The sequence below is a fragment of the Hyla sarda genome, chromosome 1 (genome assembly GCF_029499605.1).
Source record: "Hyla sarda isolate aHylSar1 chromosome 1, aHylSar1.hap1, whole genome shotgun sequence".
NCBI lineage: Eukaryota > Metazoa > Chordata > Amphibia > Anura > Hylidae > Hyla > Hyla sarda.
The window spans coordinates 248968808-249040896 of record NC_079189.1 but is presented as its reverse complement, the minus strand read 5'-3'; the positions used below and the strand labels follow the sequence as shown (position 1 = coordinate 249040896).

At 43.9% G+C, this 72089-nt stretch overlaps 1 protein-coding gene across 4 annotated transcripts; it reads left to right on the top strand.

Moving 5' to 3' along the window:
- The first annotated feature begins 24295 nt into the window (after positions 1 to 24295).
- Positions 24296 to 57386, top strand: LSM4 (LSM4 homolog, U6 small nuclear RNA and mRNA degradation associated). 4 transcript variants are annotated; one of them, XM_056551967.1, is made up of 6 exons: positions 24296 to 24402; positions 28970 to 29011; positions 31508 to 31606; positions 40734 to 40917; positions 51380 to 51478; positions 57274 to 57386. In XM_056551967.1, exons 1-5 carry the CDS (start codon positions 24400 to 24402, stop codon positions 51466 to 51468), a joined length of 417 nt encoding a protein of 138 aa, XP_056407942.1. In that variant the 5' UTR covers positions 24296 to 24399; the 3' UTR covers positions 51469 to 51478; positions 57274 to 57386. The 4 variants fall into 4 exon arrangements, with proteins under 4 accessions (XP_056407942.1, XP_056407941.1, XP_056407943.1 ...); XM_056551966.1 differs by lacking the exon at positions 57274 to 57386 and having other exon boundaries at positions 51380 to 52946; XM_056551968.1 differs by lacking the exons at positions 24296 to 24402; positions 57274 to 57386 and adding an exon at positions 24412 to 24457 and having other exon boundaries at positions 51380 to 52946.
- The last annotated feature ends 14703 nt before the right edge of the window (positions 57387 to 72089 follow it).

Genomic DNA, 72089 nt, shown 5'->3' with positions numbered 1-72089 from the left:
GGAGATTTTTTGGGGATTAATCATTTTCTGATTCCTAGAGTCATAGACAAATGGAATTTTCGCTTTTGCTGTTATGGTTTTGAATTTGTTTGCTAAAAGTTTACTGGCTCTGTTGCCATACCAATAAAATAGCGTTTTAGTTTGTTTAAGCATGTAATCAAATTTATAATGTAGTATTTGATGTAGTTGAAACCGGAGAGCTCTAAGTTCTTTTAATATCTGTGTGTCTTGGTTTTGTTTATGTGAGTCTTCTAGTTTTTTGATCTTGTGGAGTACGGTAGATCTTGTGTTTTAGCTTGCCTGTTTTTTTTGTTTGTTGCAGCTATTTTAATAAAAGTACCCCTCATAACTGCCTTGTGGGCGCACCAATTTGTAAGAACATTGGTGTCTTCTGGGATATTGTTCTCAAAAAATTCTCGCAGTTCTCTCTCTACAGTAGACCCAACAATCTGATCGTTAAGGAGAGAATTGTTAAGCCTCCATGGGGAGAAAGAGGGAGAATTAAATCTCTCTTGTATGGACACCGAGACAGGAGCGTGGTCAGACCAGCTAATAATACCTATAGTAGCAGAGGTTATTCTTTGGAGTAGCCATTTGTCAGTGACAATTAAATCTATACGAGAGTAAATTTGATGTGGATGGGAGAAGAAAGTATAATCCCTCTCGCTTGCATTAAGCACTCTCCATGTATCATACAAATCCTCCTTAAATAGCATATTATATAGGGCGGTGTTTTTTTCTGAGGGTTTTGAAGAAGATTTATCCATCATAGGGGACATAACTTGGTTAAAGTCTCCTAGCAACAGTAAAGCACCATATTTATGTTTATGAATGATTTCTAGTATTCAGGAAAAAAATGTGTTCTGTTTTTTATTAGGAGCGTTTATGGAGACTATTGTGAATCTCTCATTGTTGATAATGCAGTTCAGTAAAATGTATCTACTATTAGGGTCGCAAACAGTGTCAATTAGCTGAAAGGCTACAGTGTTTTTAATAGCAATTAGAACCCCTTTTTTTTTCCTAGTATTTGGCGTGAAGAAAGTAAAGGGGAATCTTTCGTTTTTAACTCTGATGGTGTCAGATACTAGAAGGTGTGTTTCCCGAGCACAAACTATATCGCATTTCAGTCGGGAACACTCATTCCAGAACAGAGACCTTTTGAATGGGCTGTTTAGTCCCTTGACATTCAATGACGATACTTTAAGTACCATGATGTATATTAGGGAGAACGTGGGTGAGTAGGTCACTTACCCCAGCCTGGAACCAGTACAGCATTAAGGGAACTGAGGCTTTTTGGAAAGATGGAGCGCCCGTGGAGTCGCATATAGTGAAAAACAACAAAAAGAAACAACAGTAAGTAGAAACAAGTATCATTTGTTCAAATTGAACCTGCCAGTACCTATTGTAATACATAGGCTAGGTTAGTGGGGGGTGGGGGAGACAGTGAACAGGGTATCAGACTAGAAATGAGAGAGTACACCAATTATAATGCACTCTAGTAAAAAAGTAAGTATGGTATTCAAAGAATCCTGAATAATATCTCAGTTTTACAACCTAAATTATCAAATATACTTCCCTGAGAAAGTACGTCTCATTGCATTACATAACCAGTGCTAAGTTTCAATATAAGTATGAAGGAAATAAACATACTCTACTATATAGAGAAACAGTAGAAACTTATACTAAGTGTTTAGCAGATAACAATCAGTTCAAGTCACATAGATGGTCAGAGGCTGGAGATCTGGGATGGGAGTTCATTGAAGAAGAATAGTTCTTGGTCGATGAGGGTGCCACTTTTTTCCAATCCTGTGTCAATGGTTCAGCTCTTCTTTTAGGAGGAATTTTTTCTTTATCTGGGATTGAATCCGGGAACCACTTCTCTATTAGTTTTAATGCCTCTGACGGGTTGCGAAGTTCATGAGTGGAACCATTTTTAGACATTAGGAGTTTGACCCGAAATCCCCAGCGGTATGGGATACCTTTGTCTCTCAAAATATTAGTTGAGACAGAGAAGGCTTTCCTCCTCTTCAAAGTGGCTGCAGATAAGTCCGCAAATAAAGATATTTGAGAAAAGCGCTCTGGAAGAGTTGGTGGTTTCCTGGCCTTCCTTAGTATTTCATCTTTGAAGTGATAGAAATGCAGTCTCGCTAGTACGTCCCTAGGCACGATTGCTGGTAAATGGGAAGGTTTAGGTAACCTATGTACTCTGTCTATAATCATGTCCCTTTGGTCCGCTTCAGGAATGAGAATGGTGAAGTAATCAGTTAGGAATTCTTTGAGGTCAGCTGCTTGCACAGTCTCTGGGATGCCGCGAAAGCGGATATTATTTCTGCGTGATCTATCTTCTAAATCCGCAAGTTTAAGCTTGACTGCAAACATATCTTCGTTTAGTTCGTTTTGATCATCCACCATAGCATTGTGGGCCTCCATAAATTCGCCCATTTTTTCTTCCAGGTGGCTTGTTCTTTCGCCAATAGTAGTAACTTCCTTCGCTAAAGAGCTTAAAGATGTCATAAAGTCTTTTTGAAGGTTTTCTCTAAATTCTTGAAATAAAGATCTCATTGCAGCCTCCATATTAGGTGGCAATTTAGGGTCATCTTTAGGTTGGTGGGAAGCCATCTGGACTGGAGGAGGTGAGGGAGAAGGTAACACTGGTACAAATGAAGATAGTTTTTCAGGGGGTGAGGTAGAGTTTTCCTTTTTTGCACCTGGTAGGGAAGTTGTCCCTCCTGACGTAGGTGAGTAAAACTTGGTGAGTTTAGTAGGTGCAGTTCTCCTACCCCGTCTTGCGGGCATAACTTGTCATGAACAGTCCTTTAATATAGGTGTGTAGATAGTGAGGTGGGAGAGCAGCGGAAAACTTGAGAAGGTGATTATAAGAGATTCAAGTGCGGTCTTCTTATATGCAATATCACCCTCTAGTGGCAGAAGGCGAGAAGCACAGCAGTACCTTTAGAAAAAGATTTTTGTAGGAGGCTTGAGCATTACATTGAAATGCACACGGTTCTCAGTGTATAACTGTAGGTGCTTTCTTTCCGTCTAGAAGATTATAAGTATTTAGTGATAAAAGTTTTGTATGCAAACTGGGTCTTCAAAGCTAATATCCAATAGGCTCAGCGCAGTATAGATCAGTCAATAAATGCAGTCCTCTTCAGTTTATGGGTACAACTAGGTGCACATAGACCATTAACAGAAAACAACTGGATAAAGTATATGTAAGATGAGCATCACAATAAACTTTGATTTAACTCCACCATCTAGTGGAGAAAGATGGGTAGTGCAGGAATAGAGATAATGGTGGTTGTCTGTAACTGATAAGCTGATAGATTAGAAAAAGTAGACTGAGTCTTTTGTATCTCAAATGCTATATAGTTATGTCCTCTTGGTATATGCCACCTCAATATCCAGGGAGATCAACACACCACTGCTTGCTTGAGGGTTCCAGCTCCTTTAGAGCGGTATAAATCAAGGTTTGGTATCTTTTAGGTGTAAGAACAGCACTGTAATGGCGGTTCCCGGGCAAGAGGAAGCCTTAACTCCTTCCTGCTATAGGACGTATGCATACGTCCCAGCTGCTGACAGGTTCGTGCAACTGGACGTATGCATACGTCCTGCATTAATAGCTTCACTGTGCGGCTCTGCACAGTGAAGTCGCGGCGATCTCCGCTGCTATCAGCAGCAGGGGATCGCTGTTACATGTCCAGGGACCTGTCAGAGTGATCACGCTGTGCGATCGCTCTGACAGGCTTTTCCCCTGACAGGCTCTGCGATCAGAGCCTGGCTTCACTGTGCGCCTCTGCACATTGAAGCTGCCAGCGATCTCCGCTGCTATCAGCAGCAGGGGATCGCTGTTACATGTCCAGGGACCTGTCAGAGCGATCCCGCTGTGCGATCGCTCTGACAGGCTTTTCCCCTGACAGGCTCTGCGATCAGAGCCTGGCTTCACTGTGCGCCTCTGCACAGTGAAGCTGCCAGCGATCTCCGCTGCTATCAGCAGCAGGGGATCGCTGTTACATGTCCAGGGACCTGTCAGAGCGATCCCGCTGTGCGATCGCTCTGACAGGCTTTTCCCCTGACAGGCTCTGCGATCAGAGCCTGGCTTCACTGTGCAGCTCTGCATAGTGAAGCTGTCGGTGATCTCCGCTGCTATCAGCAGCGGAGATCACTATGACATATACAGGGACCAATCAGAGCGGTCCCGCTGTGTGATCACTCTGATTGGATGTTCTCTGACAGACTGGCCAATCAGAGCGCAGATCACGTGACCTGACTGTTTCTGGCTCAGTGGTCGCGCTTCTGACAGTCGCGAGGAGAAGAGCGAGGAGACAGGACGTGCTGCGGTTTGGTTTGCCGTTTTCACGGCAGATCATCCACATAGTTAAAAAAAAAAACAGGAAAACCCACACACATTATCCCCCTCATCACCCCACCTCCCCTGCCATCACTATATAGTTACCCCCCCCCCCACATTTGATCACCCCCTCATCGCTCTTCATCACCGCCTGAGATCTTCGCCCCTTATCACCGCCTGAGATCATCGCCCCTTATCACCGCCTGAGATCATCGCCCCTTATCACCGCCTGAGATCATCGCCCCTCATCACCGCCTGAGATCATCGCCCCTCATCACCGCCTGAGATCATCGCCCCTCATCACCCCCTGAGATCTTCGCCCCTCATCCCCCCCTGAGATCTTCGCTCCTCATCACCCCCTGAGATCTTTGCCCCTCATCACCCTGAGATCTTCGCCCCTCATCACCCCCTCAGATCTTCACCCCCTCAGATCTTCACCCCTTGTGCACCAGTGTGATCGTCGCCCCCTGTCACCTGTGATCGTCGCCCCTGTGTCACCAGAGACCGTCGCCCCTTGTCCCCGGTGGTAGCTGTGGCGTGCTGATTAGTATTTTTCAATATAAATCAGCCGTCCGCTATCACCGTCCGTCACCCGTGTCACCTGAGTTTGCTGTCATCTGAGACCGTCGCCCCTGTGTCACCTGTGATCTTCGCCCCTTGTCACTGTTACAAAAAGTCAAAAAAATTAAAAAGTCAAAAAAAGAGCTTGAAACCACCCATTCACCTGTCCTTTGATCACCCTCCAGTGATCACCCCCTGAGACCGTCGCCCCCTGTCCCCGGTGGTAGCTGTGGCGTGCTGATTAGTATTTTTCAATATAAATCAGCCGTCCGCTATCACCGTCCGTTGCCCCTGTGTCACCTGAGTTTTCTGTCTGCTGTCATCTGAGAACGTCGCCCTGGTGTCACCTGTGATCGTCGCCCCTGTGTCACCTGTGATCATCGCCCGTGTCACCTGTGATCGTCACCTCCTGTGTCACCTGTGATCGTCGCCCCTGTGTCACCTGTGATCGTCGCCCCTTGTCACTGATCCTGTTGTCATCCCCTTGTTATAAAAAGTAAAAAAAAAAAAAAAAAAGTCAACCCTTTCCTGTCACCCCTTTGTAGTCACCCCCTGTTTTTTGTGTTGTGTACACCTAAGTGCACAACATGTCAGGCACATCACAGCGGATGTATTCGCTGGAGGAGGCGTATGAATTTTTGGCCTCAGAAACGGAGTCTGTGAGCGATGATGGGGACCCTACATTCCTAATCTCATCCTCATCTTCATCCTCATCAGAATCGGACGTGCCACCCTCAAGGAGGCGACGCAGGCGGGCCACTGCAGCGGCCGCTGGGTTACCAGGCCCATCAAGGCTTTCTGAGCCCTCGGAGCCCTCTGACTCCATATGGGTAGACCCAGGCCAATTTACACCCCAAATTCCTGGGTTTACAGGGAATGCAGGGATGCAATTCCCATTTGCTGGGTTGGCAGAAAAAGACTTTTTTAAGTTCTTTTTCACCGATGAGCTGCTAGAACATTTGGTTGCGCAAACAAACATCTACGCCAACCAATATATTACTGCACACCCCACCTCTAGTTATGCTCATCCGAATAGGTGGACCCCTGTGACCCCATCAGAGATGGCAAAATTTTGGGGTATAATGCTGAGCATGGGGCTTCTGAAGAAACCCAGTATCTGCTCATACTGGACCCACGACCTGCTATATAACACCCCCATGTACCGCATGGCAATGAGCAGGACACGTTTTGAGCAGATAATGAGGTTTCTGCATTATAATGATAATGCCACTTGTCCACCTAGAGACCACCCTAGCTATGACCGGCTATATAAAATTTGTCCGCTTATAGACCACCTAAATGCCGTGTTCCAGGCGGCATATGTCCCAGAAAGGGAAATATCAATTGACGAGTCCCTGGTGCACTTCAAGGGCTACAATTCTGCCAGTACCTGCCCAGCAAAAGGCCACGGTATGGGGTAAAGATGTACAAGCTCTGTGAAAGTGCATCAGGATACACGTACCGGTTTCGTGTATATGAGGGGAAAGACTCGTCAATTGAACCCCCAGAGTGCCCCCCTGTCCTGGGAATTACAGGCAAGATAGTATGGGATTTGGTGCACCCCATACTAGACCAGGGATACCACCTCTACCTGGACAATTTCTACACCAGCGTCCCCCTATTCAAGTGCCTCACTGCACGTGGGACAGTAGCATGTGGCACTGTCCGTAAAAACCAGAGAGGCCTCCCCAAACCTCTGCTGGCACACCCCATGCGGAAGCATGAGAGCAGGGCACTGTGCAGCGATGGCATATTGTGTGTGAGATACAAGGACAAGAGAGAGGTCCTTGTACTCACCACAATACATGGCCACGCCACCACCCCGGTTTCTGTACGTGGGGCCCCTACAGAAATCCATAAGTCAGACTGCATCCTGGCTTACAATAAGTTCATGGGAGGGGTGGACTTGTCTGACCAGGTGCTAAAGCCATACAGCGCCATTAGAAAGACAAGGGCGTGGTACAAGAAACTGGCTGTGCATATGGTACAGATGGCCTTATATAACGCCTTTGTCCTGTACCGACATGCCGGCCAGAGGGGAACGTTCTTGGAGTTTCAGGAGGTGGTCATAAGGAACCTCATATTTGGGGACCAGGAAGATGCAGGCCCCAGCACTTCCGAGTCCTCACGGATTGTGCCAGGGCAGCATTTCCCCAGTGAAATCCCCCACACTGGGAAGAAGGGGAGGACCCAAAAGAAGTGCAGGGTCTGCTATAAAAGAGGGATCCGCCGGGACACTACGTACCAGTGAGAGACCTGCCCCACTCAGCCGGGACTGTGCATCCCATGTTTTAAAATTTATCACACATCCCTGCAATTTTAATTTGATCCATCTTAGCCCCCGTGTATCACATCACATGCCACTGTTTTTTCTTAGTTAATTTTACCCTCCCACCCCATTTTATTAGAATCTGTGGCCTAGTGTGTCACCTATTATTTTTCTTTTTACCCCAAAACCATTCCAGCAAAATATGTGGTACAGTGTGCCGCAAATTATTTTCATTGTACCCCAAAACCATTCCAGCAAAATATGTGGTACAGTGTGCGGCAAATTATTTTCATTGTACCCCAAAACCATTCCAGCAAAATATGTGGTACAGTGTGCCGCAAATTATTTTCATTGTACCCCAAAACCATTCCAGCAAAATATGTGGTACAGTGTGCCGCAAATTATTTTCATTGTACCCCAAAACCATTCCAGCAAAATATGTGGTACAGTGTGCCGCAAATTATTTTCATTGTACCCCAAAACCATTCCAGCAAAATATGTTGTACCGCAAAACCATTTATTTGGTAGTGTGTCACAAATTATTTTCTATATATCCTTCTGTTCGGAGACCTGAAGTGCACCAGCAGAGCACTAAATGTCCACCTATGGGGTGTTTTCTTAATCAGGAGAAATTGGGCTTCAAATTTTGGGGTCCATTTCCACCTATAACCTCTTGTATAAAAGTAAAATTGGGGGTAACACCATCATTTTAGTGTTAAAAATCAAATTTTCCATTTTCATTTCCAACTTCAACACAAAGTCGTCAAACACCTGTGAGGAGTTAAGTCTCACTATACCCCTTGTTACGTTCCTTGAGGGGTCTCGTTTCCACAATATTATGCCATGTGTTTTTTTTTTTTGCTGTTCTGGCACCCTGGGGACATGCTAAATGCAACATGCCCCCAAAACAATTTCAATAAGTCAAATTTTGCTCCTTCTCTTCTGAGACCTGTAGTGCGCCAGCAGAGCATTTTTCACCCCCATATGGGGTGTTTTCTGAATCGGGAGAAATTGGGCTTCAAATTTTGGAATTATTTTCTGCTTTAAACCTTTGTAAAAATGTAAAATGTTTGGGAAACCAAGCATTTTAGGTAAAATTATTTTTTTTTTTTTACATATGCAAAAGTCGTGAAACCCCTGTGGGGTATTAAGAGTCACTTTACCCCTTGTTACGTTCCCCAAGGGGTCTAGTTTCCAAAATGTGATGCCATGTGTTTGGTTTTTTTTGCTGTCCTGGCACAATAGGGGCTTCCTAAATGCAGCATGCCCCCAGAGCAAAATGTGCTTCCAAAAAGCCAAATGTGACTCCTTTTCTTCTGAGACCTGTAGTGCGCCAGCAGAGCACTTTTCACCCCCATATGGCGTGTTTTCTGAATCGGGAGCAATTGGGCTTCAAATTTTGGGGGGTATTTTCTGCTTTAACCCTTTGTAAAAATGTAAAATTTTTGGGAAACCAAGCATTTTAGGTAAAAAATTTTATTTATTTTTTACATATGCAAAAGTCGTGAAACCCCTGTGGCGTATTAAGGTTCACTTTACCCCTTGTTACATTCCCCAAGGGGTCTAGTTTCCAAAATGGTATGCCATGTGGTTTTTTTTTTTTTGCTGTCCTGGCACCATAGGGGCTTCCTAAATGCGGCATTACCCCAGAGCAAAATTTGCTACCAAAAAGCCAAATGTGACTACTCCTCTTCTGAGACCTGTAGTGCGCCAGCAGAGCACTTTTCATCCCCATATGGGGTGTTTTCTGAATCGGGAGAAATTGGGCTTCAAATTTTGGGGGGTATTTTCTGCTTTAACCCTTTGTAAAAATTTAAAATTTTTGGGAAACCAAGCATTTTAGGTAAATTTTTTTTTTTTTTTACATATGCAAAAGTCGTGAAACCCCTGTGGGGTATTAAGGTTCACTTTACCCCTTGTTACATTCCCCAAGGGGCCTAGTTTCCAAAATGGTATGTCATGTGTTTTTTTTTGCTGTCCTGGCACCATAGGGGCTTCCTAAATGCGGCATGCCCCCAGAGCAAAATTTGCTTCCAAAAAGCCAAATGTGACTACTCCTCTTCTGAGACCTGTAGTGCGCCAGCAGAACACTTTTCTCCCCCATATGGGGTGTTTTCTGGATCGAGAGAAATTGGGCTTCACATTTTGGGGGGTATTTTCTGCTTTAACCCTTTGTAAAAATGTAAAATTTTTGGGAAACCAAGCATTCTAGGTAAAAAATGTTATTTCCTGTACATCCTAAGGCGGCCCCAAATGGGTTAATGCTTTCCAGCTTGCCCGGAATGAGAATAGTTGATAGCAATGTAATCAAGACAAGTTAATCAACACACCTGAGGTGCCCTTATATATATCACTAATAAAGACACAACCCTCGTATTTTTTTTCTCTCTCGCTCGGAAGAGGATCAGGACAAGTACCTCATGCTCGGGGCTCCCTGAGTTAGGAGGTCGGGTCAGCCGTATACCGGAGGCGGCTGCCGGTCCCTCAGCTGTGCCCTCCGCTGCCTCTCCGAAGAAGGCGGCGGTAAAAATTCTCCCGGTACGTCCCGACCTGCATCTTGGAACCGGCATACCTGGGGATCAGACGGAGGTGGTTCCGGTCGGTGAGCGGGGCCTGCGACTTCCGTTCCTAGCGCTACTAGGAAAGCAGGTTAGTTCCGGGGGAACTCCAAGATGGCGCCGGGAGTGTCGTGCGCATGTCCGGACTCGACTAGCATGGTGCGACTATTTAAACAGGGCCAGATCGCTGTCCGGCTGCGCTCAGCCAAGGCAGCAGATCTCTCGGCCCTGTTAGGTATTGAAGGATGAGGCCTCCTTCCTTCCTATCTATCTCAAGGTTCTATTTATGTGTTTATTCTGATTCAAACATTCTTTTCCTCAGAATGTCTTCTCATAGAGGCAAGGCAAAGAGGAAGACTAAGCACAATGTCTGTGCAGAATGTCAGCAACCCTTACCTGAGGATTGTGAGCTGGGCATATGTGTCTCTTGTCAGAATCATACAGACATGCAGCCAAGTGCCTTCCTTAATTGGTTCAAAGGCGAGATGACCAACACTTTTAAGGAATTAAAAGAGTCTCTAGTACCAGCCAAAAAGAAGAAGGCAACTAAGCGCACTTCTCCTATATCCTCTCAGCCTTCATCAGGTTCTGCTTCTCCAGATAACTCATCCTCAGATGTCATTATAGATGAGCTGGATGAAGACTTATATCTTCTTCCTAAGGAAAAGTTTCCTAAGCTGCTATCGGCGGTCAAGGGAACCGTGGAATCTGAGAAAGATGTATCTCATAAAACGAAAAAGGATCAGCTTTATTATTTCCCTCCGGTTCCAGCGAAAGTGTTTCCTTCCCACCCAATACTTTCTGAGTGGGTCAAGAAGGATTGGAATTAGCCAGAAAAGAAGACCGATGCAGGCGCTAGGTTCAAATCCACCTATAGGCTGGACCCTAAAGTCTGTGCAGAGTGGCAAGAGCCTCCTAAGCTTGACCTGGCGGCAGCCAGATTGGCAAAAAAATCATTGTTCCCATCTGAGGAGTCCATCAGACTTACGGATCCATTGGACCGAAGAGCGGATAGTTTGGCAAAAAAAGTGTACCTAGCAGCTTCTTCTTCTGCTAAAGTTGCCTCAGCATCTATTCCCGTAGCCAGGTCTTTAAGAGTTTGGCTTAGACAGCTGTCGCAGGATATCGAAGATGGGGTTTCTAGAGAGCGCCTCTTGAAAGGGGTAGAAACCATGAAGTTGGCTTCTGAATTTCTTTGTGATGCCCCCCTGGATGTTTTAAAATTTTCATCTAGAATCCTGGCACTATCAAATGCCACAAGGCGTGCTATGTGGATTAAGCAATGGGGCGGGGATATTTCTTCTAAGGTCAGCTTTGTGGGCCTACCTTTTCAGCCATCCTCTATCTTGAAATATTGAAATCATTTAATTAAGAAAAAGATGACCATTTTCCTTTCAATAAGAAAAAAACAACCAGGTCTTTCTATGGCCGTTCTAGAGCCTCCCCCAAGAGGAGCTATTCCTTTCGGAAGAACAAAAAGCCAGATTTCAAGAAGAAATCTGATGCTGGAGGCTTTAACCCCTTAAGGACCAGGCCATTTTACACCTTAAGGACCGAAGCGTTTTTTTGCAATTCTGACCACTGTCACTTTAAACATTAATAACTCTGGAATGCTTTTAGTTATCATTCTGATTCTGAGATTGTTTTTTCGTGACATATTCTACTTTAACTTGGTAAAATTTTACGGTAACTTGCATCCTTTCTTGGTGAAGAATCCCCAAATTTGATGAAAAAAATGAAAATTTTGCATTTTTCTAACTTTGAAGCTCTCTGCTTGTAAGGAAAATGGATATTCAAAATAAAACATTTTTGGGTTCACATATACAATATGTCTACTTTATGTTTGCATCATAAAATTTATGAGTTTTTACTTTTGGAAGACACCAGAGGGCTTCAAAGTTCAGCAGCAATTTGGACATTTTTCACAAAATTTTCAAACTCGCTATTTTTCATGGACCAGTTAAGTTTTGAAGTGGATTTGAAGGGTCTTCATATTAGAAATACCCCATAAATGACCCCATTATAAAAACTACACCCCCCAAAGTATTCAAAATGACATTCAATAAGTGTATTAACCCTTTAGGTGTTTCACAGGAATAGCAGAAAAGTGAAGGAGAAAATTCACAATCTTCATTTTTTACACTCGCATGTTCTTGTAGACCCAATTTTAGAATTTTTGCAATTGGTAGAAAGGAGAAAATTTTTACTTGTATTTGAAACCCAATTTCTCTCGAGTAAGAACATACCTCATATGTCTATGTTAATTGTTCGGCGGGTGCAGTAGAGGGACTCAGAAGGGAAGGAGCGACAAATGGTTTTTGGGGGGCATGTCACCTTTAGGAAGTCCCTATGGTGCCAGGACAGCAAAAAAAAAACACATGGCATACCATTTTGGAAACTAGACCCCTCGGGGAACGTAACAAGGGGTAAAGTGACCTTAATACCCCACAGGGGTTTCACAACTTTTGCATATGTAAAAAATAAAATAAAAAATGTTACCTAAAATGCTTGGCTTCCCAAAAATTTTACATTTTTACAAAGGGTTAAAGCAGAAAATACCCCCCAAAATTTGAAGCCCAATTTCTCCCGATTCAGAAAACACCCCATATGGGGGTGAAAAGTGCTCTGCTGGCGCACTACAGGTCTCAGAAGAGAAGGAGTCACATTTGAATTTTTGAAAGCAAATTTTGCTCTGGGGGCATGCCGCATTTAGGAAGCCCCTATGGTGCCAGAACCGCAAAAAAAAAACACATGGCATACCATTTTGGAAACTAGACCCCTTGGGGAACGTAAAAAGGGTAAAGTGAACCTTAATACCCTACAGGTGTTTCACGACTTTTGCATATGTAAAAAAAAAATTTTTTTTTACCTAAAATGCTTGGTTTCCCAAAATTTTTACATTTTTAAAAAGGGTAATAGCAGAAAATACCCCCCAAAATTTGAAGCCCAATTTCTCCCGATTCAGAAAACACCCCATATGGGGGTGAAAAGTGCTCTGCTGGTGCACTACAGGTCTCAGAAGAGAAGGAGTCACATTTGGCGTTTTGAAAGCAAATTTTGCTCTGGGGGCATGCCGCATTTAGGAAGCCCCTATGGTGCCAGAACCGCAAAAAAAAAACACATGGCATACCATTTTGGAAACTAGACCCCTCGGGGAACGTAACAAGGGGTAATGTGAACCTTAATACCCCACAGGTGATTCACAACTTTTGCATATGTTAAAAAAAAAAAAAAATGTTTTTACCTAAAATGCTTGGTTTCCCAAAAATTTTACATTTTTTAAAAGGGTAATAGCAGAAAATACCCCCCAAAATTTGTAATACAATTTCTCCCGAGTACGGCGATACCCCATATGTGGCCCTAAACTGTTGCCTTGAAATACAACAGGGCTCCAAAGTGAGAGCGCCATGCGCATTTGAGGCCTAAATTAGGGACTTGCATAGGGGTGGACATAGGGGTATTCTACGCCAGTGATTCCCAAACAGGGTGCCTCCAGCTGTTGTAAAAGTCCCAGCATGCCTGGACAGTCAGTGGCTGTCTGGTAATACTGGGAGTAGTTGTTTTGCAACAGCTGGAGGCTCCGTTTTGGAAACAGTGGCGTACCAGACGTTTTTCATTTTTATTGGGGAGGGGGGCTGTGTAGGGGTATGTGTATATGTAGTGTTTTTTACTTTTTATTTTATTTTGTGCTAGTGTAGTGTTTTTAGGGTACAGTCGCACGGGCGGGGGGTTCAGAGTAGTTTCTCGCTGACAGTTTGAGCTGCAGCAGAAAATTTGCCGCAGCTCAAACTTGCAGCCGGATACTTACTGTAATCCTCCGCCCATGTGAGTGTACCCTGTACATTCACATTGGGGGGGGGGGGGGGGGGGAGAACATCCAGCTGTTGCAAAACTACAACTCCCAGCATGTACGGTCTATCAGTGCATGCTGGGAGTTGTAGTTTTGCAACAGCTGGAGGCACACTGGTTGTGAAACACAGAGTTTGGCAACAAACTCAGTGTTTTGCAACCAGTGTGCCTTCAGCTGTTGCAAAAGCTACAACCCCCAGCATGTACGGACAGCGGAAGGGCATGCTGGGTGTTGTAGTTATGCAACAGCGGGAGGCATACTACTTTGGCTGGGGATGCTGGGGATTGTAGTTATGCAACAGCTGGAGACACACTGATTTGCTACTTAACTCAGTGTGCCTTCAGCTGTTGCAAAACTACAACTCTCAGCAGTCACCGACAGCCAACGGGCATGCTGGGAGTTGTAGTTATGCAACCAGCAGATGCACCACTACAACTCCCAGCATGCACTTTAGCTGTTTGTGCAAGCTGGGAGTTGTAGTTACACAACAGCTGAAGGTACACTTTTCCATAGAAAGAATGTGCCTCCAGCTGTTGAAAAACCATAAGTCCCAGCATGCCCATAAGGGAATGCTGGGAGTTGTGGTGGTCTGCCTCCGCCTGTTGCATAACTACAGCTCCCAGCATGCCCTTTTTGCATGCTGGGAGCTGTTGCTAAGCAACAGCAGGAGGCTGTCACTCACCTCCTGCTGCTGCTGATCGACGCTGCAGGTCAGTCCCGCCGCCGCCGTCGCTCCTGGGGCCCCGATCCCAACATTAACTCTGGGGATCGGGGTCCCCAGCACCCGGGGTCGTCTTCCCGCACCCGCTCACGTCCTCCGGAAGAGGGGCGGAGCGGGTGCGGGAGTGACACCCGCAGCAGGCGCCCTGATTGGTCGGCCGGGAATCCGGCCGACGAATCAGGGCGATCATGAGGTGGCACCAGTGCCACCTCACCCCTGCAGGCTCGATCAGCCAGTAATTCCAGGTCACCGGGTCACTGGAGACCCGATTGACCCGGAATCGCCGCAGATCGCTGGACTGAATTGTCCAGCGATCTGCGGCCATCACCGACATGGGGGGGCATAATGACCCCCCTGGGCGATATGCCGCGATGCCTGCTGAACGATTTCAGCAGGCATCGGGCACTGGCTCCCCTCCGGCTAGCGGCGGGGGGCCGGGAATGGACAGGACGTACTCCTACGTCCTCGGTCCTTAAGGACTCGGAAACGGGGGCGTAGGAGTACGTCCATTGTCCTTAAGGGGTTAAGGGAAGACCCTTTAATAAAGATAAACAATGACGCCATGAGCGCCATAAGAAAGCCGGTGGGAGGCAGATTGAGATTTTTTTCAGAAATTTGGAGAAAAACGTCATCAGACGCTTGGGTGACGGATATAGTCACCAAAGGCTACTCTCTGGAACTAAGGGCCTTTCCACCAGAAAAGTTCATGGTGAACCAGGACTCCAATCCAGTATTGATGGATCTCATTCATCAATTCATTCTGAAAAACGCACTAGAAGAAGTTCCAGCAGAAGAGAGATTCAGAGGCCTTTATTCTCTGGTTTTTGCAGTCCCGAAGTCTTCAGGAGATTGGAGACTGTTGGTGGATCTGTCATTCCTAAACAAATTTTTCCTGAGAAAGAAATTCAGGATGGAGTCGATACGCTCATCTATCCTGAATATCCAGAAGGGAGATTTCTTGGCCTCCATCGATCTCCAGGACGCCTATTTGCATATCCCCATTCTGCCAGCACACAGGAAATTCCTCAGGGTGGCAATCTCTCACCACCATCACATCCAATACCTACAGTTTACCTGCCTCCCATTCGGCATTACCTCAGCCCCACGCGTCTTCACAAAGGTGGTGGTAGTCCTCACTGCAGCACTTCGTCTTCAAGGGATTTTTATCACTCCATACCTAGACGACTGGTTAATTCAAGCATCATCAGAAGACCTTCTCTCACATCACCTCAGCATCACTCTCCATTTTCTGCTATCCCACGGGTTTCTGGTCAACCAGAAAAAATCACCTCTGGTTCCATCCACGGTGATTCAGTATCTAGGCTTCATTATAGACACTCAGAAGATGCGTCTTTTTCTCTCTCATCAGAGAGTACAGAATCTGCAAGATGCAGTCCAGGTCCTAATATCATCAAGGGCCTGCTCATTGAGAGAAGCCATGAGGGTACTAGGGATGATGACTTCCTCGATAGAAGCCGTCCCTTGGGCCAAAATGCATTTCAGACAACTACAAGATCACATTCTCCGCCGTTGGAACAAGTCTCAGGACTCTCGGGATACAATAATCAACATCCCTGCATCCCTCAAGTTGGATCTCAGATGGTGGCTTCAATCGGAACATCTTCTCCAGGGCAGCACTCTCCTGAGTCTGAATCAAGTAGTCCTCACTACGGATGCCTCAGGCTCCGGCTGGGGTGCTCATGTTGGAGACGCATGGATACAGAGTCCATGGGAGCCACAAGAGTTGGCGATGTCATCGAATCTGAAGGAGCTGACTGCAGTCAGGAAGGCCCTGTTTCATTTCAAGACCCTGGTTCAGCACAAAGCGGTTCTGATTCAGTCAGACAACATCCCCTCGGTTTTCTATCTAAACAAACAGGGAGGGACACGGAGTCGGCATATGCAAGTGGAATGCGCTCGTATCATGAAATGGGCCGAAGCAAATCTTCATTCCATCAAGGCAGTCCATATAAGAGGAGTGGACAACATTCAAGCGGACTGGCTCAGCAGGAATGTGATCAACCCGGGGGAATGGGAGCTGAACCCCAGAATTTTCAGCAGATTGACGGAGATGTGGGGTTCTCCGAGTCTGGATGTGATGGCAACTTACCTCAACAAGAAAACTCAAGAGTTTTGTTCCCTATCGAAGACAGGCGGTCCAGTGGCAGTGGACGGTCTGTCAGTCAGTTGGAGGAAGACTTTCATCTACGTTTATCCCCCGATGCCATTAATTCCAAAAGTCCTTCAGAAAATCCGGGACGAACAGGTGAAAGCGATAGCAATACTTCCTTTCTGGCCCAGAGGGGCCTGGTTCCCCATCGCTCTGAAGTTATCGAAAGGACAATATTGGAAGCTTCCGGAGATCAAAGATCTACTGATACAGGGGGGAATGATGTATCCAGACCTTCGCAGGCTCCAGTTAACGGCCTGGATTTTGAACGCAGAACATAGACAAATCAAGGTCTTTCACAAGAAGTAATTAATACCCTTCTGTCATCCAGAAAACCTACTACCATGAGGACTTATGCCAGGGTATGGTCATTGTTTCTGGCCTGGTGTCAAAGGAACGATTGCTCTTTTGAAGAAATATCAGCGGTACTTCAGTTCCTCCAAGAAGGGTTTCAAAAAGGTCTGAAACCCAATACCCTGAAAGTTCATTTCACTGCAATTAATTCACATTTGAATGGAGTTTTCTCAAGATCGGCCCTGATTTCCAGATTTTTCAGGGCCATTAATAAGCTCAGACCTACCTTTCACAATCCTATTCCCTCCTGGGACCTGCCTATGGTGCTAAAATGCCTGTGTAATCATCCATTTGAACCATTAGACGAAGTAGCTTGGAAATGGTTGTCCTTTAAGTGCTTATTTCTAGTAGCCATCGCATCCGCCAGAAGGCTAAGTGAGCTCCAAGCCTTGTCATCTAAAGAACCATATCTGAGAATTGTTCCTGACGCGGTGATCTTGAGAACCATGCCTGGTTTTTTGCCTAAAGTATCATCTGTACTTAATCTAAACCAGGAAATTATTCTTCCAGTACTTAAAGATGATGAGGATAACGCTCTTCACCTTCTAGACGTTAAGAGGGCTCTAATGACTTACATTACCAGGACGTCTGCATTTAGACAGTCGGAAAGCCTGTTTCTCCAGTTTCATGGGCCTAACAAAGGAAACAAGGCAAGCAAATCATCTTTAGCAATGTGGATTAGGGATACGATTAAGTTCTGTTATGAGTTGGAAGGCAAACAATCGCCTCTCTTACTGAGAGCCCACTCAACTAGATCAACGGCCACTTCCTGGGCTGAAAGATACCATGTACCCATGGATCAAATTTGCAGAGCGGCCACTTGGTCTTCACCAAACACCTTTGTCAAGCACTACAGACTGGATGTGTCATCATCCGAGGGGTCAGCCTTTGGCTTGAGTGTTCTTCAAGGTGCCATGAGTTGCTGATTCCCTCCCTTTGTTATTTTTTACTGCTTTGCAAATCCCATTTGGTGCCGCCTTAGGACGTACAGGAAGTAGAAAATTTGTTCCTTACCTGAAATTTTCTTTTCCTGAAGTCCGAAGGCGGCACAACTTACCCACCCATTAAATTGTTATTGCTGCATACGATACGAGGGTTGTGTCTTTATTAGTGATATATATAGGGGCACCTCAGGTGTGTTGATTAACTTGTCTTGATTACATTGCTATCAACTACTCTCATTCCGGGCAAGCTGGAAAGCATTAACCCATTTGGTGCCGCCTACGGACTTCAGGAAAAGAAAATTTCAGATAAGGAACAAATTTTCTACTTATTTTTTACATATGCAAAAGTCGTGAAACCCCTGTGGGGTATTAAGGTTCACTTTACCCCTTGTTACATTCCCCAAGGGGTCTAGTTTCCAAAATGGTATGTCATGTGTTTTTTTTTTTTGCTGTCCTGGCACCATAGGGGCTTCCTAAATGCGGCATGCCCCCAGAGCAAAATTTGCTTCCAAAAAGCCAAATGTGACTACTCCTCTTCTGAGACCTGTAGTGCGCCAGCAGAGCACTTTTCACCCCCATATGGGGTGTTTTCTGAATCGGGAGAAATTGGGCTTCAAATTTTGGGGGGTATTTTCTGCTTTAACCCTTTGTAAAAATGTAAAATTTTTGGGAAGCCAAGCATTTTAGGTAAAATTTTTTATTTTATTTTTTACATATGCAAAAGTTGTGAAACCCCTGTGGGGTATTAAGGTTCACTTTACCCCTTGTTACATTCCCCAAGGGGTCTAGTTTCCAAAATGGTATGCCATGTGTTTTTTTTTTTGCTGTTTTGACACCCTAGGGGCGTCCTAAATGTGACATGCCCCCCAAAAACCATTTCAGAAAAATGTTCTCTCCAAAATCCCCTTGTCGCTCCTTCCCTTCTGAGCCCTCTACTGCGCCCGCCGAACACTTTACATAGACATATGAGGTATGTGCTTACTCGAGAGAAATTGGGCTACAAATACAAGTAAAAATGTTCTCCTTTTACCACTTGCAAAAATTCAAAAATTGGGTATACAAGAACATGCGAGTGTAAAAAATTAAGATTTTGAATTTTCTCCTTCACTTTGCTGCTATTCCTGTGAAACGCCTAAAGGGTTAAAAGACTGACTGAATGTCATTTTGAATACTTTGGGGGGTGTAGTTTTTATAATGGGGTCATTTATGGGGTATTACTAATATGAAGACCCTTCAACTCCACTTCAAAACTGAACTGGTCCCTGGAAAATATTGAGTTTGAAAATTTTGTGAAAAATTGGAAAATTGCTGCTGAACTTTGAAGCCCTCTGGTGTCTTCCAAAAGTAAAAACTCATACATTTTATGATGCAAACATAAAGTAGACATATTGTATATGTGAACAAAAAAAAAATTATTTTGAATATCCATTTTCCTTACAAGCAGAGAGTTTCAAAGTTAGAAAAATGCTAAATTTTCATTTTTTTCATCAAATTTGGGGATTTTTCACCAAGAAAGGATGCAAGTTACCAAATTTTTTTTAGCACTGTGTTAAAGTAGAATATGTCACGAAAAAACGATCTCGGAATCAGAATGATAAGTAAAAGCATCCCAGAGTTATTAATGTTTAAAGTGACAGTGGTCAGATTTGCAAAAAAGGCCTGCGTCCTTAAGGTGAAAATGAGCTGTGTCCTTAAGGGGTTAAAATGGTGGTGCCACTAAATGTGCTGTTTAATTGCCCCTCTTCTCCTTCTCTTTATTATTTTTCCCTTCACCTTCCACCCGACAGTACCTTTATGGTTGTAGAGGTCTTTAGACAATGTGCCTCTTGGGCGCTGAAGTGCCGAGTTCGCGGGCGCCTGTAGAGGAGGAGGTATCTCCGGTTATGGAGTCCTCACTCCGCTCACGCATGCCGTCTCCTTCTCCCATTTCCGCAGTCAGCCACGAGTCCCCTCCCGGCTCTCCTCTGTTCGGGACCCGAAACACGCAGCCTCTACCTGGTAAGGGTTATCTGTGCAGGGCATCAGGCAGCTGCACCGGCTCTTTTTATCTTCTGTAGCCGGGACGGAGCAGCGGGAAGATGGCGTCTGTCTCCTCTCTGAGGCTCTGCCGCCATCTCGCTGTTGCGGGCTGTGGCAGCAGCTGAGGACCCTGCAGCACTATCTAAACAGCCCGGAGAGTTCCTCTGCGCTCGGGGGTGAGACTGATCGGTGCCGGTCAGATGCAGTCGGTTGAAAGCCGGTGTTAGCCGCGTTTTATTCAGGATGGGAGAGGGAGCTACTCAGCCATGCGACCTCTCTCCTCGACGGTTAGCCACGCCCCACCCCCTGTCACTTTAAGCATTAATAACACTGGGATGGTTTTACTTTTCATTCTGATTCCGAGAATGTTTTTTTCGTAACATATTCTACTTTATGTTAGTGGTAAAATTTTGTCGATACTTGCATAATTTCTAGGTGAAAAATTACAAAATTTGATGAAAAATTTGAAAATGTATCATTTTTTTTAGTTTGAAACTCTCTGCTTATAAGGAAAATAGATATTCCAAATAAATAATATTTTGATCCACATATACAATATGTCTACTTTATGTTTGCATCATAAAGTTGACATGTTTTCACTTTTGGAAGACATCAGAGGGCTTCAAAGTTCAGCAGCAATTTTCCACAAAATTTTCAAAATCGGAATTTTTCAGGGACCAGTTCAGTTTTGAAGTGGATTTGAAGGGCCTTCATATTAGAAATACCCCATAAATTACCCCATTATAAAAACTGTACCCCTCAAAGTATTCAAAATGGCATTCAGTAAGTGTGTTAACCCTCTAGATGTTTTACAGGAATAGCAGCAAAGTGAAGGAGAAAATTCAAAATCTTCATTTTTTTTTTACATGTTCTTGTAGACCCAGTTTTTGAATTATTACAAGGGGTAAAAGGAGAGAAATCTTCCTAAAATTTGTAAACCATTTTCTCTTGAGTAAGGAAATAACTCACATGTGTATGTCAAGTGCTCTGTGGGTGCACTAGAGGGCTCAGAGGAGATGGGATTACAAATTTTGGGGGGCATTTTCTCCTATAAACCCTTCTAAAAATCGGGGGGGAAAAACAGGATTTTAGTGAAAAGAAAAAATTCATTTACACATCCGACTTTAACAAAAAGTTGTCAAACACCTGTGGGGTGTTATGGCTCCCCGTACCCCTTGTTACGTTCCTTGAGGGGTGTAGTTTTAAAAATGGTATGCCATGTTATTGATTTTTTTGCTCTTCTGTCACCATAGGGGCTTCCTAAATGGAACATGCTCCAAAAAACCATTTCAGAAAACCTCACTCTCCAAAATCCCACTGTTGCTCCTTCCCTTCTGAGGCCTCTACTGCACCCGCCGAACACTTGACATACACATATGAGGTATTTCCTTACTTGAGAAAAATTGGGTTACAAATTTTGGGGGGGCTTTTTCTCTGTTTACCCCTAGTAAAATTTCAAAAACTGGGTCTACAAAAACATGCAAGTGTAAAAAGTGAAGATTTTGAATTTTTTCCTTTATATTGCTGCTATTCCTGTGAAACACCTTAAATGGGCACTGTCACCAACTTTATTTTTTTATATGTTGTAGTACTTATGTACTACAACATATCTCTAATATACTTTTATAATTTTTTTTTTTTTTATTAAAAAGGTATAATTTACATTTATAAACCGGCCACTGAAAAAGGACTGATTTTGGAGTGGCAATCAGTCCTTTTTCAGTTAGGCTGCACTCGCTCCCTGCCTGCTCAATCAGACAGGCGGGAGCGAGCGCATTGGCTCCCCGGCCACTGGCTGGGAGGCCACTCCTCCCGCACATCGCCGCCTCGTTGCCGCCGCTGTTCCTGCACGCCCACTGCCGGACTCTGCAGTAACTGCAAGTGTAATGAGGGAGCGGGGTATGCGGGGCAGGGGGGGAGGGGGGAACGGGCTAGTGCCGTGGGGGGGTGTGTGGTTGGGGGAACAGGCTAACAAAAAAAAATTATAGGATGGTGGGAGCTACCCTTTAAGGGTTAACACACTTCTGAACGTCATTTTGAATACTTGGGGGGTGCAGTTTTTATAATGGGGTAATTTATGGGGTATTTCTAATATGAAGACCCCTCAAATCCACTTCAAAATGCGTGAAAAATTGGAAAATTGCTGCTGAACTTTGAAGCCCTCTGATGTCTTCCAAAAGTAAAAACATGTCAACTTTATGATGAAAACATAAAGTAGACATATTTTATATGTGAATCAATATATAATTTATTTGGAATATCCATTTTCCTTATAAGCAGAGAGCTTTAAAAAAAAAACAACGTAAATTTACCACTGTGTTAAAGTAGAATATGTAACGAAAATAAGCAACCTCTGAATCAGAATAATTGGTAAAAGCATTCCAGAGTTATTGATGCATAAAGTGACAATGGTCAGATGTGCAAAAAAGGGCAAAAAGCGCTCAGTCCTTAAGGGGTTAATTTTTCAGAGGCTCTTTTAAAAAAAAAAAAATTAAAGAAATGATGTGAGTGGTTGCTATGGGCAACTTTTCCTCAGGGCAGGTTTTTATAAATCTCCCCCTATATACAGCTATCTATAGATAGCTGTATATTCTGTATGCTGCCCAAAGGGGCTATAGGAGCAGGGAGTTCTGCCAATATAGTGACAGGATTCCGGACTCCTGTATAGTATACACGGGTACACTGTGGGGGAGATTTATCAATACCTGTCCAGAGGAAAATTTGCCAAGTCCCATAGCAACCAATCAGATCGCTTCTTTCATTTTGCAGAGGCCTTTTCAAAAATGAAAGAAGCGATCTGATTGGTTGCTATGGGCAACTCAGCAACTTTTCCTCTGGACAGGTTTTGATAAATCTCCCCCTATGTACCTATGTGATGCTATTCATCACTCCTGACCTCCTCACACTCTGTGGACCGGGCGCTCTGCACCCAACCCACAGAGTGGTACCTGAAGACAGTGAAAAATCTTCCGCAGGGTACAAAATTGGCTGTTTCCACACACCAGAAAAAAGACCCTGAAAAACAGCCAAAATGCAGGAAAAAAACTGTGGCAGCTTTTCTGGCATTTTTTAAGGAGTGAAAAAAAAATGGAATCCTAGTCTAAGGCTGGGTTCACAATACAAAATCTCTGGTCAGAAATATATCAGCAGGAGATAACCAGGGTGGCCGATGCCAGCTGAATCAGTTAGCGCCATTCCAATAGGTGGCAATGTATTCCGTGTGTATGCTGCCGAAAGAATGACAGAAAATTAATTTCTGCAACTGAAGACTTGAAATTTTGTAGCTAAAATGGGACACTGCTGCACTGCAATTTCCGAGCTGAATTTTATTGCACTTTTGACTTTCAGCTAATATCTGGCCCAAGCATTTTGTGCATAAAGGCAAGTAAGGCTGGGTTCACACCACGTTTTTGCAATACAGTCCCCGTATACGTTTCAATTTGAAAACTGTAAGGAACCGTATTGAAAACTGTATGCATTGACTCTCCATTGAAAACCATATGCCAAAAGATGCATCTGGTTGTGTAAGTTCTGCGTCTTGTACGGTTTTGTCAGTTTTTTTCCCGTACCCAAAACCGTAGCCTACCACTGTTTTTGGTCCGGGTGAAAAACTGTATTGAAACGTATACATTTTTTTAAAACATGGGAGTCAATGGAAACCGTACAGAACCGTATGTGCGTATGGTTCCTTCCAGTTTTCACCATACGGTTTTTGACTTTGCACTGTTTTTTTCTTGGAATTTCAATCAAACAAGTGAAACTTTATTCATAATGGTATGAAAAGTTAAAAATGTATACTTTTTTTTCTTAAAACATAATTTTTCATTAAAATTTGTATACACGTTGTGAGACAGTTTAGTCAGGTTTTGAGGAATCCGTTTTTTTTTGTTTTTTTTTATCAAAAACCTGATACGGTAACTGTATTGCAAAAACATGGTGTGAACTCAGCCTAACACTAGACTTGCAGTGGTCTTCAAACTGTGGCCCTCCAGATGTTGCAAAACTACAACTGCCAGCATGCCCGGACAGCCAACGGCTGTCCTGGCATGCTGGGAATTGTAGTTTTGTAACATCTGGAGGGCCACAGTTTGAAGACCACTGCACTAGAGGGAAACCCCCTCATGATTTGACTAATCTAGCCATATACCTGCTCTGACCACTAGAGGGCATGGAGAGACATGAAGAATGGTTGCTATACCTACTGACCGATTTCTTCTCCATTACCGGACCTGACCATAACACATAACGTCTTACCTGGAAAAAGTCCACTCACGCATACTAAACACTTTTATTCCCGCTGCGTATACTACCTAAACGTAATATGCTACATATATGCTACCGTTGCAAAGTGTTCTCAATATAGCTAGCATTTTGGCGAGCGCCTTGTAAAACCGGCACAATTATCTGGCTTCGGAAAAATGGCCGCCGGTGTTTTTTAACAACTGTTTATTGGAAGAGACACGAGTGTCTGCAAAAGCGAGACGTTGTGTTCAGTGCGCTTTCCTATTGGTTCACTGCGTTGTCCGTCACGAGTCATACACTTCCGGTATACAAGTCGTCCAAGCAACGGAACGGAAGTCGCTGCCAGAGATCGTGGGGAGAATGGTGAGGCCGGTGCGCTTGTTGGCAGGGAGTTCCTAACGGGTTCTAGCGGTCACAGGTCTCAGTATATTGCTGCAATACACGAGCTGGACACGGGTTGTGTTTGTAGGCTGTACCTGCAGAAATGGCGGGATATTTCCTCACCAGTGTGTTACACTTCACTGTACCCAATGAGAAGTCATGATGATGTATTACTGGCCTGCCCACAATATGCAGCAGGGCTGGGAAGAGTCATTTATGGCCAGGTGACATAATGTAGTCAGGTTCCGTACATAGGAAGACGAGCAATACTATGTAAGGTTGTTTTCACACTAGTGAGGAGCCTGTTATTTTTACACTAGCTCATATTGCCATAATATTAGGAGTGCAAGGTTCACCTCTTTCTCCTTCACTTAAAGGAAAGTCACTGATCAGTGGGGATGCCAGGAGTCTGCCCCTGCCAATCTTAGGCCATGTTCATACTTGCAGAATTCCTGCAGAGATTCCAGAGCAGCAGAGTCCTATTGTATTTAATGGGATTCAGCTGCGCACATGGTGGAATGGAAATTGTGTTTTCCGTGTCCGCAGAAAGAATGAACCTGTTAATTAATTTTGCGGACTTTGGTACAGACAGGTAGTGCAGGTGACACTGATAACGATATTTACCTGATCCCATTCCATGCGCCGGTTCTCCAGCTATCTGCTTTGGTATCTCCTATTCCGGGGCCGGCTTGGCGCATGGACGGAGATTCATGACTTCACTGCTGCTGCTTCTTCTCTGCTGGGCCCCATTGCTAGCAAACAGCAGCTGTGACATGACTAAGAACCTATCTACTTAAAGCGCAACTGTAATCATTTTTAACCCCCCCAGACTACTATAATGTCGTTCATGATGACCATAAAGTGACTGCAGCCATACCTTTATCGCTGCTCTTCCTTCTTTATAACTTATAAAATCCTTTTATTCGGCAGTCTGATAGGCGTGGCTTGGGGTTCGCAAAGCCCTGTCTCCGCCACGCCTAAACTCTTTCAGCGCTGGGACCGCTGTGTAGTAAGACAGCACATGCGCCCCTCGCGTCTGGCTCTGATATTCTACAAAAAAAACAATGCCCACTGTTGTCCTCTTCGGCTCCCGGCGACCAGGTTGTGCAGATACTAGAGGCAGAGAGCTTGTTCGTTCACTGCCTCTAGTACAGCACATGCGCATAGACGGTGGGAGATCACGAGCTCTGTCAATTCAGGGCAGCGGCGCACACGTCTGAGAGGGGCGCATACGCACTGGATTTGTTGTGGACTGATGTCTTACTATATAGCGGTCCCAACGCTGAAAGAGAGGATAGGCATGGTGGAGTCGGGGTTTTGCGAACCCCAAGCCACGCCTATCCGACTGTGCCTGACTGCTGAATAAAAGGATTTTATAAGTTATAAAAGAAGGAAGAGCAGCGATAAAGGTATGGCTGCAGTCACTTTATGGTCATCAGGAACAACATAATAGTCTGGGCGGTTAAAAAAATTACAGTTGCGCTTTAAAACTTTTAACGTGTAAGAAGAATATCAAAAGTTTTGTATAATGACCGTAACCCTTTAAAGAGTACCTGTCATCAACAAAAACTTTTAATATGTTGTTCATAATCATTAATGAACATATTGTAATCTTAAAAAATATTAATATTTATACCAGTGAGAGAGACAGGTTGCCATCCCTCCCCTGTGCTTAGTCTGTATGCACACTGCAGAGCAGTGTTTCCCAACCAGGGTGCCTCCAGCTGTTGCAAAACTACAACTCCCAGCATGGCCGAACAGCTGTTGTCTGTCTGGGCATGCTGGGAGTTGTAGTTTTGCAACAGCTGGAGGTACCCTGGTTGGGAAACACTGCTGCAGAGGGAGAGCAGCATACAGGAAGACTGGCAGAAGCAGAGTCCCAGCCAGGCTTCATGTGACATCATGCCTGCCGGGACCCGCCTCCTTCCACCCCTCAGAAAGACAGTGCTCCTGAGCTAATGAATAGGGATAAAAAAAGGTATTTCCACAGCTTTTTAAACCTCAATAAACACAGGGATAGGCATAGTTAGAGTAAGGGACAGATGGGGAGGGGGATCAGGGAAAGTTTAGATGACAGGTACTCTTTAACCTGTTAAGGAATTGGAGCATAAATTTGCACCCTTGACATCCAATACTTAATACACCAGGGCGTAATTGTACAACCCGGATGCATTAAGTGACTATGAAGTGAGTGCAGGAGCTGCGTTCGCTTCATAGCAGGGAGTGTCTGCTAATATCAGTAGTCAGACGCTCACCGTTAATAACTAACAGTGGCGATCCAGCTGTTTCCCGTCGTTTACCCTTTAGAAGCCACAATAAAAGCCAATCACGAGGTCAAAAGTATTAGGTTATACTTCCCGAGTTACTGATGCAGCATGGCTTAGGCTATGTTCACATGACAGAATGTCCACACGGCAAATCTCTGTGCAGACACTCTGCAGACTGCAGGAGCCGGTGCTAGGGCTGCTCGGAATGCCCTGTCTCATAGACGGCAATGCATTTGATCTGCAGTCCACAAAAAGAATCGTCATGTTAATTTTTTTTCTGCGGACACCGGAATTTGAATTTCCCCCGCCAAATGTTTCCAGCGCTTAAATTCTGCTATGTGCACTGAGCAGCAGAATCCCATTGAAATCAATGGGGCTCTGCTGCCGAATTCTGACATGTGAACATAACTTCAGCCATTCTGTATCATTGGAGCACCGATCATACTGCACAGTGCAATACAAAAAAGCATAGCATTGTACATTGAAAGCAGTCGAATAATTGCATATAAAAGTCCCCTATAGGGACTCAAAAAAAAGTGTAAAAATGTTTTTAAAATATGAACCCTCCTGTAGTAAAAAAATAAAATCACTCTTCTTTTCTCATCCCGCCCCCCCCCCCCAAAAGAAAATACATAAAAATAATAAACTTATTTGGTATCGCCGTGTGCGTAGTTCTCCGAACCAATAAAATATAATGTTTATCATCCAGCATAGTAAACGTTAAAATATATTGGAAAAAAAATTATAAAAATATCAGTCCCATCAAAACAAAAATAACAATAAAAACACAGAACACGGTGAAAAAAATTAGCCCTCAGACATCCCTGTATACACCAAAGTAACAGTCAGACAATTTTAGGCATACTGATTTTGCTAAAAAAAAAGTTGTACAATAATTTAAATGATTAAATTGGGTAGTGTTTTCAATTGTATTGATTCAGTATAAAAGCAAACTGTACCTTTCATAGAGCTGATAGTAGTTGCCAAAATTATACAAATGGCCTTTTTTTTTCAGACAAGCATCAAGGATACTGTGCTGAGCTCCTCAAGTGACACAGCCTTGCACACCTCTTCACTTGCCTATATCTCCCCAGCCCCACCTTGATTGATGTACAGAGCCTTGCACCTAAGTCAAGTAGGGTGGGAAGTGAGGTGGCCTGCCAGGCTGTGGTGCTTAAAGGGGTACTCCACTGGGCAACGTTCGGAACTGAATGTTGGCCACGCCCCTCATGACGTCATGACCACGCCCCTCAATGCCAGTCTATGGAAGGGGGCTTGACGACCCCTCCCATAGACTTGCATTAAGGGGGCAATACCTAACAGCTATCCCACAGTGTCTGCAGCAAATACAGCTAACAGATTCCCTTTATCACACGAAGTAAACATACATACTTTAGGCCAGTTCTCAACACATCAAAGTAGATCATTTGTCTAGGATCCAGCGGTCATTATTTGTGCAGGCCAGACGGGGGAACACAGCAAGATGCATTTCACCATCCGACATTGTGTTACGTGTTTGATGATCCGGCTATTAAATTAAGGCACCGGATGAATGTAAATTGTCCTTCAAATTAGGGATCGACCGATATTGTTTTTTTTTTTAGGGCCGATATTGATAATCTGTGGACTTTAAGGCCGATAACTTATTTCGATATTCCGGTATAAGTTATCGGCTATTTCCACCCCCTGCCCGCTTCTCTCCCCCTGCCGGTCCTTAGTCCAACCACCACCGCACCCCCCAACCGCACCGCCCCGGCCAGAGATCAACATCCGCTGCCCCATTGCCTCACCCATCCCCAGTTTTATAATTACCTGTTCCCGGGGTCCGCGCTACTTCTGGCTCCAGCGGCGTCCTGAGCTGTCACTGTGCGCACTGACAGTGACGTCGCGTGGAGGGCGTCACTCGTCATTGCGCTGCGCACAGCGTAACGCAGGACGCAACAGGAGCCAGAAGTAGCGTGGACCCCGGGAACAGGTAATTATAAAACTGGGGATGGGTGAGGCAATGGGGCCGGGGCGGTGCGGGGCGGCGGATTATATAACTGACGATAACGTCCAAAATCATGAATATCGGCTGATAATATCGGCCAAGCCGATAATCGGTCGATCCCTACTTCAAGTGAATGGGATCAGTTACCTCCAGCATCAGATATATGTGAAGGGGTCCTTAGTTGCACATTGCTTTCTAACTAATATATAATGTGAAAAAGCTGTTCTTGAAATTTCTCTTGACATCTTCATGTATAACCCCCCCCCCCTCTTTCCCGCCTTATTTTTTGTAGCTTCCTTTATCTTTATTGAAGACTGCTCAGAACCATCCTATGGTAAGTTATCATTGAGCTCTATGTAGATTGTATACAAACTGCTGCTTTCTGTTGTAACCTAAGCTATTTTTACTTAGTTTCAATTCTTTGAACATTTTATATAAAACTGTCAATTACAAATAGTTTAAAAGAGGTAGTCAGGTGAAAAACAACTCCTCCCCTATCCACAGGATAGGGGATAAATGTCTGATCGCGTGGAGTCCGACCTGTGGGATCCCCCCCCGCGATCGCCTCTCTGAGTAAAGCTCGTGCTACAGATGACTTGCGCCTCATTTATTTCTATGGGAGCGCCAAAGAGACCAGAGTGCTGTACTTGGGCATCTCCGGCACTCCCATAGAAATGAATATAGCGCATGCCGTCTGTTGCACGCCTTCCTTTCAGAGAGCGCTGTAGGGTACAACATCTACTCCCAGGAAAGAATGGCGTACAGTGCTAGTTAACACTGCATCCACTTCACCATTTTTCCAGTGCACAATAACTCCAGGATGTCGGCTGTGCAGGAATCTGCAACACAGCAACTCTCAATCAAATGGAGCTGGATGCAGTTCCAAGGTGTCTGAAAAAGGAAAAACCCAAAATAGAACGTTGTGCTATACCAGTTTTGCATACCTCTCCTTTTTATTTTGGACCCCCACCAATCACATATTGCTAAGATAGGCTACCACTATATGTGATGGAATAACCTCTTTAACGTATCTTATGTTTATTAACTGGTGTATGGCATGGAACCAGTGCCATAAACCCATTAATTTCCATGCCCGCTTTGATGGATGCAGGATTGTGCTGTGGCACTGAGCGCACCTATCCTTTACGTTGACAGCGAGCTAAAATCAGTTTTGTGCCACCACAACTTTTAATGATGTCTTGAAAAGGGCTCCCCTTACCTATAACTTTGTTCCAGTTTTTGTCATTATTTTAATCTGTGGTTACCAATGATCTGTATACAAAGAAAGGAAAAGGTATACATTAACAAAAGGAGCATTACTGTCAATGCTACACTGGTCCACCTTACTGGTCTAGTAGTGACATGCCACTTAACCCACGTAAGTGCTTCAATCAATCGCAGGTCTCTGTTCATGCCATGAGCCTCCTGTGGCAAGTGATTGGCTGCAGGGGTCACATAGTTAAACAAGCACCTAAGCAGTTAAGTAAAGTAAGTTTGGCAAATAATCTATCAGATGAGTATTTATTTTATCAGCAATTCTGGACTCTACAAAATTCTTTAGATCTACTATGAAGTAAAGAATTTGAAGGGGGCGGGTTAGATGGAGAATATGGAGGAGATGGGAGCTTGGGAGCTTCCATTGCGTGCTGGATGGCAATACAACAGGAAGTTTACGGTGCCAGAACTCTGCTTAACCCCTTAAGGACTCAGCCCATTTTCACCTTAAGGACTCAAAACAATCTTTGTTTTTGCACTTTCGTTTGTTCCTCCTCATCTAAAAATCGTAATGTGTTCAGTTTTGCACCTACAGACCCATATAAGGGCTTGTTTTTTGCGTCACCAATTGTACTTTGTAATGACATTACTTATTTTATAACATAATCTGCGGCAAAAAAAAATAAAAATTTGTGGGGTGAAATGGGGAAAAAAATGCCATTTTGCAACTTTTTAGGCCTTTTATTCCTACATTACACTGTTTATTCTGTAGGTCCATATGATTATTTTATATATATTTTTTTTATTACATTATTTTACAAAAAAAAAAAAAGGAAAAGGGGGTTGATTCAAATCACTACCTACTCTTTTTAAGGGTGCATTCACGCGTGCAGTTAAGCAGCAAAAATATGCATTTGTAAACGTATCCCAAAATGCAAAACTTGTTGCTCACTCATATCCATGTAGATTAAAGTGCTGTTGTAGCATTCAGTTTGCAAGTATTTATTTTTTTCTACAATCTTTCACGTATTAGACAGCATCAGCATGCATACATACATTTGGTAGAGGAACTCAAGTTACAGTAATAGATTTCTAGAAATGAGAATATAATGCAGTCAGACTTCATACAGGACTACTACTACAGATGTAAAAAAAAAAATGCAGCTTGCTCTAAATGCAGAATACATGTGTTACATAGTGTGAATGAGTTTTTCTGAAGTAAAAGAGGTGTTATTGTATTCATTAATGTAGTTTTCAAGTGTTTGCTTGTCTCTTCTTTCTGCTTTTGGGACAAGCAGTTGGAGCAGGACCTTCCCGCTCAGCTTACTCCTGGCCGAGACAGGACACCACTGCAGCCAGTCATTGGCTGTGCCGGCAGGTCCTCCTCTGAGCTATACTCTTAAAAGCAAGAAAAAGAGAGATTGGAGGTCCATTCAGATCCAAACAGGAGCTGTGGGGGACCAGGCTAGGTTAGTAGGCCTTATTGTGTATTTTTTTTTTTGTTAACCCTTGATAACTTATTGTATTTTCTGTGGTTTACAATACTTTGTTTTCACCATTAAATATATGTTGTAAAGAGCAGTATGCACTAAACATTAATTTCTCTTTCAATTAGTTGGTTGAATTAAAGAATGGTGAAACGTACAACGGGCACTTAGTGAGCTGTGATAATTGGATGAACATCAATCTTCGTGAAGTCATTTGCACATCGCGGGTATGTCCTGTCAGTTGCTGACAAACCATATTGCTTCCATCTCATTCCCCACCCTAGTCAGCCTTGTCTCTCAAGATGTTGGTTTAGATAGGTAACAGACCTGATGGATGTGTGTTGATGAGGACCTTATTCATCCCAAAACCAAAAGTGGATCTTAAAAACAGTAAAAAACATGGAAAGATTTATAAAAAAAATTCTTCTTTGCATACATTCCTTATTTTGGATCCAAATGATCAGTAAAAATGTATCCTTGTTCACGAAGCAGTACTAAGAGATATGGATTATAAAAGCAGAATACATAACAGAGAAAAAGGTGGAAATCTTTCTATTATAGTTTTTTTTCCTCTGTTCTACTCCCCAATATTATATGTGAACTCAGCTGTATGCTGCGGCTTCATTCGCATGCAGCAGCCATGCCTACATGTGGTGAACAATGGCTGCAGGATTTTGCAGGTAACAGTGTGGTTTTATACGCATAATTGTGCAGCAATAAACATGGGCAGACCCTAGTGTGAGGGTTCGGCCTGAGAATGCCTCAGTAACCGATTAATATGGACAATTGTGGAGATATATCAATCCCTGTGTAGAGGCTGAGTGGTGCAGGTGCCCATAGTAACTAGATGGCTTCCTTTAGTTTTCTGATGCCTTAAAAAAAAAAAAAAAAAATTATGAAGCAACCTGATTGGTTGCTAACTTTTACTCTGCACAAGTTTTGATAAATTAAAAGGGTACTCAGGTGAAAAACTTTATTTTTATATCAACTGGTGCCAAAACATTAAACAGTTTTGTAAATTACTTCTGTTTAAAAATATTAATCCTTCCAGTAGTTATCAGCTGCTGTATGCTCCACAGGAAGTGCTTTTCTTTTTAAGTGTCTTTTCTGTCTGACCACAGTGCTCTCTGCTGACACCTCTGTCTGTCTCAGGAACTGTGAAGAGCAGGAGCAAATCCCCATAGCAAACCTATCCTGCTCTGGACAGTTCCTGACATGGAAAGAGGTCTCAGCAGAGAACACTGTGGTCAGACAGAAAATACACTTAAAAAGAAAAGCACTTCCTGTGGAACATACAGCAGCTAAGTATTGGAAGGGTTAAGATTTTTAAATATAAGTAATTTAGAAATCTAACGTTCTGGCACCAGTTGATTTAAAAATAAAATTCTCCGGAGTACCCCTTTAAACTTAATTTTTTTTTTTTTTTGGGGGGGGGGGGGGGGGGGGACGTGGGAGAGAGACATGGTTGCGTCCATTCCACAGACTTCTGGTCCCCCACTGTTGCTGTCTGCTTCTGAGACAGGAAGTCTGACAAGTCACTTTACAAGACTTAACACTAAAAGTTATTTCACCACAATATCCATAAAAGGCTTATGGCTATTAAAGAAGTACTTCCCCCCCCCCCCCCCCCCCCCCCCCCCCCCCCCCCCGCTAGACATCTTATCCCTTCTCCAAAGGATAGGGGATAAGATGTCTGATCGCGGGGGGTCCCGCTGCTGGGAACCCCCCGCAATCTTTCCTGCAGCAACCTGTGCCATCTGCTGCACGGAGCAAACTTTGCTCTGTGCCTGATGACAGACGTTACAGGGGCCGGAGTATTGTGACGTCACGCCCCACCCTCTCAATGCTAGTCTATGGGAAGGGGAATGGCGACAGTCACTCCCCCCTCCCATAGACTTGCATTGAGTGGGGCCAGGTGTGGCGTAACAAGGGAGCGGTGCCATGACATCACGATACTCCAGCCCCTGTATGCCGTCATCAGGCATGGAGCGAAGTTTGGTCCGTGCAGCAGATGACACGGTGCTTCAGGAGAGATCGTGGGGGTTTCCAGCAGTGGGACCCCTGCGATCAGATATCTTATTCCCTATCCTTTGGGTGAGGAGGAAAAAAAAAATTTGCAACAGTGAAAATTGGCCTTGTCCTTCATTGTACACTGTCATAAAGTAAAATAAAGATTTGTAATTTACTCCCTGTAAAAAAAAAAAATTAAAAAAAGAAATCTTTGTCAGTTTCATGGCCTTATAAATCTGGCCACTAGGGGGTCTCCCTTCTGGTCCAGACCGCATTCAGTCTGCTCAAAAGCACAGACTTTGGTCTCCTGCTGGACTGGCAGGAGACCAAACTCATAGGCAGTGAATAGCTCTCTCTGCCTGTGTATGAAACAGGGAAAGCGAGTGCTATTCACTGCCTATGGCTAGACCGCACTTCAGATCGCGGCCTCTAAAAGGAAAGTAAAACCATCCCGCCAGCTCAGCGGAGCTCATCAGGACCACCCGTGGCGTCCCAATCAGCTGAGAGGACGGCGGGAGGACCCCTACCTGCCCCTGCCTGCCATGGCAGGCAGAGCACCAATAACACTAAGGATTGCAAAAATGGTGTATTAAAAAAAAAAAAGACGCTGCCTGTTTTTACGTTAATGACATGGCCCATTTTTTCAAATCTGACATGTGTCTCTTTAAGTGGTAATACCTCTGACATGCTTTTACTTAGTAACGCGATTCTGAGAGTTTTTTTCGTGACATATTGTACTTATATTAGTGTTAAATCTTTGTTGATTCATGCAGCATTTTTGTGAAAAACTGAAATTTTCTGGCGTTTTCTTTTTCTTTATGGCATTCACTGTATGGTAAAAATTATATTATTTTTATTTTGTGGGTCGGTATGATTTTGGTGATACCCAATTTATATCCTTTTTATGTTTTTCCTTTACTAAACAACATTTCTCTTTTCCCCTTTTTTTTGTGTTGCCATGTTCTGACAGCCATAACTTTCAGGACTGATCACAGCATCTATGGGGTTAAGCTGCCGAGACCGGGATCGCATCGGTCTTGGCAGCATTTTCCCCATTGATGTCGTGATTGACAGCCGGGTCCCGCCAGTCATCTCCTGCAGCACATCGCGCTGAGCAGGATATCGCCAGAACATATGCGTACGTCCAGTTGCGCTAACAAGCTAGCAACTTAGACGTATGCATACATCCTGGGACGGAAAGGGGTTAACCCCTTACCTAATAAAGGTTGGCATCACCCCCCACCCTTTTCCATGTAAAAAAATAAATAAATTTGTAAACAAAAATAAACAAACACATGTGGTATTGCCACATGCGTAAATGACCGAACTATAAAAATATCACGTTAATTAAATTGTACGGTCAATGGCTTATGCATAATCTCTTGGGGACGCAGGGCGTACGCCCTGCATCCGCGATCCTTAAGGACTCAGGGCGTACCTGTACACCCTGAGCATTTCCGGTGTGTTCATCGGCCGATGAATCAGGACGCCTGCTGTGGTGGTGTCCCTAACGGCACCTGCTCCGCCCCTGTTCCGGAGGTCGAGAGCAGGTGCCGGGAGCCCCCGATCCCCGGCATCGGTGGCGGGATCGGGGCCCCAGCAGCGGCGGCGGCAGGCGGATCTTCACTGCGGAGTTGTTGTTATGCAAAAGCAGAAGGCACAACTACAACTCCCGGCATGCCCTTTGGTAGTTTGTGCATGCTGGGATTTGTAGTTTTGCAACAGCTAGAGGTTCCCCCCTCCACATGCAAAACAACAACTCCCAGTATTGCCGGACAGCCATTGACTGTCCTGGCAGGTTGGGAGTTTTGCAACAGCTGGAGGCACCCTGTTTGGGAACCACTGCCGTAGGGTAATTTTGGTATCGGAGGCAAATGTAATTCTTGCATCCGGGTCCCTCCCCATGCAAATCCCTTAAGTTGCCTCAAATGCGCATGGTGCTCTCTCACTTCGGAGCCCTGTCGTATTTCAAGACAACAATTTTGTGTCACATATGGGGTATTTTCGTACTCAGGAGAAATTGCGTTACAAATTTTGGGGGGCTTTTTCTCCTTTTACCCCTTATGAAAAGGTAAAGTTGGGGTCTACACTTGCATGTTATTGTAAAAAAAAAAAAAAAATCTTTTACACAAACATGCTAGTGTTGCCCCATACTTTACATTTTCACAAGAGGTAAAAGGCAACAAAAGACCCCCAAAATTTGTAACGCAATTTCTCCTGTGTACGAAAATACGTAAAATGCTCTGCGGGTGCACAACAAGGCTCAGGAGTGAGAGTGCACTATGTACATTTGAGGCCTAAATTGGTGATTAGCACAGGGGTGGATGATTTTACAGCGGTTCTGACATAACCGCAAAAAAATAAATATCCATGTGTGACCCCATTTTGGAAACTACACCCCTCACGGAATGTAACAAGGGGTATACTGAGCCTTAACACCCCACAGGTGTTTGACAAATGGGAAAATGAAGGAAAAACATTTTTTTCACTAAAATGCTGGTGTTACCCTAAATTTTTCATTTTCACAAGGGAAAATACGGAAAAAAGACTCCCAAAATGTGTATCACCATTTCTTCTGAGTATGGAAATTCCCCATATGTGGATGTAAAGTGCTCTGCAGGCGAACTACAATGCTCAGAAGAGAAGGAGCATCATTGAGCTTTTGGAGAGAGAATTTGGTTGGAATAGCAAGATAAGTCATGTGCGTTTACAAAGCCCCCTGTGGTGCCAGAACATTGGACCCCCCCCCCCACATGTGACCCCATTTTGGAAACTACACTCCTCCAAGAATTGAATGAGGGGTGCAGTGAACATTTACACCCCACTGGTGTTTGACAGATTTTTTGATCAGTGGTCCGTGAAAATGAAAAATGTGACTCCTTCCCTTCTGAGCATTGTAGTGCACCAGCAGAGCACATGACGTCCACAAATGGGGTGGCATTTTCTCCCGTTACCCTTTTAAAAATGTAAAATTTGGGGAAAAACCTGCATTTTTGTGTAAAATTTTTTTTGTTTAATTTACACATCGTAGTAAAAGTCATCAAAAACCTGTGGGGTTTCAAGGCTCACTGGACCTCTTGTTACGTTCCTTGAGGTGTGTAGTTTCCAAAATAGTATGCCATGTGTTTTTTTTTTTTTTTTTTTTTTTTTTTTTCTCTTTTCTGTTCTGGCACCATAGGGGCTTCCTAAATGCGACATGCCTCCCAAAAACCATTTCAGCAAAACTCACTCTCCAAAATCCCATGTTCGCTCCTTCCCTTCTGAGCCTTGTAGTGCGCCCACAGAACACTTTACATCTACATATGAGGTATTTCCTTACTCGAGAAATCTGGTTACATATTTTGAGAGGATTTCTCTCCTTTTACCCCTTGTAAAAATTCAAAAACTGGGTCTACAAGAACATGAGTGTAAAAAATGAAGATTTTGAGTTTTCTCCTTCACTTTGCTGCTATTCCTGTGAAACACCTAAAGGGTTAACAAACTTCCTGAATGTCATTTAGAATACTTTGAAGGGGGCAGTTTCTATAATGGGGTCATTTCTCACAGAAAAGCCCTGAAAAATTCAAATTTTAAATTTTTTGGGAAAATTTAGAAAATTGCTGCTGAACTTTGAAGCCCTCTGATGTCTTCCAAAAGTAAAAACATGTCAACTTTATGATGCCAACATAAAGTAGACATATTGTATTTGTGAATCAATATATAATTTATTTGGAATGTAAATTTCCCTTACAAGCAGAAAGTTTCATCAAATATTGAAATTTTTCACCAAGAAAGGATGCAAGTGATGAAAAAAATTTACCAGTACGTTAAAGTAGAATATGTCACAAAAAAAAAACAATCTCGGAATCAGAATCAAATGTAAAAGCATCGGAGTTATTAATGCAAAAAAGGGCTGAGTCCTTAAAGGGGTACTCCGCCCCTAGACATCTTATCCCCTATCCAAAGGATAGGGGATAAGATGTCAGATCGCCGGGGTCCTGCTGCTGGGGACCCCCGGGATCTCCGCTGCGGCACCCCGCTATCATTACTGCACAAGAGCAAATTCGCTCTGCGCGTAATGACGGGCAATACAGGGGCCAGAGCATCGTTACGTCATGGATCCGCCCCTCGGGACATCACGGCCCGCCCCCTCAATACAAGTATGGGAAGGGGCGTGGTGGATGTCACGCCCCCTGCCATAGACTTGCATTAAGGGCGCGGACCGTGATGTCACGAGGGGCAGAGCTATGACATCACGCTGCTCCTTCCCCTGTATCTCCCGTCATCACGCACAGAGCGAACTCGCTCTGTGCAGTAATGATAGCGGGGTGCTGCAGCTGAGATCCCGGGGGTCCCCAGCAACAGGACCCCGGCGATCTGACATGTTATCCCCTATCCTAGGGGTGGAGTACCCCTTCAAGGTGAAAATGGGCTGAGTCCCTAAGGAGTTAAAAAAAAAAAAAATCCTAAAGTCCAAAATTGCATATTTTTTGGTCACTTTGTATAATCAAAATTTTTTTATCAAAAACGATCAAAAAGTCCCATCAAAACAAATAGTACCAATAAAAACTAGAGATCATGGCACAAAAAATTACCCCTCACACTTCCCCCGTATACAGAAAAATAAAAAGTTATAGGAGTCACTTTTCGTGTAAAAAGTTATAATTTTTTAAAAGTAAAATATATATTTAGGGTATCAATTTAATCATATGGACCTACAGTATAAAGATAAGGTATCACTTTCACTTCGTAGAAACGGAAGCCGGCAAGAAATACAAAATGGTGTGTTTAATTTATTTTGTATTTTTTTTTCAATTCTGTCCCTCAAATAGAAGTGATTGATGTCATTACAAAGTAAAAATTGGTAGCGCAAAAAACAAGCCATCATATAGGTCTGTAGATGGAATACTGAAAGAGTTATGCTTTTTAGAAGGTGAGGAAGGCAAAACAAAAGTGAAAAAACCTTAAGTCCTTTAACCCCTTAAGGACTAGGGATCGACCGATTATCGGTTTGGCCGATATTATCGTCCGATCTTCGCAATTTTGGACGTTATCGGTATCGGCAATTACCTTGCCGATGATCCGATAATGCACCGTACCCCGCCCCCCAATGTACCGCTAATTACCGCCATGTCCCCAGACTGCCGCCGCTGCCCCATTGCCTCCCCCATCCCTGGTTTTATAATTATCTGTTCCCGGGGTCCGCGCTACTTCTGGCTCCTGCGGTGTCCTGCGTTACGCTGTGCGCTGCGCAATGATCAGTGACGTCCTCAACGTGACGTCACCGTCAGTGCGCACAGTTACAGCGCAGGACGCCGCCGGAGCCAGAAGTAGCGCGGACCCCGGGAACAGGTTGAGAAATAGCCGATAACTTATACCGATATTCCGGTATAAGTTCTATCGGCCTGAAAGTCCACAGATTATTGGTATCGGCCCTAAAAAAATCGAAATCTGTTGATCCCTATTAAGGATCCGGGGTTTTTCCGTTTTTGCACTTTTGTTTTTTTTCACATTTTTAAAATCATAACCCTTTCAATTTTGCACCTAAAAATCCATATGATGGCTTATTTTTTGCGCCACCAAATCTACTTTGCAGTGACATCAGTAATTTTACCGAAAAATGTACAGCGAAACGGTGAAAAAAATCATTGTGCCACAAAATTGAAGAAAAAACGCCATTTTGTAACTTTTGGGGGCTTCCGTTTCTATGTAAGTAAAAATGACACCTTATCATTATTCTGTAGGTCCATACGGTTAAAATGACACCCTACTTATATAGGTTTGATTTTGTCGTACTTCTGGAAAAAATCATGACTACATGCAGGAAAATTTATACGTTTCTGACCCCTATAACTTTTTTTTATTTTACTGCGTATGGGGCGGTATGAGGACTCATTTTTTGCGCTGTGATCTGAAGTTTTTATCGGTACCATTTTTGTATTGATTGGAATTTTTGATCGCTTTTTATTCATTTTTTCATGGTATAAAAAGTGACCAAAATTTGCGCGTACGCCATGGACCGTGCAGTTTAATGATATATATATATATATATTTTTTAGTTCAGACATTTACGCACGCGGCGATACCACATATGTTTATATTTATTTTTATTTACATGTTTGTTTATTTTTTTTTTTTTTTATGGGAAAAGGGGGTGATTTGGACTTTTATTAGGGAAGGGGTTAAATGACATTAACTTTTTTTACACATTTTTTTTGCAGTGTTATAGCTCCCATAGGGAGCTATAGCTCTGCACACACTGATCATTTACACTGTTCACTGCAAAGCCATAGCTTTGCATTGTTCAGTGTTATCAGCGGTCAATTGCTCAAGACTGCATCTCAGGCTTGGAGCAATCAATCGCCGAAGGGACACGCCGGAGGAAGGTAAGAGGACCTCCGTTTGCGTCCCAGCTGATCGGGACACCGCATTCTCACTGCGGTGGTCCCGATCAGCCCCACTGAGCAGCCGGGAAGCTTTCCCTTTTGTTTCAGACGCGGCGTTCAACTTTGAACGCCACGTCTAAAGGGTTAATAGTGCATGGTACCGCAATCGTTGCCGCCCGCTGTTAGCCCCGGGTCACGGCTTTAGATACATGGTGGGACCGAACCGATATGACATGGGGTCATCACGTGAGCCGGCGATATATCACGGGAGCCGGCCAAGGACGTAAATATACGTCCTTGGTCGTTAAGGGGTTAAAGATAGAATGTTTATCGACTCTAAGACACTAGGAGTGAAGTGATATAGAGGTCCATACACTGATCAGAGTTATAACACTTCGGTCCCCTCTGTATTTGAAAAGCCAGAGGTATTATGGGAAATGTAGGCAGCATTAGTAAACGGTGTTAGGCTGGGTCCACACTACGTTTTGTCCCATACGGGAGCGCATACGGCAGGGGGGAGCTAAAACCTCGCGCTCCCGTATGCCTTCGTATGCGCTCCCGTATGTCATTCATTTCAATGAGCCGACCGGAGTGAAACGTTCGGTCCGGTCGGCTCATTTTTGCGCCGTATGCGCTTTTACAACCGGACCTAAAACCGTGGTTGACCACAGTTTTAGGTCCGGTTGTAAAAGCGCATACGGCGCAAAAATGAGCCGACCGGACCGAACGTTTCACTCCGGTCGGCTCATTGAAATGAATGACATACGGGAGCGCATACGAAGGCATACGGGAGCGCGAGGTTTTAGCTCCCCCCTGCCGTATGCGCTCCCGTATGGGACAAAACGTAGTGTGAACCCACCCTTAGAGGGGAAATAGGAATTGTAACAAAAACCACCACCAAAAAAAATCCTGGACTGCTTCTTTAATGGTGTTCATAGGCTATTGATTTATTTATAAAGTGATTTGTCATTTTTAACAGGATGGTGACAAATTCTGGAGAATGCCGGAATGTTACATACGTGGTAGCACAATCAAATACCTGCGAATTCCAGATGAAATTATTGATATGGTGAAAGAGGAAGTAATGTCAAAAGGCAGAGGCCGTGGTGGAATGCAGCAACAAAAGCAGATGAAGGGCAGAGGAGCCGGTGGAGCTGGAAGGGGTAATTTTAACTTTTTTATTGTATATTATCTACACAAAATGAGGGTTGAGGATTATATTTGTTATTGGCATGAATACAATCATGTAAATACACCCAGGTTAAGAATCCCTTGACCAAAATATATGCATAATAGGTGACCGGATCAAGTGAGCATCAAACTTGTTTTATAAAGTTATCACCTCTATTACAAAAGAAAGATAAGCTTGTTTCTTGCAGGAGTTTTTGTCAAGCTATACAAAAATGCTCAAAACATTTTTTTTGCACTGGAGGTAATACATGTTTAAAGGGGGACTCCCCTGGAAAACTTTTTCTTTTTTTAACTCAACTGGTGCCAAAACGTTAAACATATTTGTAAATTACTTCTATTAAAAAATATTAATCCTTCCTGTACTTATCAGCTGTTATATGCTCCACAGAAAGTTCTTTTCTTTTTGAATTTCCTTTCCGTCTGACCACAGTGCTCTCTGCTGACGCCTCTGTCCATTTTAGGAACTGTCCAGAGGAGGAGCTAATCCCCATAGGAAACCTACCCTGCTCCGCACAGTTTCCAAAATGGACAGAGGGGTCAGCAGAGAGCACTGGGGTCAGACAGAAAGGAAATTCAAAAAGAAAAGCACTTCCTGTGGAGAATACAGCAGCTAAGATTTTTAAATACAAGTAATTTCTGGCACCAGTTGATAAAAAAAAAAGTGTTTTCCAGGGGAGCACCACTTTAAAGGGGTTGTTCATTGAAAGAAACAACCTATGCATTGTGCCAAAAACTTTAATAAAGCAATTTACTAATGTAATGTTACTGGCCATACTGCACAGATCTCACTGATATCAGCTGAGCTTTCTCGCATGTAGCTGTGACGTTCTGGTACACTCTGAAAACAGATCAGGATAATACCATTTATGTGAAGAGGGGGAGCTCATTTACTGCTTATTAGATTTTAAGGCTGCAGGAAGCCTTTCACAGATAAGACAGCAGTGAGTCTGTTCTGACTAAAACTGTTGTGACTAAAGACAAAGGCTTTCTTCTACCTTTAAAATCTTATGCGTGCACAGTGTGTTTTTACTTTGCTCACTTACCATCTAATTTTGCACTATTTTTATGTCTGCAATTGCTTAGTAATTTTTCGTGTTATGTGTTTATCGGGGGCATGTTTAACAGGTGCACTGGTTGGGGGTTGTAAATTTCTAACATGCGCAAATCTTTGTACAAATGTACTCCAGCGACCAGCTGCGCTAATGATAAATTCCCCCTTTTGCCTTTTTCTGTTAACCATGGTTATTAGCTTCAAGGAAACATGCAGTCCTCAATGGTTTGCATCAAAAGGCAAGGACATTGCAGCTTATAAGATTGCTTCTCAATCACTTTTATTGGATCATCAAAAATTTCAGGTCTCCCAAGAAAATCCAACAAGTGCCAGGACCGCGTGCTTTCACACTATGGAAATTCCTCTTGCAGCAGCCTTCGTCTATATTCACACAGCGGAATTTCTGCAATTCCTCACAAATTCCATTCAGCAAAGTTTGCTAAATGGAATTACGGAATTTCCCTGGAATTGCAGCGGAATTTCTTTGTTTCGCTAATATAAGACTGGTCTTCTGTTGAGTGAATCCCATTGAAATCAATATGCAGTACATTTCTACAGAATTTTACTGCTTATTTTTTGCACTGAAATGCTGCCATGTGAATATAGCTTTCCATTGCTTTCAGTAAGAGGCTGCTTTGATCACGCAGTAGTTTCCACTATGGATCAGTGTTCCGCCAAAACAATGAAGATGTGAACATAAGAGGATTCAGCTCCAGGAGCTTGTTTAGGAATGGCAGGTGTCAGTGAATGTACACGCACAGTGAGATAAAGGCTTTCAGAGGCTGACACTGTATCAGGAAGGGCAGAAAAGAAACCTAAGAAAATCTTTAAGGACAGGCTGTCATGCCCCCACAATGACATAAATGTACGGAAAAGAGGTGAATGTTAACACGGGCCTCTGTCATACCAACAGTAAAACATCCTCAGACTGTTTGGGGGGTGATTAATCAAATCCTTCGGTTAGGGGATAGGTTATGTTGCACTGCAGATGTCCTTTAAATTGGGGTACAGAAAATTCAAGACTTTAAAATTGTTATCCAAAAATAGAAAAACAGACATGTCTGTCCCCAGGTTATGTTTGGTATTACAACTTGGCTCAATTCACTTAAATGGAACTTAGCTGCAATTCCACACACAATCTGGGGACAAATGTGGCACTGTTTTTGGAAAGAAATCGGCTCTGTTTTTCTAATCTTGGATAACCCCTTTAGGTATTTTCCTTATCTTCTAGCCTTTGTATTTCTAAAACCACTAGATGGCAATATTACCCACCTAGCTTACACACAGAAAACGAAGGAGGGAATTTATCAAAATTATTTGTGCAGGTTATGGCACAAAGTTGTTAGAAATATTAGAGCAGTTGTTTATTTGCGCAAAAATGTGCAACTTTTCCTGGATTTTGGGCAAAAATTGGTGACTTTTCATATCAGATTTCTGGTATCAAGCATTGATATATTCCCCCATAAGTCTTACCTTTTAAGGTTTGTAGACCTGTTGGGGGGGGGGGGGGGGGTACACTTGAGGACCGTGCTTGAGAAACACTGATATAGAAGTAATTTACAAATCTGTTTAACTTTCTGGCACCAGTTTAATTGAAAACATTTGTTTTCCCCCACAGTACCCCTTTAGGCTGGAATTCCACTTGTTTTTTGGGGGGAAAAATGCCAATTCTGCTGCATGGCGTTTTTTCGGCCAAAAAACGCTGCGGACAGATGTTAGCTGTAAATCAATGAGAAATCGCAAAATTATTTTTCCACTTGACATTTTTCAGTTTGGCGCTTTTTTTTTTAGTTTTTATCCTTTTGGTGTTTTTTCACTCTTTTTTATTTTTTTATTTTTTATTTTTGCCATTTTTCAGCTACCTAGCTGTTTTGCAAAGTCACAGCATGTTGAGCCTATGGCGTTTTTTTTTCCCCTGAAATTGTGGCGTTTTTCTCCCATAGAAGTCTATGGGAGTGAAAAACTCCAAGAAAAACGCCATGTGGGTTTTAACTGTCGTTTTTTCAGGCGGTTTTTATTCTCATTTGGACTTAAGCGATCCAAAAAAGTGATTAGATACCTTTTTTAATACAGTGGTCCCTCAACATACGATGGTAATTTGTTCCAAACGAGCCATCGTTTGTCGAATCCATCGTATGTTGAGGGATCCGTGCAATGTAAAGTATAGGAAGCTGTACTCACCTGTCCCCGCCGCTCCCGATGGTGATCCCGGGCCTCCGCTGGGCTCTCCGCTGTCTTCTCCGGTCCTCTTCTGTCTTCTCCGGTCCTCTTCTGTCTTCTCCGGTCCTCTTCTGTCTTCTCCGGTCCTCTTCGGCCCGTCTTCTCCGGTCCTCTTCGGCCCGTCTTCTCCGGTCCTCTTCGGCCCGTCTTCTCCGGTCCTCTTCGGCCCGTCTTCTCCGGTCCTCTTCGGCCCGTCTTCTCCGGTCCTCTTCGGCCCGTCTTCTCCGGTCCTCTTCGGCCCGTCTTCTCCGGTCCTCTTCGGCCCGTCTTCTCCGGTCCTCTTCGGCCCGTCTTCTCCGGTCCTCTTCGGCCCGTCTTCTCCGGTCCTCTTCGGCCCGTCTTCTCCGGTCCTCTTCGGCCCGTCTTCTCCGGTCCTCTTCGGCCCGTCTTCTCCGGTCCTCTTCGGCCCGTCTTCTCCGGTCCTCTTCGGTCTTCCGCAAGGCCTTACTGGGCCTGCGTAGCGACGTCATTATGCCGCTGCGCACGCCATTCCAATTGGATGGCGTGCGCAGCAGCGTATTGACGTCATCGGAGAGGGCCGAGAAGACGCCGGAAGACCAGCGCTGGACCCGGAGGGCACCCCGGAGCATCGTGGAGGGGTAAGTAATACTTACCGCACCACACGGGGAACATTAAGCTGCTATCCGGCAGCAGCTTAAGCATTTGGCGCTGCCGGATAGCACTTAATGCGATGGCCCCGACAGAAAAAAAGCATCATATGTCGGGGCCATCGTAGGGCGGGGGGTCACTGTACCGTATATACTTGAGTATCAGCCGAGCTTTTCAGCACGATTTTTCGTGCTGAAAACACCCCCCTCAGCTTATACTCGAGGGAACTCTCCGCCCTCAGTGGTCTTCAACCTGCGGACCTCCAGATGTAGTTTTGAAATCTCTGGAGGTCCGCAGGTTGAAGACCACTGCGGCCTTCGACATCATCCAGCCCCCCCCCCTCTCACCCCCTTCAGTTCTGTACTCGCCTCCGCCTCCGAGGTCGTCCGGTGGGATAGTGGTTCCGGGCTGCCATCTTCACCGGGGAGGCCTCTTCTCCGCGCTTCGGGCCCGGCCCCGGAATAGTCACGTTGCCTTGACGATGACGCAGAGGGACGTTCATTACCAACGTCCCTCTGCGTCGTCAAGGCAATGCCTCTATTCCGGGCCCGAAGCGCGGAGAAGAGGTCCCCCGGTGAAGATGGCAGCCCGGAACCACTATCCCACCGGACGACCTCCCCACCGGACAGTCCTGCAGCACCGGACTAGCGCACCCTAACGTCCCGCCGAGCGGAGATGAGTACAGAACTAAAGGGGGTGAGAGGGGGCTGGATGATGTCGAAGGCCGCAGTGGTCTTCAACCTTCGGACCTCCAGATGTTTCAAAACTACAACTCCCAGTTGTAGTTTTGAAACATCTGGAGGTCCGCAGGTTGAAGACCACTGTATCAGACATTGACAAGCGGTGATGATGAAGTGGGGGGGGGGGGGGGCTGATGACATGTGGTGATAAGGGGATGATGAACGGGGGGTGGGATTATGACAAGGGGATGATGAAGGGGGGGTGTGGGATGATGACAAGGGGATGATGAAGGGGGGGTGTGGGATGATGACAGGGTGATGATGATGAAGGTGTTAGTGACGGGGGTCTGGATGATGAAAGGGGGGATGATGTATTTCCCACCCTAGGCTTATACTCGAGTCTAACTTTTCCTGGGATTTTGGGGTGAAATTAGGGGGCCTCGGCTTATATTCGGGTCGGCTTATACTCGAGTATATACGCGGTACATTGTTTTATAAAAAAAGATGGGAAAACTTTAGGGAAAGGGTTAATTCACTTATTAACTTTTTTCATATATATAATTTTTTTTTTTTTTTTTTTAAGTCTCCATAGGGGGGCTACAACTTGCAATCTTGCGATTGCATACACTGTTTAGTGCTGAGCTTTGGCTCAGAATTGATCAGTGTTATTGGTGCTCTGCTGTTCCAACCTGCCATGGCTGGCTGGGGACATCAGAGCACCGATCGGATAGAGATGAGGCAGGTAAGGGCCCACCCGCCATCCTCTCAGCTGATCGGGACCCTCGATTTTGCCACAGATGTCTCGATCAGCTAACCGGCACCATTAACTCCCGCATTTAGACGCCGCAATAAACTTTGGTTGTGGCGTCTAAAGGGTTAATGCCGGGCATCGGCCTGATCAGCGATGTCTGGCATGAACTGTGGGTCCTGGCTGCTGATGGCAACTGGGACCCACCGGGTATGAAGCGTGCTAAGCTCATGAGCATGCTTCAACTTACGGTAACGGGACCAGGGCATACAGGTACTCCCTGTGTCCTTAAGTACCAGGACGCAAGGGCGTACCTGTACGCCCTTCAGCCTTCAGGGGTTAAAACTAGAGATGAGCGAACTTACAGTAAATTCGATTCGTCACTAACTTCTCGGCTCGGCAGTTGATGACTTTTCCTGCGTAAATTAGTTCAGCCTTCAGGTTCTCCGGTGGGCTGGAAAAGGTGGATACAGTCCTAGTATCCACCTTTTCCAGCCCACCGGAGCACCGGAAAGCTGAACTAATTTATGCAGGAAAAGTCATCAACTGCCGAGCCGAGAAGTTCGTGACGAATCGAATTTACTGTAAGTTCGCTCATCTCTAGTTAAAACAATACCCATATATTTACATAGCTTTTGTACTACTTTAATAATAATAAAAAATTAATAAATAAATTCAAACTTGGGCTAGTCTGGGTGATCCTGGTGTCTCCCTATTCTGAACCCTACAACTTCTTTATTTTTTATTTTTTTTGTCTTATGTAGGTCTTTTTGAGAGCCCTTTTTTGCTGTTGAGTTTATCAGTACCTCATTTGTGTATATGTGATTAGTTGATTTATTTTTTTTATGCCATTTTTTCTGGGATGGGATGTGATGTGAACAATAATCAGCCACTATTCTTTTGCGTTTACACCATTTAATTGTCACCAAACATGTGTTTTCTATTTGAAAATTGTGAAGTTTGATTAAATTTTTTATTAGGAGTGGGGCATTTTTATATAAAAAAAAGCATTTTTATTTATCTACTTACACTTTTTAGAGTAACTGTCATCAAACCATATTTTCTAAACTAACTCGGAATATATTCCCTAACTACTCCTAACACCCATCCTGCCCTTGCTACTTCCTAACACCCCTCCTGCTTTTAAAAGCTCTGTATCATACCTTTCCCCTTGCTCACATTGTGTGTGTGCTTCTGGCAGGAGAAAATGGATGTTCCCCCAGCAGGTGTGACGTCACTTAAGCCTATGAGAGCTGTGCTTCGCCATGCCCTGCACGCACTTCCTGAGTTTGGTCTCCTGCCAAGCTGGGAGCAGACTAAACGAACGGTTTCTTGCGCAGGTTACAGAACAGAGCCACCTAGTGGCCGTTTATTCAATCACATTAAAAACATATGAAGGTTGAGAATTTTTACAGCAAGTAAATAGCAAAGTGTCTTCCAATTACATAAGAATCAATATATTAAAAGTTTAGTTTGGTGACAGGTACTCTTTAATCATTAGATTGGGACCACTGAATAATGTTATGCTATTGCATAGCATTACTCAGTTTTATCATATTACCTATGCAGACTGTCAGCAGATTGCTGCAGGAACAGCTGAGATTAGGTAAGGGGACCTCCTGCTTTGAAAACTGATTTGACCTTGGCGTATATGGGGAGTCATTTTCATTGATGCTCTTAAGTGCTGTGATCTTGAAAGTCTTTGCATATGACAGTCACCATTTAAGGGGTTAAAGGGGTACTTCGCTGAAAACATCTTATCCTCTGTCCAAAGGATAGTGGATAAGATGTCTAATCGCGGGGGGTCCCGCTGGGACCTCTGGGCTGGAAGCGGCGGCGTCCTTAACACGGAAGCTTAGATAGGGGATAAGATGTTTTCAGTGAACCTGTCATTAGCACAAACTTTTTATATAATGTAGAAAAAAAAACATATGTACAGTAGATTTGTCATAAATAATGGTTAAACTATGTGTATATTTTTGTCCCTGCAGCTGTTGCCAGTGTGCTTCTGTGAGGAGTCCAAATACAGGAAGTGTGGGTGGACGAGCAGGGCTCTGTGCGCGCTGAGGATGAGCAGGGCTCTGTGCGCGCTGAGGATGAGCAGGGCTCTGTGCGCGCTGAGGATGAGCAGGGCTCTGTGCGCGCTGAGGATGAGCAGGGCTCTGTGCGCGCTGAGGATGAGCAGGGCTCTGTGCGCGCTGAGGATGAGCAGGGCTCTGTGCGCGCTGAGGACGAGCAGGGCTCTGTGCGCGCTGAGGACGAGCAGGGCTCTGTGCGCGCTGAGGACGAGCAGGGCTCTGTGCGCGCTGAGGACGAGCAGGGCTCTGTGCGCGCTGAGGACGAGCAGGGCTCTGTGCGCGCTGAGCTCATACAGCAGGATGATTGACAAGCCAGGAGCCTGCACAGAGCCTCGCTTGTCCTGCCCTCACTTCCTGTATTTGGTCTCCTCACAGAGACATACAGGCAATAGCTGTAGGGACTTTTTTTTTAACCCAAAAATATACATATTTTTTTTACCAGTGTATAATACAAATATACATATAATGGTATTATCTACATTATATAAAGAGTGTTTGCTAACAGGTACACTTTATTAGTGGACATCGCTGAGATTGCCAATGTCTCATTGACTGTGAGTGCACTGCTGCTCATAAGAGCTGTGCACGCTTCAGATTGTAAACACTCGAGGGCCTTCTTGCTAGTTCCCAGACCCCACCCAGCTCTATTTGTATGATACTCCTGCTGCTATCTCTATGGGATTAGGATATATAGTAATAATAAACCTCCCCTGAGTGTTCACACTTTGTTTTTAGTCCCCTAATGTTCCCAAAATCAGGGCAAAGTTTATCAATTTTTACCGCAAATGTGCAAATCACTGTGAAAGCGTGAAAAAAAACCAAAAAACCTGCACTTAAATAAGAAACACATAACTGCAGTGTGAACTGACCTCAACCTGCTTAGAAATCTAAGTTCACCTGGCTGAACTCCAGAAGCCTTATTAGATAACCAGGTGTAGTAATAAAATTTCCCAGCATTAGGAAATTACAGTCGGAATTATAAATCAGTATAGCTGCAAACAAATGCATGCCACATAAGACTTAACTAAGATTTAAAGTAAGCACAAGGCATATGCAAGAAACGTACAGAGCCATAATGTCTATTTTTGCAAGAGGTCTTTTACAGGACCTATTGTACTTTTTAATGGAATTTTTTCTTTTGCCATAAAATATACTGCAAAGCAAAATAAAATATTATATATTTGCGGGATGAAATAGAAAAAAGCAGTTGTGAAATTTCGTTGGGCTTTTTTTTTTTTTTTTTTTTTTTTTTTTTATGTGTTTAGTATGCAGGAGAAGTGAGGTGCTAACGTACCATTATAGTGATATGCGCCTTTATATTGTTTTTTTTGTTACTACCAAAACAAAAAAAATACTTAAAGAAAAAAAATGCTTTGCTTTTCCATATTCTGACCCCTATAACTTTAAAAAAAAAAATTTTTTGTCTACACAGCTGTGTGAGGTCGTTTTTTTTTTTGCAAGTGATCTGTACTTTTTGTTTGTAACATGGGATATGGTAATTTATTTGCTTATTTACTTTTGTTTTGCTGGAAAACATGTTGACTGAAAAATAGCAATTCTAACATTGTTTTTTTTTTCTTTTTATCATGTATGATGTTCACTGTGTGAGATATTTTTAGTATTTCAGATATTTCTGCATACTGACATGTCTGGTATGGAGAGGGCTTGGTCTCTGAGCCTGCTCCACAAATCCTTAAAGGGGTACTCCCCTGGAAAACATTTATTTTAAATCAACTGGTGCCAGAAAGTTAAGAAGATTAGTAAATTGCTTCTATTTAAAACATTTTATCTTTTCAGTATTTATCAGCTGCTAGATGCTCCAAAGGAAGTTCTTTTCTTTTTGAATTTCCTTTCTGTCTGCCGACCGTGCTCTCTGCTGACACATCTGTCAATTTTAGGAACTGTCAAGAGCAGGATAGGTTTGCTATGGGGATATGCTCCTACCCTGGACAGTTCCTAAAATGGACAAAGGTGTAAGCAGAGAGCACTGTGGTCAGGCAAAAAAGAACTCCAGAAAGAAATACAGCTTTCTCTGGAGTATACAGCAGCTAGAAAGTACTGGAAGGATTAAAAATGTTTAAATTAATTTACAAAGTAATTTACAAATCTATTTAACTTTCTGGCACCAGTTGATTTATAAAAAAAATTTTTTTCCAGGGGAGTACCCATTTTTAAGGGTACGTTCACACATAAGGGATCCTGCGCAGATTTGATGCACAGGATTTGTAACTGTAGATTAGAAGCTGTGCTCAGTCATTTAGTTTGCATTGAAATCTGCAGATATGCATCAAATCCTGCGCATCAAATCTGCGTACGTAGGTATTTTTAGGGCAAAATGTTTTTTCAAGTCAGCTGGTGTCTGAAAATGATACAGATTTGTAAATTACCCCTGTTTAGGAATTCAGGCCTTTCTTCTAGTACTGCTGCTGTATGCTCTAGAGGATGTTTATTAGTTCTTTCAAGTCTGACAAGGTGAAAAACCCCTAAGGCTAAGTTTCCACTACCACTTTAGTTTTTGAGCCAAAGCCAGAAATGTATTCAAAAGGAATAGGACATATAAAGGAAGGACTTGAACTTCTCCTCCCTTATGGGTCCACTCCTGACTTTGGCTGAAAAACTGCCAGAAAACAAAAGTGGAAACTTAGCCTAATGCTAACACTTTCTGCTCTGGACGCTTTCTGACATGGACAGAGGTGGCAGCAGGGAGAGATAAAGAACTACATGACTTCCTCCAGGACATAACGCAGCTAAGTATTGAAGGTATCGGGAGGCTTGAATATTTTTTTAAGAAGTCCGCCTTGTGCATGGTGCAGCAGGTTCCCATTACAAGCAGTTGGACTACATTTTTTTTTTGTACCGGTAACAAATACGAGATCGGCTACATGGATCAATGCAAGCAATACATAGTTGTAATCAGGATTTCAGTCTCTAGTTTATGATCCCTTCATATACAGTAACATAACTGTTGGGGCAGATTCCCTTTGGTTCATCACTAGTGTTTTTTTTGTTTGTTTTTGTTTAAAGTTTAACGTTGTTTCTTTGTCATAGGTGTCTTTGGAGGACGAGGTAGAGGAATGCCAAGTGGAGGCCGAGGGGGTCAAGATAAAAAGCCAGGACGACAAGCAGGAAAACAATGAACCTGGAGATTGTCATTTTGATTTTGTTTTTTCAAAGCAAATAAATTGGTAACATCTGTTTGGGCAAACCTCACAATGTCAAAGTATATGAAGTCTTAAGCGTGCTCAAAATAATCCCTGGGCCCGATCACAATTTTGATTCTTTTCAACAACCATAGCAGTTTTGATAATCTTTTAGTAAAATATGCCCTCTTTGTGAACATTCAAAAGTAAAAAATCTGTAAACTACCTGCTTTCCTTTTCTATAGAATTGATGAGTCTCGGAGGTTAATACTAGATTTAGTAATTTATATTTCGTAAGCAGGTTAAATAAACTCCTATGATCTGACAGTATCAGGAATAGTGGGGTGCACATCACTTGTAACAACTGTGCTTTTTTTTTTTCTCTTCTACTTATTACATGTACATCACAACAGAATGTGTAAAAAAATATCTTTAACAAAATCACCATCAAGGAAATGGCAGATGAGTCCTATTACTGTGGAACCCAAGTGTAAGGGCCACTTTTCCTTTAAAATACTGACAGGTGATCAAACAACCATAGCACAACAGCAAGGGTAGATACCAATTTAGATGTAAAGGATTAGACCTTTCAGCCCACTCTATAAATAAAGCAAAAACACCATTGCTAAAATAAATAAATATATATAGTGGGCTGAAATGCCTAATCATTTACATCTAAATTGGTGTCTACCGTTGCTATTGTGGTACTACAACTCCTATCGTGCCAAAACATCTTTGTTTGTGAACACAGGAGAGCCACAAGTTTGAGACCACTGGTCTAGATCTTTAGTTTTCTTAAATGCAACTGTGAGCATTTAAAAACCTGCCAGTTGTGAAGTAGTTAAAGTGAGTTCCCAGATGACCTCATAATGTAATCCAATACCCTGTACAATAGGAACAAGGTCTAATTTCACTGATTGGCACCAGCAGTTTGTACCAAAATTAAAACATTGAATGATTCTGTTTTTCTTCTCAAAGTTCATAAATCCATCTCCCTGGAGAGTTCAAGTTCACTGAATAGAGTCCCCCACCAAGAACATGCAAAGCACATTTCTTCACTTGTCTTGATAGGAATGTTCTAAACAAATAAAGGTTGCAGTTCCTAAACTACACGGCTATGTGCTCAAATATTTTGGAATTGTCATGGAAACAGTCGGAGCTAATTTCTTTTTCTCTGTAAAGAAAATGTAATTTTTATCCTTTAAAGGAGCGTATGTGAAACTTTTTTTGTGCTCCTGGTTGCCAAGTACAGCAGTGATGCTTTTCTTTTTATTTTTTTTATTTTTTATAAAAAGGTGTTAAAAATTAAACACATTCACATACTTTGAAAATTCACGCACTGGAATTTCATACAATAGTTTTGTTTAAAATTGTTATTTTTGTAATGCTGAAGACCTGAGTATAGAGGTTAAACGCACTTAACAGTTCTTGGTATATGATTTAAATGTCACAATAAATTTCATGAACAGTGCAAATGTGTCTGGATTATCTTTGGGGAACTTGTAATTCACTGGTACTTAAAAACATTTCAGTAAAGTCTTTCTATACTTAACAGACTATCTTTCATTTTCCCAATGTATTAAAAAAAAAATAATAATAATAATCAAGTGGCAATGCACATTGTGTAGAATAAAATTTTCTGTCTATGGCAGGGGTCTCAAACTCCCGGCCCGTGGAATGAAATTTTGCAGCCTGTACCAGGGATCTGGAATTTGTAATGCTCTTCGCCCCGGACATGCAGTTCCAGGCGCTGGGCAGGAGATTTCTTCATGCATTTAGCCGTGCTTCGGGCAAGCAGGGCTAAATGCCAAAAGACTTCAGACACTTCGGCAAACACTGCTACATGGGACCCGGTGCACATATGACTGGGCAACCAGTCTTGCCCCATCACTAAACTGCTACTTACATCTGCCTGTGGGGACTTCCTGGCAGAGGCGCACGGTGAGTGACGTCATCGCAAGCGCCGCTCAGAGACGCCAATGTCTTGTGCAGCACGTGCGATGATGTCACTTATAGCGCACACCTCCACTAGGAAGTCCCCGCAGGCTAATGTGGGGAATATGTGCTAAGGCTACCTAATGTGGGGAATCTGTACTACCTAATTTTGGGGATCTGTGCTGTGCTACCTAATGTGGGGAATCTGTGCTATGGCTACCTAATGTGGGGAATCTGTGCTACGGCTACCTAATGTGGGGAAACTGCTACCTTCCTAATGTGGGGAAACTGCTGCCTACCTAATGCTCTCCGACCCCGAACCCCCCCCCCCCCCCCCCCCCAGCAGTAACACCCCCACCATTCTTAAGCTCATGCAATTACCACAGGTGGGTAGGGGGAACGGGGGTGGGGTGTTGCTGGTGGATGATGGGGGTGCTACTGCTGGTGGGGGGGTGTTGCTGGTGGATGATGGGGGTGCTACTGCTGGTGGGGGGGTGTTGCTGGTGGAGGCTGGGGGTGCTACTGCTGGTGGGGGGGTGTTGCTGGTGGAGGATGGGGGTGTTGCTGGTGGATGATGGGGGCATTATATGTGAGGGGCGCATGCGGCCCAGCCTCACACAGCCGTTACCTCCAGTGGCCCCCAGATAATTTGAGACCACTGGTCTATGGAATAATAGGGTATTTTCCACCAACAACTATCATTACCTATCTGCAGTTGTGTCTGATCAGTGGGGGGTCCTACTGCTGGGACCCATATTTTATAAAAGGGGGTCCCATGTTCCACTGGCTAAATAGAGCAGCGGCTAGACATGCGTGCTGCTTATCCACTCATCTCTCTGTGGGACAGTTCATCTGTAGCCCATACAAATGATTATAGTACAGGTATATTCATTAACTTACTGTGATGCCTTCATTTTTCTGACTGAGCCCCCCTCCCTCCTCATTTATGATATTCAGAATGCCATGATGGCTTCTCATCCCTTCTCTGCTGATCCTGCCAGATAAAAGAAAAAGTGCTCCATTGTGCATTACCATGAGACTGGGTAAAATGCCAATAGTGAATTTGCACCTTCCATTGTTGATTGACTAAGCACAACTTTGGAATCAGTGTAGAATGATATACTGTTGAATGAAATAGCACTACAATATCACAAAAGACTCCCCTAGAAAAACAATAGGATTTTCTGGCAGGATCAACAGAGCGTTTACTCCAAGAAAGTATGTATAAAAGGTTTATTACCCAGCATGCAATGCATTTCACTGCAACAGCAGCTTTCTCAGGCAAGCTGCTGTTGCAGTGAAACACACTGCATGCTGCGTAATAAACCTTTTATACACACCTTGGAGTAAAGGCTCTGTTGGTGCCTGCCAGAAAATCCTATTGTTTTTCTAGAGGAGTCATTTGTGATATTGTAGTGCACCTCTTTTGGGCCTTACACAGTAAGAGCAGGTAGGCAGGTAAGTTATGTGGGGGATAGGTAAATTCCACAACTAGGTTCCCCCTAAGGTAAGTAGTTAAGTTCCCCCTCCCCTTTTATGCCGTCATAAATAATAAAAATGTATACTTACCTTTACTCTTCTGCCATGCAGAGTGAGGGCCCGTCAACATCATTGCACACACCACAACGTAGAGATGTTGAGCAGCATGCGGTTTCCTGTTATAAGCACAAAGCTGCCTGCAGACAACAAGACTGATAGTGTAAGGAGCCGAATTCTCCTTGTCATATAATTTCTTACTGCTGAAAAGGGGCACCTACACCCTGATAAAAAAAATATGAAAAAACACAGGCCTGGTGGGCCCCTTAGCAGTGGCTATTGTGGTAGTTTTGCCCTTGTTTATAGCTATACCAAATTTTTTGATTTTTACATTGACTATAGTGATTATGAAGTTGTTACACTACTGTGCACAAGGTAGTCATAAAATAATAAATACAGTGCTTTAAAGTGTGTTTCAGTTCTCTTTCTCACCAAGCTTTTTGAGGTCTTATTGGGCCTTGCAGTTCCAGGGAAGACCTTCAATCCACTGGAACTGCAAGGCCCAGTAAGGCCTTGTTCACATCTATGTCTAAGGCTCCGTCTGGGTGCTCTGTCATAGACTCTTTTCAAGGCCAGAAAACTGCAGGAGTTAAATAATAAAAAAAATAACAGACCTGGAAAGACTTTACATGATGAATGGGCTAATCCAGCCCAGAAATAAGTTTCATGTTTTTAATAAAATATCCTAAATAGTATCAGCTTCTTACTTTATCTCACAGCGCTAAGAATCCCAGAACCTTCTTAGTAGGGATCGACCGATTATCGGTTTGGCCAATATTCCCGATTTTGGACATTATCGTATCGGCAATTACCTTGCCGATAATGCCCCGCCCTGGTTTTATAATGACCTGTTCCCGGGGTCTGCGCTACTTCCTGCGGCGTGCTGTGCAGCGCAATGACTAGTGACATCCTCAACGCAACGTCACAGTCAGTGTGCACAGTGACAGATCAGGGCACCGCCGGAGCCAGAAGTAGCGCGGGCCCCGGGAACAGGTAATTATAAAACCGGGGATGGCGGAGGCAATGGGGCAGCGGCGTTGGTTGGACTAGGGAGGACCCCAGGACAGACAGGGGGAGAAAATCGGGCGGCATCGGCGTTCTCTGGCACCCACTTTAAATCATTGATCTGCGGGGGGTGGGTGGGGGTAATAGCCGATAACTTATACCGGAATATTGGTATAAATTATTGGCTATCGGCCTGAAAGGTTGCAGATTATCGGTATCGGCCCTAAAAAAATCTATATCGGTCGATCCCTACTTCTTAGTTACTTGTCACATCTGCCCTGGCATCAATTTAATTGTCTTCAATGATATGCCTCATGTCGTGCATCTCTGTTTGGTTAGTGGGATTTGGGGTAATGCAGTTTTGAAATCTATATAAAAGAGCACTCTTTATCCTGTTTTTCATAAATACTAGCTGAGTACCCGGGGTTGCCTGTTTTTCCTAGTGAGGGGAGGGGGGGGAAGCAAAAAAGAGGAAGCCTATGTCCTCATATTCTGACCTCACATCCCGTCCTCAGGTGGGGCTGAGTTGTGATGAAAATATTGTAAGCCCAAAATAGAAGGGGACGTGGCTCTGTGGAAGTGGGCGTGATTTGCCAGCCAGACCAATGCACAAGAGTGGAAAATAAAGTGTGGCTTTGTGAAATGGGGTATGGTATGCAGGAATGGTGTGGCATGCAAGCCGGACTGACGCACCCACCAGGAGATGGAGTGGAGCTTGTAGAGTAAGGTACCGGAAGCCCCATATACTTGCATAGGACTTGAAACAAAAATCCCATCTGTCACGTAAGGGGGTAGGTTAGGGTTCATTTAACTAGCCTATAATTTTATTTGACATATAAGTAACATGTGACCAAGTATTATCAAAATATTTCCGGCCGTACAGAATTTATGCAGTAACATATATTTCCCGTAGACTTGTATTGGACTTTAAACAAAAACTCTGACCCTTGCAAATAGGGGTGGGTAAGGGTAAATTAACCTATATTTTTTGTTGATATATTAGTAACGTGCATCAGGGAGCCATAGGCGGGCCTAGTCGGTAACTCCCATCACAGGAGTTGTAGTTTTGGAACAGATGGCCTCAAGCTGTTGCTAAACTACAGCTCCCATCACCGGAGTTGTAGTTTAGGGACAGCGAGACACCAGATGGTGCTTAACTGGAGGCTGGCCATTGTTAAATTAAAACTCCCATCATTCCCAAACAGCCAAAGGCTGTCTGGAAATGATGGGGGGGTTGTAGTATAGCAACAGCTGGAGGCTCCCAGGGGAGAGAACCATAAATGTACTAACCAATTTTTTGTGTTTTTTCTTCTTCTCATTTCAGATCCATGTATCTTGTGGACTACGGTTGCTGACCTGCATTTTTTTTTACTTTTAATAAAATGGTTACCGAAGGCTTGTGGGGGAGTGTTGTTTGCAATAAAAGTTTTTAAAACGTGTTGTGTTTTTTAATTTTATTTACAGGCTTAGCAGTGGAAGCTGTTTGATAGACAGAGTCCATTACTAAGCTAGGGCTTAGCATTAGCTCCATTTACAGCTAGCACTAACCCCCAAATATTACCCCGGTACCCACTGCCACAGTAGTGTCGGGAAGAGCCGGTACTAACAGGCCCGGAGTGTAGAAAATGGCATTCCTGGGCCTAAGCGTAACAGGCTGGTGTTATTTAGGCTGGGGAGGGCCAGGAACAATGGTCCTCGCCCACCCTGGTAATGTCAGGGGTACAAAAAGCGTGTGGGGTTTAATTCTCAGCCAGACACAAACCAAGCAGCAACAGCCTAACATTACCAGGGCTTCTCCAGTTTTTAATTATCAGCAAACAAAAATACAGCCTTGCAGCCTCAGTATGTAGACTAACCTAGTAACCAACTGTCTTTAGCACCTGTACTTATTTTGGCCACACTTAAAACCTGATCAGAAAGAGAATGAAAGGCCCCACTACTAAACTGCCTTTCAACCCGTAAAAATCCAGACCTAAAGACTTTACCATAGTCCTCAGCACCTATGGTCTGCTAGGGACACAACTATGCCTGGATTTCTCATATTCCTAACCTTTGTGGAAAGGAGGAAAGGGTTTTGGTAGTCAGTATTTCAGAAGACATAAAGGTATGCAGACAATTTCATAAAGCAGCAAGAAATGCTAGCAGAATGCCTGTGTGGTTAGGGAGATGTTCTCATACTGCTGTACAGAACACTGGTGAGACCTCCCTTGGAGTATTGTTCACAATGCTGGAGGCCGGATCTCCAGAAGGATATAGATACTTTGGAAAAAGTTCAGAGAAGAGCTTGTACATGGACTGCCGGATAAAACTTACCAGGACAGGTAGTAAAGACAAGACAGAGGGGATATGATAGAAACATTTAAATATATAAAGGTAATCAACAAAGTAAAGGAGGAGAGCATAATTAAATGAAGAAAAACTAGCACAAGAGGGCATAGTTTTAACCTCTTCAGGACCCATGACGTATGCATACGTCATGTCTTTTCCTGGTCTCCGCCGCTCACCCGGCGGAGATCGGAAGCGGATCCCTGCTGAAATCCTTCAGCAGGGATCCAGGGCAAACGCCGAGGGGGGCCATGTAGGCCCCCCATGTCGGCGATCGCCGCAAATCGCAAGGGAAATCGCCCTTGCGATCTGCGGCGATACCGGGCTGATCGGGTCTCTGGGACCCAACCGCCCGGTAATTTCGCATGATCCCGGCTGTCGCAGACACCTCCTCCTATTCCCTGCGATCTGTCGGTTAGTTAACCGACCAATCGCAGGAGGGGGGGCGGTTACTTCCTCCCGTCCTGCCCGGCCCCTTGAAGTCCGGAGAGGACGGGAGGAAGACCGGAGGACGGGACGGGGGAGTGCTGGGGACTGGCCCCGGTACTTACCTCGTCCCTGAAGACCCGGATCCCGGCGAGGAAGATGGCGGCAGCGGCGGCGACAACAGGTGAGTAGATCTTCAGCCGCGGTCGGGCCCTTTACAGCAATGCACGTCGCCGTAAAGCGACATGCATTGCTGTATTGGGACCCTATATACTACAACTTCCAGCATGCCCAGACAGCCCTGGGCATGCTGGGAGTTGCAGTTTTGCAACATCTGGAGGTCCACAGTTTGGAGACCACTGTGCCCTTCCAGATGTTGCAAAACTACACATTCTCAGCATGCCCTTACTGTCCAGGCATGCTGGGAGTTGTAGTTCTGTAACATCTGGCCCTTCAGATGTTGCAGAACTACAACTCCCAGCATGCCTGGACAGTTTTGGCATACTGGGAGTTGTAGTTTTGCAACATCTGGAAGGGCACAGATTGGGAACCACTGTATTAGTGGTCTGCAAACTGTAGTCCTCCAGATGTTGCAAACTTCAACTCCAAGCATGCTGGGAGTTGTAGTTCGGCAACATCTGGCTCTAAAGATGTTGCCGAACTACTACTCCCAGCATGCCTGAGAATGTTTGGGAGTTGTGGTTTTGCAACAACAGGAGGCACACTGGTTGGGAAACAACAGAGAGTACACTATGTACATTTGAGGTGATTTGCACAGGGGTGGCTGATTTTTACAGCGGTTTTGACAAACGCAAAAAAAAAAACCCACATGTGACCCAATTTCGGAAACTACACCCCTCACGGAATGTAATGAGGGGTGCAGTGAGAATTTACACCCCACTGGTGTCTGACAGATCTTTGGAACAGTGGGCTGCGCATATTAAAAATTTTGTACAGCCCACTGTTCCAAAGATCTGACAGACACCAGTGGGTTGTAAATGCTCACTGTACCCCTTGTTACATTCCTCAAGGGGTCTAGTTTCCAAAATGGTATGCCATGTGGGGGTTATTTTGCTGTTCTGGCACCTTTGGGGCTTCCTAAATGCGACAAGCCCCCCGAGCAAAATTTGCTCTCAAAAAGCCAAATATGACTCCTTCTCTTCTGAGCATTGTAGTTCGCCCGTAGTGCGCTTTAGGTCAACTTATGGGGTACCTCCATACTCGGAAGAGATGGGGTTACAAATTTTGGGGGGTATTTTCTGCTATTAACCCTTGCAAAAATGTGAAATTTGGGGGGGAAACACACATTTTAGTGAAATTTTTTTTTTGTTTACGTATGCAAAAGTCGTGAAACCCCTGTGGGGTATTAAGGCTCACTTTATTCCTTGTTACGTTCCTCAAGGGGTCTAGTTTCCAAAATGGTATGCCATGTGTTTTTTTTTTCCTGTTCTGGCACCATAGGGGCTTCCTAAATGCAACATGCCCCCCAAAAACCATTTCAGAAAAACGTACGCTCCAAAATCCCCTTGTCGCTCCTTCCCTTCTGAGCCCTCTACTGCGCCCACCGAACACTTTACATAGACATATGAGGTATGTGCTTAGTCGAGAGAAATTGGGCTACAAATAGAAGTATAAATTTTCTCCTTTTACCCCTTGTAAAAATTCAAAAATTGGGTCTACAAGAACATGCGAGTGTAAAAAATGGAAATTGTGAATTTTCTCCTTCACTTTGCTGCTATTCCTGTGAAACACCTAAAGGGTTAAAATGCTGACTGAATGTCATTTTGAATATTTTGGGGGGTGCAGTTTTTATAATGGGGTCATTTGTGGGGTATTTCTAAGATGAAGACCCTTCAAATCCACTTCAAAACTGAACTGGTCCCTGAAAAATTGTGATTTTGGAAATTTTGTGAAAAATTGGAAAATTGCTGCTGAACTTTGAAGCCCTCTGGTGTCTTCCAAAAGTAAAAACACGTCAATTTTATGATGCAAATATAAAGTAGACATATTGTATATGTGAATAAAATAAAATAATATTTGGAATATCCATTTTCATTACAAGCAGAGAGCTTCAAAGTTAGAAAAATGCAAAATTTTCAAATTTTTCATCAAATTTGGGGATTTTTCACCAAGAAAGGATGCAAGTTACCAAAAAATTTTACCACTAAGTTAAAGTAGAATATGTCACGAGAAAACATTCTCGGAATCAGAATGATAACTAAAAGCATTCCAGAGTTATTAATGTTTAAAATGACAGTGGTCAGATGTGCAAAAAATGGCCGGGTCCTAAGGTGTAAAATCGCTGGGTCCTTAAGGGGTTAAATTAGAGGGGCAAAGGTTTATGCAGTAATATCGGGAAGTATAATTTACTGAGAGAGTAGTGAATGCATGGAATAGCCTTCCTGCAGAAGTGATAAATACAGTGAAGGAGTTTAACTTCTTCAGGACACAGGGCGTATGGATAAGCCCTGCATTCCGAGTCCTTAAGGACCGAGGGCGTATCCATACGCCCGTGGGAAATCCGGTCCCCACCGCTAGCCGGTTGGGGACCGGAGCCGGATGCCTGCTGAAATCATTCAGCAGGCACCCTGGCACATCGCCCAGGGGGGTCCTGAGACACCCCCATGTCGGCGATCGGAGAAAATCGCATGTCAATTCAGACATGCGATTTTCTCCAATTCCGGGCTGATCGGGTCTCTAGTGACCCGATCACCCAGAAAATAGGGCTGATCGGAGCTGTCAGCAACAGCCCCGATCAGCCTAAAGGATAGGAGTGAGGTCGCACAGCTGCGATCTCCTCCTATCCCCTGCCATTACTCAGAACGGAGTTCTGACCAATGGCAGCGCAGGACAGGGGGTTGTCATGGCAACCCCCCGTTCTGCCTGCCCCTGGATGTCGAGGGGCTCTGGGAAGAAGATGGAGGCTGTACCTGCAGGAGAAGATGCCTGGGGACCTGGGATCTTCGCTGGAGCCTGCTGGATCTTTGCTCAGGTAGGGAATCGACAGTGGGGGGGGGGGGGAATTGAAAGTGAAAGTAAATCGATCTTTACTGTGGCAACCACTAGGGGGGCCAAACTGCAACTCCCAGCATGCCCAGACAGCCAAAGGCTGTCTGGGAATGCTGGGAGTTGTAGTTTTGCAACATCTGGAGGGTCACAGTTTGGAGACCACTGTTACAGTGGTGCCCAAACAGTAGCCCTCCAGATGTTGCCAAACTACAACTCAGCATGCCTCGACTGCCCAGGCATGCTGGGAGTTGTAGTTCTGTAACATCTGTCCCTTCAGATTTAGCAATTTTCATGACATTTTTGAAAATTACTGCTCTACTTTGAAGATTATTTGGAATATCCATTTTCCTTACAATTAGAGAGCTTCAAAGTTAGAAAAATGCAAAATTTTCATGAAATTTGGGGATTTTTCACCAAAAAAGGATGCAATTAACGCCAAAAATTTACCACCAAAATAAAGTAGAATATGTCACGAAAAAACTGTCTCAGAATCAGAATATTCAGTAAAAGCGTTTTCGCGTTATTAATTCGTAAAGTGACGGTGGTCAGAATTGCGAAAAAGGGCTCAGTCCTTAAGGTGAAAAAGGGCTGCGTCCTTAACCCCTTAAGGACTCAGGGTTTTTCCGTTTTTGCACTTTCGTTTTTTCCTCCTTACCTTTTAAAAATCATAACCCTTTCAATTTTCCACCTAAAAATCCATATTATGGCTTATTTTTTGCGTCACCAATTCTACTTTGCAGGGACATTAGTCATTTTACCCAAAAATGCACGGCGAAACGGGAAAAAAAATCATTGTGCGACAAAATCGAAGAAAAAACGCCATTTTGTAACTTTTGGGGGCTTCCGTTTCTACGCAGTGCATATTTCGGTAAAAATTACACCTTATCATTTTCTGTAGGTCCATACGGTTAAAATGATACGCTACTTATATATATTTGATTTTGTCGCACTTCTGGAAAAAATCATAACTACATGCAGGAAAATTTATACGTTTAAAAATGTCATCTTCTGACCCCTATAACTTTTTTATTTTTCCACGTACAGGGCGGTATGAGGACTCATTTTTTGCGCCGTGATCTGAAGTTTTTATCGGTATGATTTTTGTTTTGATCAGACTTTTTGATCACTTTTTATTCATTTTTTAATGGTATAAAAAGTGACCAAAATACGCTTTTTTGGACTTTGGAATTTTTTTGCGCGTACGCCATTGACTGTACGGTTTAATTAATGATATATTTTTATAGTTCGGACATTTACGCACGCGGCGATACCACATATGTTTATTATTTTTTTTTACACTGTTTAATTTTTTTTATGGGAATCGGACACCGAGGAGGCAGGTAAGGGCCCTCCCGGTGTCCGTTCAGCTGTTCGGGACGCCGCGATTTCACCGCGGCGGTCCCGAACAGTCCGACTGAGCAGCCGGGTCACTTTCACTTTAGAAGCGGCGGTCAGCTTTGACCGACGCTTCTAAAAGGTTAATACCGCACATCGCCGCGATCGGCGATGTGTGGTATTAGCCGCGGGTCCCGGCCGTTGATGAGCGCCGGGACCGACGCGATATGATGCGGGATCGCGGCGCGATCCCGCTTCATATCGCGGGAGCCGGCGCAGGACGTAAATATACGTCCTGCGTCGTTAAGGGTTAAACTCTGCAGAGTCGAGCTCATAGTTTAAGGGGTTATCCAGGAAAAAAAACTTTTTTTTTATTTTTTATATCAACTGGCTCCAGAAAGTTAAACAGATTTGTAAATTACTTCTATTAAAAAATCTTAATCCTTCCAATAATTAGCAACTGCTGAAGTTGAGTTGTTCTTTTCTGTCTGGCAACAGTGCTCTCTGCTGATATATCTGCTTGTCCTGGGAACTGCACAGAGTAGAAGAGGTTTGCTATAGGGATTTGCTTCTACTCTGGACAGTTCCTGAGACAGGTGTCATCAGAGAGCACTTAGACAGAAAAGAACAACTCAACTTCAGCAGCTCATAAGTACTGAAAGGATTAATATTTTTTAATATAAGTAATTTACAAATCTGTTTAACTTTCTGGAGCCAGTTGATATAAAAACCCTTTAACCCCTTTAACTGTGTCGCTTGGCTGATTGACAGAGCGAAGAGCTATTGGCTCCCTGCCCTGTTAATCACTCTTTATACAGGCAAACCACAAGAGGCCCGAACATCTCTTTCTCTGCACTCTGATTGGTGCTCCAGTGCTTCATGCGACAGAGCACAGACCAGAGGAGAGAAGAGCAGAAGAAAGAACATTCCATGGGGGAGCCTGGTAAGTATTTTTTATAAAAAAAAATTCTGAAAGTGAGGGCTACCAAGAGGGGTCTGCCCCTACTACCTAAAGCGAGATACTAATACCCTAAAGGGGGTCACTAAGGGGACTGCTATTATTACCTAAAAGAGGGGGGGGTCACTAAGGAGACTGCTATAACTACCTAAAGGAGGTCAATAAGGGGAATGCTATTACTACCTAAGGGGGTCACTAAGGGGACTGCTATTATTACCTAAAGAGGGTCACTAAGGGGACTGCCATTACTACCTCAATGGAGTCACTAAGGGGACTGCTATTATTACCTTAAACCCTCAAAAACTCAGCATTTTTCCGTTTTTGCATTTTCATTTTTTCCTCATCACCTTCTAAAAATCATAACGCTTTAAATTTTGCACCTAAAAATCCATATGATGGCTTATTTTTTGCGCCACCAATTCTACTTTGCAGTGACATTAGTCATTTTATTTTTAAAAAATCCACGGCGAAACGGAAAAAAAATCATTGTGCGACAAAATTGAAGAAAAAATGTCATTTTGTAACTTTTGGGGGCTTCCGTTTTTACACAGTACATTTTTCGGTAAAAATGACACCTTTTCTTTATTCTGTAGGTCCATACTATTAAAATGATACCCTACTTATATAGGTTTGATTTTGTCGTACTTCTGAAAAAAATCATAACTACATGCAGGAAAATGTATACGTTTAAAATTGTTATCTTCTTACCCCTATAATTTATTTATTTTACTGCGTACGGGCCGGTATGGGGCTCTTTTTGTGCGCCGTGTTCTGAAGTTTTTATCGGTACCATTTTTGTATTGATTGAACTTTTTGATTGCTTTTTATTCATTTTTTTATGATATAAAAAGTGACCAAAAATATGCTATTTTGGACTTTGGAATTTTTTTGAGCGTATGCCATTGACCGTGCGGTTTCATTAATAATATATTTTTATAGTTCTGAAATTTCAGCATGCGGCGATACCACATATGTTTATTTTTATTTACACGTTTTTTTTTTATGGGAAAAGGGGGGTGATTCAAACTTTTATTTGGGAAGGGGTTAAATGACCTTTATTAACTTTTCTTTTTCACTTTTTTTATGCAGTATTATAGCTCCCATAGGGGGCTATAACACTACACACACTGATCTTTTACCCTGATCCCTTTAAAGCCATAGTTTTGCATGGATCAGCGTTCTAGGGGCTCGATTGCTCAAGCCTGTAGCTCAGGCTTGGAGCAATCACACGCCGATCGGACACAGGTGAGGGGACCTCCGCCCGCGTCCTAGCTAATCGGGACATCGCAATTTTATTGCGATAATCCCGATCTGCCCAACTGAGCTGCCAGGAAGCTTTTACTTTAGTTTTCGATGAGGCGATCAACTTTGATCGCTGCGTCTGAAGGGTTAATAGCGCCCGGCACAGATCGTTGCCCAGGGTCCCAGCTATCATTAGCAGCCAGGACCGACCCGGTGTCATGGCATGGTCACCGGGCGCAGGGCGTACCAGTACACCCTGCGGTCCTTAAGAGGTAAAGAGGGTCACTGAGGGGACTGCTATTACTACCTAAGGGGGGGGGGGGGGTCACTAAAGGGGACTGCTATTACTAAAGGTTTACTAAAGGGGACTGTTATTACTACCTAAAAGGGGGGGGGTTACTAAAGGGGACTGCTATTACTACCTAAAAGGGGGGGGGGTTACTAAAGGGGACTGCTATTACTACCTAAAGGGGGTCATTAAGGGGACTGCTATTACTACCTTAAGGGGGTCACTGAGGGGACTGCTTTTACTTCCTAAGGGTGGGGTGGTCACTAAAGGGAACTGCTAATACTACCTAAAAGGGTCACTTAATGGGGCCTGCTATTACAACCTAAAGGGGGCTGCTGTCTATATATAAAGAGGACTGCTAATACTACTTAAAGGGGGTTATTAAAGGGGGCTGCTATAACTACCAAAAGGGGGTTATTAAAAGGGGGTGCTATTACTACCTAAAGGGGTTACTAAAGGGCACTTCTATTACTACCTAAAGGGAGTTATTAAAGGGGGGGGGGTGATATTTCTACTTAAAGGGAGTTCCTTCTTCTACGACTACTACTACCACCTAAAGGTGGCTGCTGCTATTAATATATGCGGGGAGGCTGCAACCATATACAGGGAACTGAAAATGTATACAGGGGGCAACTATGTACAGGGGTACCTACCTACAGGGAGTCACCCCTACTTATAGGTGGCTGCTACTACCTACAGGGGGCAGGTATCTACAGGAAACAACTACTTACAGGTGGCACCTACCTACTCGGGGGACCTATGTAATGGGGGAAACAATGCGAAAGGACCTGTCTACCTACTGAAGTGACCTAACTACCTAATGGGGGGGCAATTTACTCTTCCCCAACCCACTTATCTTCCCACTTTAATGTTTGGAGCGCTATAGGTGCTGGAAAATTGTGGAGTCTTAAATGTTTAACTGGCAGGTTCTGTGGAGACAAGTTGTGGCTGGAAGAAATTGTCATGACAGTCTGGGCCAGATGGAGAAGAATAAGGAAAGTTAGTGACTCTGATCAGAGAAGACGTCACCTGATGTAACTGTATGTACTCACTTATATAGTCTGCAGAGCCTGTGTAGAGTCTGGGTCACTACTGTCTGTGTACAGTGGTGTTATCAAGGCACTATATAGTAGTAATGTGTAGTCATTGTGTGATGCAATTACACTGCTCAAAAAAATAAAAGGAACACTAAGATAACACATCCTAGATCTGAATGAATTAACTAATCGTATGAAATACTTTTGTCTTTACAAAATCACACAAAAATTATCAATGGAAATCAAATTTATCAACCCATGGAGGTCTGGATATGGAGTCACACTCAAAATCAAAATGGAAAACCACACTACAGGCTGATCCAACTTTGATGTAATGTCCCTAAAACAAGTCAAAATGAGGCTCAGTAGTATGTGTGGCCTCCACGTGCCTGTGTGACCTCCCTACAACGCTTGGGCATACCCCTGATGAGGCGGTCTCCTGATGGATGTCCTCCCAGACCTGGACTAAAGCATCCGCCAACTCCTGGACAGTCTGTGATGCAACGTGGCTTTGGTGGATGGAGCGAGACATGATGTCCCAGATGTGCTCAATCGGATTCAGGTCTGGGGAATGGGCAGGCCAGTCCATAGCATCAATGGCTTCCTCTTGCAGGTACTGCTGACACACTCCAGCACATGAGGTTTAGCATTGTCTTGCATTAAGAGGAACCCAAGGCCAACCGCACCAGCATATGGTCTCACAAGGGGTCTGAGGATCTCATCTCGGTACCTAATGGCAGTCAGGCTACCTCTGGCACATGGAGAGCTGTGTGACCCCCCCCAAAGAAATGCCACCCACACCATTACTGACATTACTGACCCACCGCCAATCCGGTCATACTGGAGGATGTTGAAGACAGCAGAATGTTCTCCACGGTGTCTGCAGACTCTGTCACGTCTGTCACATGTGCTCAGTGTGAACCTGCTTTCAGCTGTGAAGAGCACAGGGCACCAGTGGCAAATTTGCCAATCTTGGTGTTCTCTGGCAAATGCCAAAGTCCTGCACGGTGTTGGGCTGTAAGCACAACCCCCACCTATGGACGTCGGGCCCTCATACCACCCTCATGGAGTTTCTAACCATTTGAGTGGACACATGCACACTTGTGGCCTGCTGGAGGTCATTTTGCAGGGCTCTGGCAGTGCTCCTCCTGCTCCTCTCTGCTCCTCCTTGCACAAGGCGGAGGTAGTGGTCCTGCTGCTGGGTTGTTGCCCTCCTACGGCCTCCTCCACGTCTCCTGATGTACTGGCCTGTCTCCTGGTAGCGCCTCCATGCTCTGGGCACTATGCTGACAGGCACAGCAAACCTTCTAGCCACAGCTCGCATTGATGTGCCATCCTGGATGAGCTGCACTACCTGAGCCACTTGTGTGGGTTGTAGACTCTGTCTCATGCTACCACTAGAATGAAAGCACTGCCAGCATTCAAAAGTGACCAAAACATCAGCCAGGGAGCATAGGAACTGAGAAGTGGTCTGTGGTCACCACCTGCCGAACCACTCCTTTATTGGGGGTGTATTGCTAATTGCCTATAATTTCCACCGGTTGTCTGTTCCATTTGCACAACAGCATGTGAAATTGATTGTCAATCAGTGTTGCTTCCTGAGTGGACTGTGTGATTTCACAGAAGTGTGATTGACTTGGAGTTACATTGTGTTGTTTAAGTGTTCCCTTTATGTTTTTGAGCAGTGTATTTTTCCCTTGTATAGAGTATAATGGTATTGGCAGTAGTAATATGTCGTCCTGGTGTGGAGGTATTATTTTATGTTTTTAAACATCTCACGGGGCCTCAAAATTGAGTTTTGCCTAAGGCCTCAAAAAGTCTAGAGCCGCCTCTGGCTGCAGCATGGTGGGCAAGACCATGCAAAGGTCCCACAGGACAGGTTCCACCCAGAACAGGCTTTGCCTTAGTTGTGTGTATTTATATATTTCTTACATGTCCTAAGACGAATATATTATCTACAGATAAATGATTACTGTAATTAATCATTGTGTAGTGTTTCTGATAACATTCTGCATTGACTTTCATAGAAAATCTTAATAGCATGCCTTTCCTCTTGACTGTAAACACTTCAATTCCTGTTTTCAGAGTCAGTTAAGAACACTCTGCAGATCATTGTGCAACCCTTCCCTTAGAAAACCTTTAAAAAAAATGGAGTCCTCAGCTTTATGAAGTAGTATCCAGTTCAAACATCTTGAATTAGGGAATCTCACTCTCTACTCCTCCTTTGATCAAACAATAAAACAGGAAATTGCAACCACTCACAATTTCTAGAGAACACACTGTTCATTACCAGATAGACCTCATTTGTCAACTTTTGTTTTAATGTCCTGTGCAAACTGCAACCACAAAGATATATATAAATAGATATATAGTACTATTTTAACCGGATTTTTTTTTAATGAAGAAACATATGTGGATGTGTGATTCACACAAATCTGTTATTTAAAAACTTATTCTAATACTATGGGCATGAATGTGCAGGTTGGACAATAATGTTTGACTCATTTTACATTTCATTTATTCTAAATGTTTTTAGTGAGGGTGAGGGTAAGGATATTTTACTCTTCAGAACATAGTCCTTAGTTAAAGAAAGTTTTGGCTGCTTTTATACCCACACACCTTAAAGGGGTACTCCGACCCTGGCATCTTATCCCCTATCCAAAGGATAGGGGATAAGATGTTAGATCGCCGCGGTCCCGCTGCTGGGGACACCGGGGATCGCCGTTGCAGCACCCCGCCATCATTACTGCACAGAGCGAGTTCGCTCTGTGCGTAATGATGGGCGATACAGGGGCTGGAGCAGCGTGACGTCATGGCTCCGCCCCTCATGACATCACGGCCCGTCCCCTTAATGCAAGTCTATGGCAGGGGGCATGACGACCGCCACGCCCCCTTCCAATAGACTTGTATTTAAGGGGGCGGGCCGTGACGTCACAAGGGGCGGAGCCGTGACGTAAAGATGCTCCGGCCCCTGTATTGCCCGTCATTACATGCAAAGCGATCTCGCTCTGCGCAGTGATGATAGCGGGGTGCTGCAGCAGCGATCCCCGGGGTCCCCAGCAGCGGGACCCCGGCGATCTGACATCTTATGGGGATAAGATGTCTAGGGGCGGAGTACCCGTTTAATTGAGGGGGAATTCTTACTTTTTCTGAGAAAAAGCACTCCAAAGGTTTGGGAACAGGCAAACGTTTCACCCACAGCTGGTGTACATGCAACAGAATGATTCACAAATCATTCATTTTAGCTAAAGTGCACTACGAAGAAATAACACCCTGTGGGCTTTGCTATGGATTTTGTGGTAAAATGAGTGATGTCATTACAATGTACAAGGTTTATCTGATCACAATCTAAAAATACATGAATTGACAGAACAGAGATCTTTCTAGTGATCTTTTTATACCTAAATCGGTAACCATGACAAGGAGGTATCCTCTATGTCCAGAGAAAAGATTTTACCATCATCACAGATGGGGATTCTTTACTGTAAGAGCAGTGAGAATACGGAACTCTCTGCCACACGATGTTGTCATGTCTGACAAATTTTTCTTGAAAAATATAGTATTACAGGTTATGGATACTAGAATGTTGATTCAGGGATTTATTATGATCGCCATATTGGAGTCAGGAACGAATTTCCTCTGTCATGGGGCAATTGGCATCAGCCTTAGGGGGGGGGGGGGTTCTCTTCCTCTGGAACAACACAGTAGGATTTCAAGTTGAACTTGATGGACTCTTATTCTTTTTTTTTTTCAACCTTACAAACTATGTCATATGATGTGACAAATAATTTTTTTTTTTACTTTACTTGTTGATGTGTATGGCGTTCACTGTATGGGATCAATAATGTTTTATTGTAATAGGTCAGACCATTACAAACTTGCCAATACCAAATATCATTTTTTTTTTTATTGGAATTGTTTATACTCGTTAATAATTTTTATTTTGTTTCAACTGTAATTTTTATTGAAGAATTTTTCATAGCTATAAATCCAAAGAAAAGAACAGGAACAAATAAATAACATCATAAAGGGTAGTGACCCAATAATAGTCAGCATGTTATGGAGAAGAAAATAATAAAGATGACCACTGTAGACAGATAACCCCATATACATGTGAATAAAGGCCTCCGATACCAGGGTGCTAATAGAACAAAAGAAGATAACATTAACTGTAAAGATAAATGAAGAAGTGTAAGTTTGCTTATTCACAAATACAAGCGGTGGGCCCAGAGAGCCACAGACATGGGGAGGGGCAGGGGGAGAACAAAAATGGACCACAAGGCAAACACATAACAAACCACAAGACATGAGAGGAAGGGGGGGGGGGAGAAAGGGAGGGAGGAAAAGAGAATGAGGCAGAGGAATCAAGGTGGTAGACGATCAGAGAAGCAACCCGCAATTAAGCATAACTCTCTGAGCAAGACTAAAAGATCCCATTGAGGTATAGGGCTCAGGATCCTACGTTGTAGCCTTTCGCCGCATTTAAGGAACCTTTTGATTAGAGGGTCCTGAGAGAGTAGTTTACCCAAAATTGCAAACAGAGCTGAAGTGTGTACCCTTAAAGTTGAAGATTTTAGACCTTCTAAAATAGTCTAATCCATCTTGCAGGACTTGTAGTATGGAGGAAAGAGGGGATCAAATGCAGACACCTCCTTCAGGGTGCACCATTGTAGAAAAATTCTTCTGATTTTAGAGTAGCCCTTATTGGTGGATTCCGATCTGAAATGTGAGAATGTCTTCAGGAACCTTAAGGAAAACCCACTAGATTCTAGTAGGGACCGATCAACATTCAGGCTGTCAGGTTGAGATTCTTCAAGTCTAGGTATGATCCCGCCAAATGTACTAGGCCTTAGGGAAAGTTTCCAATATTGCCCCTGGCTCATCTGCATGAGCTGGGTGAACCAAGACCTCTTTGGCCACTGGCCAGAAGGGTATTATGGAAATCACTAATATCTGGTCTTGCCTAAGTTTCATCAATACTCACGGTATCATGGAAACTGAGAGAATATGTAGGCCAGCCTAAACCTCTAAGAATGGACAGAGCATCTATTGCCCAAGGATTGTCCTCTCTGTATAGGGAGCAGAATCTATTCACCTTGCCGTTGAACCTTGTCACCATGAGATCTATCTCTGGCATTCCCCACCGTTGAATAATCTCATGGAAGGCTTCTTGACTCAAGGACCACTCACTGTAAGACCTTGACTCGACCACATTGAGGAATCCTTGGATGTTAACTGCGGTTAGGTGGGAAAGGTTCCTCTCTGTCCGGGAAAGGATCAATCCCACTTCTTCAAGGAAAGGTTGAGATCTTGTTCCTCCCTGTCTGTTTATGTAGAATACTGTCATTATATTGTCTGAGCACACTCTTACTGCTTTGCCCTGGATTTGAGGCATGAAATGTAGGAGTGCCAACTGGACCCATCTTATTTCTCTTAGGTTTGACGACATTAGGCTCTCTTGGGAAGTCCAAGTACCCTGTACTGGAACTTCTTCCAGATGGGCTCCTCAACCTACAAGGAA

Bases quoted from the DNA above. Each gene is read 5' to 3' on its own strand.
- LSM4 (XM_056551967.1), top strand. The intron at 29,012-31,507 runs GTAAGTTATCAT...TCTTTCAATTAG, and splicing joins CTGCTCAGAACCATCCTATG to TTGGTTGAATTAAAGAATGG. The intron at 31,607-40,733 runs GTATGTCCTGTC...CATTTTTAACAG, and splicing joins AAGTCATTTGCACATCGCGG to GATGGTGACAAATTCTGGAG.